General features: G+C 44.6%; 2 protein-coding genes across 2 annotated transcripts; both read right to left on the bottom strand.

The window, feature by feature from the left end:
• Positions 1–5363: 5363 nt before the first annotated feature.
• On the bottom strand, positions 5364–20740 carry trarg1a (trafficking regulator of GLUT4 (SLC2A4) 1a). The gene is made up of 2 exons (XM_088906959.1): positions 19425–20740; positions 5364–5507 (listed from the first exon to the last, which is right to left on the bottom strand). Exons 1-2 carry the CDS (start codon positions 19833–19835, stop codon positions 5364–5366), a joined length of 555 nt encoding a protein of 184 aa, XP_088763085.1. The 5' UTR covers positions 19836–20740.
• Positions 20741–23198: 2458 nt separating this feature from the next.
• aipl1 (AIP like 1 HSP90 co-chaperone) lies at positions 23199–35906 on the bottom strand. The gene is made up of 7 exons (XM_088906954.1): positions 35682–35906; positions 29351–29501; positions 27796–27975; positions 25784–25972; positions 24994–25170; positions 24088–24229; positions 23199–23648 (listed from the first exon to the last, which is right to left on the bottom strand). Exons 2-7 carry the CDS (start codon positions 29444–29446, stop codon positions 23449–23451), a joined length of 984 nt encoding a protein of 327 aa, XP_088763080.1. The 5' UTR covers positions 29447–29501; positions 35682–35906; the 3' UTR covers positions 23199–23448.
• Between the last annotated feature and the right edge of the window lie 27085 nt (positions 35907–62991).

Here is a 62991-nt window from a genome sequence, read left to right as displayed (position 1 = left end):
TTCCCTTCGTCTAGCGGCCCTTGCCACTGTTTTCAGCGCAGTGTTTCTCCGCTCCACTTGGCTTTTGTCTCTTCGTGCCACATGAAGAAGCTTGCAGTCCCGCTGGGATGTACAGAGCCATGCGCTGGTAGCATTAGCGAGCGGTCCGGACCTTTAGTGTGCTCTCAAGACTGCCCAGAGCACCGTTGGGGTGGGGGCTGGGGGGCTGATCTCACAGTAACCCAGCCGTCTCCTTGGCGAGTGTGAGACAGGGCTGCTCCGGTGGAAGGAGGTCATGTTCCCCTTGCGGGGCTCTCTAACCTTGTGTGACCAGTCGTGTCCCTGTGCCAGATGGGCGTGATGTACTTGTGTGTGAAGTGGAATATGTACAGCCAGGTTTGCCGCCAGGATTGATTTTATGCTGCGGTGGAGAGGAGGCTAAGCGCCCCCGTGTTTGGCGTTGTTGTCTTGCTCCTCTCTGGTGATTGTCAGAACCCCATTGCGCCGAGCGGCGAAAGGGGCAACTCGAGAAGGTGTTCTGCAAAATTCTTGAGACAAAGTGGCCTCAAAGTGCACAATCAGACTGTGGATTTTGTGCCATTTCCTCCCCCATGCATTATTTAAGACCGTGTCAATATAGGCAATAAATTATGGAAGAGGCGAGAGCTCGTTAGTGTGTGTGCGCGCGCTGTAGTGAGCTGGTGTGTCTGCGTGAATATGTCCGAAGGAGGAGAGAAGTTTAAATGAGAGGAGGAAGTGTTTGCAGTGTTGTATTTTAGCTTGTGTTCATGGTGCATTGTAAGAATCCCAGTAAGCTTCTTCTGGCTCTGTTCATTACAAACTCACAGCACCCGCAGTGACCATGCATGTTAATGTTTATTCCAGTCATGCGGACAGTACACCCCCAAAAATATAAAACATTCAAAGGGAAGTAATAAATTTTTTTAAAAAAGGAAAGTACACACATTTACATTTGTCAACTGACGCTCAAGTACTAGCGAAAGGGCAGTCAGGGAAGCTACAGCCTTCTTGCCTGCCGTGTGAACACGGCTCATCTCTACAGTCTTCTGGCTGAACGACGAAAACGAGGAGGTTTCCGAACAGCTGCCAGCTCTCGTGCTGAACCCGGGTCAGGACACTCCTGCGACCGAGTCTGGGCTCTCGCTTGGACCCAATGCAGACCATGCACTGAGATTCTTACGAGTGGGGGTTTTACAGCTGTCACGCCCAGACAAATGCAACGTCTTTGTGTCTTGTGCCAGTTTTTTCTAAAGCACTTGCAGGTAGCAGGAAGTTTCTTACAGCACGTGCCAGTGAAACTGAGTCTTTCGCTATACCTGTAACTTTCTTCAGAAACATCCAGCTTCACTGTTCCCTGCTTTGCACTTTGGGAATATTCTGATCACTTAGACTGAAGGGTTCTTGAAAAGCATGCAGCTGTATCTCTTACTCAGATGAAACACACCACCTCCCACATTGTGTCCCCCTACTAATTTCCTGTACAGGGGAGAGAGGAGACTGGCAGACCAACAGATACACAGGGAGAAGACTTACACCACTGTTCAGTACAGAACTCGTCAGTTTACACACTCAGACCCTGATCTCCAAAGAGGAAAGGGGAAACGAAGCTTTCCATTTACAGCCAAGCTTGATTACAGCATGTGCTCTGATAATAGATTAAAAAACAGAATAGTGAAAAACCACAGTGATACTCCATTCCTCACATCCAAGTGCTTTATGACACACATTTGCATTCAGGTTTCTGAATTCAGGAAAAAAGTCAATATAAAATCATGTATTAACACAAACTTTCTGTATGCTGTCCTCTCTAATGAAACTGTGTAGCAGTGCATCTAGAGTAAAAAATTACTACTGATCACGAATGAATGTGGAAATAAATAGGGAAGTCAAAGATCTGGCTTGACCTCACTGCTTTCTCAACATTAAATCTAACTGGCACACAAGTTTCCATAATTCATCTGCTGTGGTAGTCTCCTGCTTCACAATGATATAATTGTTTTTCATGCATTTTCTGCTACCTTAGTTTTGGGCCTCTAGGCTACTGGACAAAGTCTGCTGTTCCTTTAAAGTGCTACACTAATTATTACACCACACTGGAAGAAAGCATTCTTCCATGAACTTCCACAGACAACAGAGCTACAAGCAGCTGACACTTCACACACGTGACTATCACAATAAATGACCAGGTATTTGGAATGCTGTGCCATTTTTGTGCATGACTACATAGTTCCAAGGAGTTCCATGAGGTTAACCATGAGGTAGCCCCCAATGTCTTACTTAACCTGACCCAGTATAAATTCTTGTCTCTCACAAGTAATGAACTCAGGCAAGAATGCATTCTATTCATTATAGCACAAGAAGAATTTTCTTTCATGCAACCTTTTTTGCCCTTTAAGTCCACATCCACAGGGAACCTTAAGTATCTCTTGTGAAGGACTTGTTAATACACATGCTTATAATGCAACAAAATCTGCAGGAACGTTTGAGGAAAAAAGGGCATTCTAAGGTCAAATATTTTATGTGCACACACTGGTCCATAATGTTATATCTGCACAAGAAAGTGCTTGTTTAACATATTCACCTTAACTTGTTATCAGTATGGCTCTTATTAATGTTTCTTCCAATTGCAGTGAAATTTGTGGCTTCTCTTCTGTATTTGAACATGCAGAAAGACATTTGTTTAAAACTGTTCCCAACAACTCGACTCTCAGTCAGCTTAAGTGCTTCACTCTGGGCCTATTTGAAGACAACATCATCTTCCTTTTTCACCAATAAGCATGGGTGTACATATACAAGATACAAGTCTTTTTGGGATGGTGTGTCACACTTTCAAAACAAGAAACACCAGGTGACAGGATTAGTAGTTTCAGTGCTGTAGGATATCATCAGAGTTTCTTGCAAGACTTACCACAGCAATATTAACAGAAGTATATGCTTTGAGCATGCCTATATGCTGTATACATACTGTATCAGTACTGGGTGAGGGGAAGGGATATTCAGCTGAAGCTCAGAGAGACCAGAGGCAAAAAAAAAATGGAACCTGTTGTGAGATGTGTAAGAGTGGGGAAAGAGGGAGGTACCCGGTATTTGTACTGTATTACTCCAGGGGGCTTCCTGTAGGTGTCCGTTATCCTGATCCCTCCAGCCTCACCCAGCGTCCTTGTGTTTGGGATATTCCAAGCCAGGACAATGGAGCACAGCAGCAGTGCTCTCCAGACCACAGTGGCACACAACCAGCAGTTAAATTCAGAATATAAAGCACGCCCACCCCTGTCCATTCCTCCAGTGGGAGAGCAAGAAGGACCTCTCTGGTCAGAGGCGTGTTCACGGAGGCTCTAAGGATGGTTCCGGCCAGCAGAGTTCCCAGAATCTTCACCATCCCCCAGTGGGCTCTCTGCTCCAGTTCCCCGTGACAACAGAAAAAAACAACAACTTTCGTATCTACATCCAGAAGAAGCATGCAAGTGGTCATTTTTTTTTCATCAAAAAATACAAAAAACCCTTCTAATGTTGACTTAATCCCTTTCCACTGACTAGACAAACCCCTCAACCCCAGCTGCTTCAGTAGTCATCCTTATCCAGGATGGCGTCCCCTGAAAATATTCTCCTCGTATTCCTGCTGCCCATTCTACAGTACCTCTGCACACAAACATCGTTTTTACGTGAATATATACCGTATATATTGATATATTTCTATAGTTGTTAGTGCAATATGTCAGTCAACTAGTATACAATATTCCAACTGCATGGTCCCTCTGTTCAAAACATCGATCCAATTGTGTCCTTTCAGTTTTGTTTCCTTTCAAGTGTGCCCTGCTCTAAAGAACACACCCTTTCACTTGTTTCCCTTGTCCTGCTTCCTTCAGCCTCTGACTGAAAAAAAAATAAAATCACATTATTTGTATTGGCATTAATTATTGATTTTTTTTGTTCTTTTGTGTTTTTCTTTCTTTCGGTCAAGCAGATGGTAACTAAACGCATGCATTTCTTGCTCTGTTTTCCGATTTGATTGCCTATAGTTATCGGCTTATGGAATCGAATGCTTTTAGATCTGTCGCCTCGTGTCCAGAAGCAGTGGCGGCTGGATGTTCTATGCAGGGCAGGGACAGTGTTGTGCGACGGACGGAAATTCTTTTATCTCGTTTCTTGATTTTCCGTTTTATTTTACAGATGAGCGAAACAAACTAGGTTTTTTTTTTCTGTCCTTTCAGCCTCCTCCCTCGGACTTAGCCCAGAGCTGTGGGGGGAAGAAAAAAATAATCAGGAGAATGAAATCAACACTGATAATTGTCGTGGTATTGGTAAAATCTTTGTTTTTTTTAAAAAAAATACAGTTCAGGTAGGATGGGAAACTCTACCATTTCTGCTAACAGTAGAAGCTTTTCAGTGTTCATGCCCTTAAGGGTGATCTGATTTTAGTGAACATGCAGAGTAAGAGCACAACACTCAAGTTCAGAAGCAGTAGCATGTAAAAAAAACAGTAGAGCAGGTGCAGCAGGATAGTTCAAGTCTGGCTGTGCTGTGCTGCTTTGCAAGTGGCAGTAAAATACAGCAGGTTCACACTGCTACAGCCTGGAATGACAACACATCCAGAACCCAGCCTCTGCGTGACCTCATGTGCAAAAGCAGCACACTTATTTCCAGGAAACGGGATTTTTTTTTCTTGCCAATCTGGAACTGCAGGGTTTTTTTGGGAGGGTGGGGGGGGAGTTATTAAACACTCAACCAATATGCAATCCCCAGTGGATTAAGGACTGGCACCGCAGCACCCCCCCACCCCATGTAAGGGTACCCCAAAGGATGATAAGCATGCACCTTTGTCAGAGCCACTTTCTCACACAGCAGGCAGGGCCCTAGAACAGAGTTGGCACCAGCCGGAGGCGAGCTGTGTCTCTCCCTGACGTCACTGCAAGCTTGCAGCAGACCCAGTTTCTCGGAAAGCTGCAAGTCACCCTGCCTGCTTACTCCTCCCTGGGAGGACTCTGCCATGTGCACCTTTTGGGGTTTCCCCAGTCGCAGCCAGCTTGCAACTGAACTCGGGTCCAAACCCGAGAGAGATCTGGCCCAATAGGAAAACGGGCTTCAAAATCGAGCGAGTGCTCCTTACTGTGCCCTCATCAGATAGCACTACCAACAAGACTTCTACTTCAACAATCATAAGGGTATTATTGAACCATTCGTGAAAAGCCACAATGCAATTGCATTCCTGTACGTTTATTTTCCCAGGACAATAAATCAACTGGTTGAGAAGACCAATTTTCACCAGCCATTCACGACATCAAGAACATTTGAGAGTTAGTCGATTATTGAGCTGAGAGTCTTGTCCAGCTGTGTCCTGAGGGATCCCCCCTAAATTGACTTCATTAGCCTAGCGAGGTACCTGTGACCACAGCGTAGATGGTGACGACGAAGATCCCCAGCACTATGGAGATGATACTGAGTGTCCTGGCCACTCTGCCCAGCCTTCTGGCTCCATCCACGTCCCCATGCTGCAGAGTGTTCCTGGACTGGATACAGATCACAAACAGGTGGATACTATTCATACTACTGTGGATTTAAACCCATCCACACATCTTTCCATCCATCCATCCATCCATTTTCCACCCACTTTATCCAATACAATGTCACGGGGGGAGGGGTGTGGCCAGGATAGACTAGGATAGGCTAGCAACGGGCACAAGGCAGGGTACACCCTGGATGGGACACCTCTCAATTGCAGGGCACACACAGACACACCAAGGCCCAGTTACCATACCAGCATGTCTTTGAACTGCAGGAGGAGGCTCACGCAAACACAGGGAGAACACACAAACTGCCCACAGACAGCACCCCAGGAATTGAACCCAGGACCCCAGCACTGCAAAGTAGCAATGCTAACCACTGCATCACTGTGCTGCCCTATACTCTATTTTTTACCTTCATAATTAAAAACATCGCCGCAAAGTTCAAAGGGTCACAAAAGGTTAAGAGTCATTGACGACTTTTGCAGTGCTTTTATTTATTTCCAAAAAATCAAAAGGTATTCCCCAACGTCAGGGATTGGTCTCTCTTTTTGCAATAGTATACAGTTAGACAATGGAAAGTTGTTCATGAAAATAACCCACTCTTGGTTTAGTATTCACATATCGACCAGGTTAACCTGCTCGGGGTTAAGCCAGGCTGCTTCTTTATGTTAATCTTTTTGTGGGCAAAACTATTCCTGAAGCACAGGGTGACTGGATGGGACACCAGTCCATCGTGGGGCACTCAGTTTAAAGACACCTCCTAAACTAGTCTGCATGTGTTGGGGAGGAACCGGTGATGAACATGCTTTAAACAGCAGAATCTATCTCTCTTAAAATTTTCACGAGAGGACGGCTTTTCATTTGCTGTATCTGGAGGTGCAGCAGGAACTTTAGCACTGGGAATAGAGACGTTTTTTTCAAAAACGCAAAAATCAGTCAAAGGGCTTAACACTTGGAAAGGTAGTTTTGCTCCAGTGGAAACAAGGCTTCTGGCAGGCTAACCCCTGTCCCCCTGGACTGGCATAGATACAGCAAGCGAATTCAGTGGATTAAATGTTGTAGATCTGAGGTGTGAGGAGCGATTCTGCAGGCCAGAGTGTTGCTGTGCAGCAGCTGCTGCCCTGTTCCAGTCGGCCAGGCTGTTGAAACTCACAGGAGGTAGACAGTATCTCAAACTCATTACCAGGAACCCTACCATAGTCTCCCCCTCCCATTAGGCAAACTCAGGGGATTCATTTCCAACAGACTGCATTAAGAAAATCAATACCCATCATACAAGCTCCGAGACACAGTAAGTATCTAGCTGGAGGTTTCTCTCTTCGCTCACTGCTCAAGCAAGAGAACGGTCATCTCAGAAGTCTGAATACTGTGCCGTCATTCTCATCTAATCTTATTCAGATCCTAACAATCAATCTGTAAACCTGTTTTTTTACATCTGTTTCTTAGTACTTTAAGTATTTTCTTGTGAAGCGTCCCAGGATGACATACGAGTAGTGCTAGACAGGTGCTAAATATATTGTCCTTGGAGGTATGGTGGAATTCTGAGATACCAAAAGCATTTTCTTTGTTTAATGTTAATTATAGCACTTGAAAATCCCCAGCAGTGGTGCATTAAGTGTTTCAGTTTTGAACATAAGCACACAGCTCACTTTATCCTGGCTCAGAGCTGCTCCGCAGAGACTGACCTGAGAAATTCTGCAAGTGAAGCATCATAATAAAACATGCCCCGCCCCCCCCAGCCCCCACCTCCACTATAGAGCTGGCTTGTACGCTGCTCTGAGTTAGCAGTTACACTGTGGCTTCTCATTGTACACGGGAGAAAGCCATTCAGATTCTCCTGCTCAGCTCTCTGGAGGGTTTCTGGGTAAAGCCTTAAATTTCAGCCACTCTCCAGCTCTTTAGGTTTCCATTAATGACAGGTTATTGCTTATTCCCCAGCCAGAGCCCACAGCGATATCCCTGCTGAGGTTCTCCCGTTCAGTGCTTCCTGTCGTCCTTATTTGAGAAAATTCCAGTTTTGCTGCTGTCCATAACAGTTCATACGCTCTTCTCACATGAAGATTGTTCTTTTCAAACTGAAGTAGAACGTCCCCATTGCTTTTTAGGGAAGGGGGGGGGAGTATTGAATGGGTTTTCCTGCTCTGAGGTTGTTTTCTTGCTGGTGTTGAGTATGAGAATTGCAGATAATGCTTTAAAGCTCATTATAAGGGTTATTGCATGGATCTACATCACCAGCCAGGCCAGGCATGCAATGGTAAACTCACTTTGCAGAATGGAATAAAAAATAGATTATCTTTGATCTACAATCTGCATTAAAGGACCTGAAAACATAGCATGGAACCTTATGTCACCCAAATGCAACCTACCCCTTTATTTAAAGACTACTGTAACAGCTGCCAGCTCTCAGCTGGGAGGCATTGTCAGTTTGAACATCATTACAATACATCCCTCCTGCCGACTGACTCAGGAACGGGCCAATTACCAACTGTCGTTTAAAAAAAAATAGTGAATTTTAAGGAGATTGATTCACTTTTTATGATGCATTGGGTAGATTTTTCCTTAAGCATTATAATAGAACTGGCTTTATTAATTATTCTTCAACGTACGTTTGTTTTAAATTTAAATCAGAAAAACAAGTCTTAAATTAAAATGGCAAAATAAGACAGATCTGTTACTCAATATCAAGCTGTTAAAAATGAAAGCGTATGGATTATCGTTTCTAGGAAGCTGTTCCCTGCAGGCCAGCAAGCCAAGCTGTCTGCAGCACAACCCTCTTGCAACTCCCACACTAACTAGCATGTTTACAGAATCCACAGGGGGCAGAGATGCTGGCGTTTCTTCTGTATTCTTTTCTGAGACGGGATTTTCCTCCTACCTGCTTGCTGTTTACCTTTCACATAAAACAGGGCTCATCTTTCAATGAAGCTCTGTCTGCTCTTTATCTGTACACAAAGTCTCATAGCCCTGCTAACATGAGTCACTCTGTCCCAGCATTTACTGGTCAGGGAGAAGGGAACTCAGTGTTCTGAAACCATTTAGAAAATTAACATTGTGTTTTTCAATTACAACATTAACATAAAAAGCATCTTGGATGACATTATCATATCCATCCAGATCAGCTTTCAGGTACGGGGCATTCTCCTGGCCTTGGCAACACCTCATGGTCACATAATAGACTGTCATTTAGTTACAGCCTTATGACACAAACCAGCAGTAACTGGTGTGGGGGGGAAAAAAACCCTGCACCTCACACATCCCAATCAAAATGGCATAAAAAACATTTTCAGAAGAAACCAGAGCACCTTTAGAATTGTTCTTAAGGTTATAGATGAAACAGTTCCTTACATGCGACCTCTCATTCAGATGTAAGGCCGACATTTACATTTCCCATGCTGGCTTTAAAACAATCCCAAGATGATGAGCCTGATGTCTTGCACAAGGCAACAGATCCCACTGGCCTGCTACCAAATCCTCCCCCCTGGAGCTGCAGCTCATGATCTAGGGCTTGCTTTGCTTTTCCACACCAATTCTCTCTGGTTTTGAAAGCGAGCTGCGCTTCCCAGCCACTGGAAAGGTACTAAAGGATTACAAGCAAAAATCGCCAAGCAACGCTGTACTGGGCTAAGGCACAGGAAGAGATTTGTTTTAGGCAGAGCAAAGCCCCTAAAAACGAGACCAAATTTCTCTATCCAGTCTGTCCCCAGAGTGTCAGCTACAGGACATGCCTGGCCAGTTGCTCGACACAATCGCCCTGCCAGGAGTCTGCATCCCTATGGGATAATTAGCTTGGTAAGCTTCTTCCTCCCTAATTTACTCTTCTGCACATGATTTACCTACATTGATGACCATGAACACACCCATCCCCACAGAGTCAAATCCGATAATGCTCAGGACTTCAAAGGCAGGCAGGGATATACTGTATACATTTATCCGAGAGTGAAATACAGCCTATAGACACAATACCTGCTGTGATCTACAAAGATATGCCCCAAAGGGTGGCCTGAGACCATAAATCACTTAAGCTCACCTGCTAGGTTTAACAGAACAGCCTCCCGTCACATGCATTCACATGCAATTTCCTCTGAAGTATAGCTAGTTGTTTTTAGATTATACATTCCGATTTTTAAAAAAAGGATTCCAAATTACAATACGCTCAAACCAAACAAAGTGGGCTGTCAGCAGTAGAATCTGACTTGCATACTGCGAGTATTGAAGTCAGAGTCACTTTTAGAAACCTGCCACTTGTGATGGCAGGGCTCAGCTTACCACACCAGAGAAAGAGGCATGTTAAAAATGATGGTCTATCAGCTTGCTAGAGGTAAGGCCTGCTCAGAGATGTCAGCATCCATTTGCATGCTGACAGAAAAAGCACAGTTGTAGTATTTTTTCAAGCCAATACAGTTTCGCATCCAATCAAACCAAGTGTGTGTCACTTGACACCCTCTGTTGCGTTCCTCCTTGCCCAGGCTAGGAGAGATCTTCTCTTGTAGAGTAAACCACAAGAGAGCTCTTAAGTGCTCAGTCTCGGGTTTACATGCCCTTTAATAATTCAGAGGCCAACCTGGCTGCCAGGACAACTGGAGAACACATAAGACCGTAAAAGGTGGGGGAATACGTTCTGAAGGCTCTGTTGCAAAAAAAAGGCGCTTAGGTGCACGGGGGTAGAGTTCTATGGTTCCCACCTGGTGGATTACAAGCATGCGTTGTAATTCTGGTGTTGTCAGCTAGGTTTTGGAGCAATACATACCTTCTGTATTTCCAAAAGGAATCCAATTATTGTGGAACAAAAAAAAAAAATCAAGGGTTATGATAAATGTTATTTCACACATTCTGAAGCACCTGTGGCAGAGGAATGCAGCTTGAGATATTAAAAATAGCATGGCAGGGGCTCTAGCACATTAAAACCTGACACCTACAGTCTAACTCCCTTTCTGGAGTACTGGCAATAACCCCACTTGAGTGGGTACACGTATTTACTCCCCCCCTAGCGCATCATCCGGCACAAGGCAATGCACCCTAGATAAACCTTCCACACTGGCATAATCCCATCCAGGACGGAGCAGCATGGTCTGTAAACCAGCAGAAATTCCCAATCCAGCTAGTAACAGGGCAATGCTGCCACTGTCCAACTGACAGTCACCTCAGGGCATCAGATACACATCTAATGAATATTAAATTCAGTTTTCTGAAATCACTGCAAAAACCTCTATGTTCCTTTCAGTTTAGGTCTGAAAATGATGGGGCTGGACCATGGGCTGGAACTCACGTATAACTCCCAAACCTTTCATTTGCTGTATTGCCTCAATCATTTCAGTCTTCCTAGCATTGGGTACTCTGTAGGGTGCTTCTCATATAAGCGTGCCAGGGGGTGTTAGTTCATGCTGGACACACCAAGTCCGCCAGGGAGGAGACTGAAATGATTGGCGCTCTTGCTTCGAAACTAGTTTGTGTCTTGGTATTGTGTTTCGGAGTTCAGGATCAATAGGCACCAGGTCGACAGTTTGCTCTTCACAGACACACAAAGTGACCATCGGTACAGACTGAAGCACCGGATCCCAATCTTTTCAGAATTTCGCGAAGTTGCCATGGTAGACTTGATTTTTTCCTCGTTTATCGGGTTGGTGGATTTTAGAATTTACTGTTCCAATCCATTCATCACCTCCTACAGCCCCTGTCATTTCACATACAGTTTGCTCTCATTAGAGGGAAGCACAGCTCACACCTTATCTCCTCTGAATTCTCTTAACCTAGCTCTTCAATTCTAGCAGGTGTGTGTATCCTGGGCTTTCTTGAGTACTATAGGCTAAATCGTATTGATACAATCTTGCATCTGTATCACATAGTCCAGATATTCTTCCCACACAATATCAATTATTCCCTAATTATCCTAGTAATTAGGATAGTAATTCTGACAGCCAAGTCTGATTGAGCTTGGTTGTTGTCATCCCTCCCGAACCTTTGTTATAAACCCCATTTAAACTGCTCTACTAACCTATTTGTCTGCAGGTGATATACCGAGGTTCACAACACACTGAACTGCAGGAAGGAAACATCCTGCATCAACTTGGACATAAATGAGAAAACAAGTTCTACCAAGTCCTTTGCAATCCTTTTGCTGGCCATATTTTTAAGGGAAGCACCTCTGGATATCGTGTAGCATAGTCAACCACCACTAACACGTCTGTGTTCAAGAAGTCCTGACTAATGCACATCCCTTGCAATGCGTTTCCAAGGGACAATTATTACTGGGAGGGGAATTAAATGTACCAGATTTGGGTTGTTCTCGAATTCCTGGCAAGTCTCACAGAACCTATTTCTTGCCAGGCCAGTAATACCAGCACGGGATCCTAGCGTGAGTTCTCTCAATCCCAACATGTCCTCCTAATCAATGGGATTTGCCCATTGCATAACTGGCAATCCCGACAGCACCACTGATCATGCAAACTCCTTCTTGTTTTGCCCTATTACATAGCAGAATAAATCATTGCAGATGAGAAAGGAATGGCATCAACTGATCCATCCGTCTACTCCAGTCCCATTGATTTCAACTCCCGATTCTCTCGCATGTTGGAATGAGGAATCTGTAGTTTGTCCACGTTGGAAGCCCTCCGTCTTACTCCCACACTCCCATTCTTCAGTCTGCCCCCGGAGGAATCGACCCCCACCCTCTCTCCTCCTGTCCTAGTACTGGGCTCTGGGGTTATACCGAGTTTCGGGATCAGCTGCTACACTTTTCACTCATTTCGGGGGGCTCTATAACACTGGAGGCTGCCCATGGTTTCTTCCTTTTACTAGGCAGATCAAACAATTCCTCATGAGACTTTCAAATTTTCTTCATAGACTTGCTCAGTTCTTGTTCTTCTCCTTGTAAGAAGATGGAGCAACTCAGAAAAGTTCTCCCAGTGATCAGGGAGTGTGGCAGTGCCTGTACCACAGCAGCCCACGCCTTGTACAGTAACACTGATGAGTGATTTGTATAGGCAGGGTCATTAACAAGTAGCACCTCATGTCTCCATGTGCACACATAAACCCCAGTTTGGGGACAGACTAGATTTTCTCCCATTTGGTATCCACAGGAGCACTAAATAAAGTCACTGCACTGACAGAATGAGTGAGAGTCTGGACCATTCTGTCATTAACACTAGCTGTGACTCGAAATACTTTTGCAGTCAACTTGTTTTACCTCTCCACTACAATAGTGTGTGGTAGGGTGACATTTCAGTTCATTTTTAAACTAGCAGCTCAGTAGCCAATATAGGTCCCCCATTCTCCACATATATAGCAGTGATATTCCTTATCCAGTGCAGTACTAAGAGGTTATATTGGGCATCAGAGGCCAAGAGCAAAGTAAACTTCCTACACTTCAATACAAAAAAGGGCCACAACATTTGCCTTTTGGTCTTTTCCCAGCCCTCTCTCTCTGCCATCTATTCAAATGCCACTAAACAGGCTATGTCATCTCCTAAAGTTATTTACTGCAGAACATGCACTAGATGTGCAGCACTATAATCCTCCCCCCCCCAATTTCCTGCTCCCAGAATGTGAGCTAACCAAGCTTCCACTCTCTGCTGGAGAACTCCCAACAGCTTCCATTTGAGCCCCTATGGCATTTTCATGCTTCTTATTAGTCTTCTGCTAGATCCCACTAGTTTAACTGTTCCCATATTTCTCATCAATAAGTAAATATTCACCCCCCCCCCGCAAAAAAGTGAGCACCTTCCAGTTGGAGGCACTAGATCTATAAGAGATCCCCCCCAACTTCAGAATAGTGTGGTAGGAAATCTAGCACAAAAGCCGAGGCCTGAAGTCTCTCCTTCTCTACAGCAGTAGCACTAACCCCACTCGGTCGATTCCGGTTGGCCGGGTACGCTCTGTAACCGTCTTCTTATTTACCGGCGTCCCGACCCGGAAAGCGACCGAGCCTCATACCCATTTTAACCAGTTATAACCTCTCGTATACTCTACCGAAGCACGCTGACAGAAATAAGCTTTCCATAAACACTTTAGCTTCACTTGCGTTTCCTTTCTAACGCTCACCACTTCTAACAACCATGAACGGCTGACAAGAGACAACAGCTCAATGCTTTCTTCACTGCTTTTATAGAGAGCTGGTGACTCCAGGTGCAACCATTCCAGCAATTCCTTCGTGGAAATGCGAGGAAAGCGTTTCTGTTCATTGCGTGAGACCGCCCCCAGGTGCTTAAGCCTGTTTCTAGGATAAACTTTGCAGCTAATTCGCATTGAGCTAAGTCGCATTAAGTACCGAATTCTTCCGACTATATGCAACGCTTCTTATGGAAATGTATAGGAAGCCTCCCAGTCGAGTTTCTCCCGTTATCTGGTGTTTTAGTCAATATTCTGAACTAAACCAAGTAACTGTGTATTTTCTATCAACGTCACATTGTAACCAAAGACGATCCAGGCTACAATTTACATGCGCAGTTTCGGTTGGTAAACAATTTGACGCCACTTGGAAAGCACCAATTCGGTTATTATAACATATTTTCTCAGACCCTCTGCAGTCTTATTCGTGTGACATACAGAAAGCCCTTTTACAAATATGTAATTGTGTATCCTTGTCCCATTTTCAATAACCTATCTGTGCTGTTTTTTTTTGCACTTTCAATAATCAAATATATGTTGCGAACTCTGTTTGCCGCTTGAAAGCCTCACTTCTTCTCATCCTAAGAGAATTTCTGCCTCAGTCTATAACAGGTTTTCTGCTTGCTCACGGCTCTGGCTTTTATCAATCGTTCGTTAGTTTTCTCTCATCGTTTATGGATTCCTTCCGAAGGCTGCTGCATCATTAGGACTGGCTAATCTCAAGCGAGTTTTGTAAAACACCATCTCCACTGCCTCTCGCTCTTTCTCTCCCGAATTGGAAATGTCAAGCTCTGGGCTGATGTCAGAAATATTTCTGTACCTCGTTATCCACCATAAACAGGTCAGTTCTGCGAGGTCGGGAGGGACTAATTAAAGAAAACGCTGCACAAGAGTGTGGCTAATGCAAACCGAATGCACAGACGCCTTCTGTCGGTGCTAGCGTGGGCTCAGTAGCCCATAATTCACTCCGGAATCTGCAGAGTGAGCAGTTACAGGCCAGACACAGTTATGCTTTACCATTACGCAGAGAAAGTGCTCTAATAAGGAAATCGCATCCCATTTCCCTCTCCCAGTAATTGAGTCCCTCTGTGTATATTGTGTAACATACTTGTGCATTTGTCTTAGAGTCCTGGCACGTTTCTTTCTTTAATTTCTGTTAATCACAATGTACTTTTGATTGGTTTGGCAGCACGTGATCATGTCATCCCAGCAGCAGTAATTCCATGAGGTAGAAATCCGGAGATCTTGAACCAGCTGCCACCCATGCCCAAGTCCCACACATACCCCTATACTGTACATCCTCATCCTCCCTGGAAGCAGAAGCTCCATATTAGTGAGCTGCTCACATTACTCACGCAATTTGCTTTCTGTAGAAACGCTCAATTGACTTCTCTCACCTTATATTGAGTTAGCAGATGCAATTGGTTCCTCTTAGTGTCTGGTAATGGGGAAGGAGTGAATTTAGCATGGCAGATCCTGCAGTAAAGTCATAATCTGTCTCCCCAAAGGAAAGGAAAGGACTGCCAAGCAACTATGGCTGGCTGAGCAGGCAACTGGCATCAGTGTTTAACAGAGTAAGTTAAGGCAAACTGCTTGCAGTGAGGCAGAATGAAGAGCTGCTTTTTTGACTTAATCTAATTCTGGTCCCACATTGTTAATCTTCTATATCTGACCTAGGTGGTAGTCACTTGGTCTGTGAGATCCATTTTGCAAGACGACAGTATAATCTGGACAACCAAAAAGTCTTTGGCGTTGATGACAGTGAGCATTTTAGACAGCACCATAATGAGCACCATTATAGGACGAGAGGCAGGAGAATTCCTTAATGAGCCACAGTGAAATAAAGCTGCTGGAAATGTAATCCTTGATGTAGTGCACAGCAGAAGCATAAAAAGAGCTTAAAATTTTCAACCACAGCAAATGAGCGATATGTGAAACGCCCTGAAGTCCGAAACAAGGCGGAGTGAAATGACATATCAGTTCAACGTTTCAAAAAGCAAGACTCTGCTTTCTGTCTCTCTTGCTTTCACTGATTTCTGCATGTCAATTTAAGGTTGCTTCATGCTTCTTTGTGTTTTTATGTCTATCAGCATATAATATACCAGTGTCTAGCATTAGTGCCTAACAATCCATACAGTAAATTATTCCTTGTTATTCAAGGGAACACTTGCTGTAAAGGCATTCCATCTTAAAGGACAGCAGACACTACAATTCTGTCGGATAATTGTGTTTTCAATCTTGTCATAAGTCTATTCCTTCATCTACTCCTTCATCTATTGCCAAATCTGGATGGGAAATTAGGCAGAAATGATGATCCCATAGTCAATAAGAGCAACACAATAATTCTTAGTATTTCTGACGAGTGCTGACTTGCAATTCACTAAGAAGCTGTGCGAGTTATTCCACTGACCTCAAACCAACACTCTAGGTTACAATAACACTGGTAAAGCTTGGTAAAATTATTCATACACAAATAATTTTTAAGGAGCCTAAAATATTCTGTTTACCATGAGTAAATGAAGTAATAATTTGTTTTCATCATAAAATGCTGTCATTTAATTACAACCTCCATCAAGTATTCTAATAGAGAGTGTTACTACAGACTATGGTGATCTATACTGTAGTTTCTGTCGCTAATATACGGTGTCTATAGAAATATCCCAGCTTTAGTTATGGCACTCTGGATGAAAAAAAAGTTAAATGTTAAATTCAAACAATCCATAATCAGCTCATTGTGATCGTCTTCTTCTGGGTTATCTGGGTAAGCACCTTTAACCTTGTTGCAAAGAATCAGAAATCTGTGCCACCTCTGCACTGTCACTGCTCTGAAGGGAGACCAGCTCTTTTTTAAGCAGTCAGGCTGAATACTCCTCCTTTTTACAAAGGCTCAAGTGTTCAAGCTCTCTGGGTGGGCTGTACTTCAGTGTTGCTGAGCTTTTTGATCACCCCCCTGAGACGCTCTGCCTGAAGATTCAGCCTCGTCTCTCTACCTTACAGCTTAAGTTCTTCAAAGCTCTCAAGAGTGTCAGTCAGGGCAAAGAGAGAACTATTCTGGGATAAAGGGATTGTCAAAACTGTGGGGAGACTTCTACTAAATTCTCCTTCTAGGCATGCCTTGATTATTTCAGGCCATTCCTGGTTATTACATAGTATATTATTGAGTAAATATTAAAAAAAAAACCTTTGGGTCTTTGTAGCACTAGCAGATTAGAATCTCCACCCTTTTCTCTGCTCTACCACTTACTTCTATGTGAGGTTCAAAAGAGCATCTTGGGAAAGGTAAATATGAGACATGAACAGATTAAAGTGTATAATGGATTACAGACCTGCACAGTACATTGGTTTCATTGGTTTGGCTGATGGGCAATGTAGCCTCACAGCTCCAGTTTCTGGAGTTCAGTTCTGGCCTCGGATATTTGTGTCTGCTGATGCTGCTGCTGTTGGTGTGGGGGTTTTACTAGGTGGTCTAGCTGCCCACCTATGGTATACAGTGTGTGCAAGGTTTGATTGGCTGTGCTGACTCGAGCCCTGTGCAGTAATGTCTGGGAGGGATGCAGTCACATGCTCTCAGCTCTGGTTTCTACCCTCATGCTTCCAGCAGCAGCTCCAGCCTGTTGCAAGCCTCACCAAGATGTGTGACTTTCTGGTAACGGATGGACAGGATAGGCAACCTCATTTTTCAAACAGAGGTGAGTGGCCAATTCATCTGCCCCAGTTTGGAAATGCTAACGCTATGATCGATCCACTACATTTTGCCTATTTGACCCTCTGAGCCAAGCAGGAGTAATGAGGAGTGTCCACAATTTCCCTCAAAAAGTGCGTCTTTCAGGGGTCTATGTCATCTTTCGGCCTGCAAGTGCCAAGAGTGACCACAGCCCAGCTGGCATCACCTCAGGCATCTCTGCCTGGCGGCACTGCGAGTTCTCAAACGGGCACCAAGCCACGGAGATCGCTGCTGTACTGCTGTACAAACCCTGGATGGCGCAAGCACACACCCCCCCCCCCCCCAATCCTGGCCACAGCCATCTCCTAGCTGAAGTCCGAATCCCGCCGGCCCAGTCTGGGACCCCTCGGAGAGCCCAGTCAATTCACATACCTGCCAGTTTAGAACTAATACTTAAGAAATCAAAACACATGAAGAGTACGAAGTTAACGTTTGGCTCTTACAGCCTCAGTCCCTATAGGAATATACTGATAGAGGCAGCCATCTGTCATAACAAAGCAATAGCAGTGTCAATATATTAATTAACACTTTGGCACTGTTATCTATCTGGCATCCTCTCTGCTTGTGATGTATTTAAATGGCTTATGCAACTTTGTAATGATACGTTCTTACTGTAGGACAATAAATGATAGTCATTCTACGTTAAAATATTTTTTTCGCAGTTACCTTGTGCAAACTGACAGACACATGACTAATTTCCGTCAACAGTCTTTGAGGAAGCAGTCTAAAAAGTTTGACGTGATATAGCCCTTCAACAACCTATATACTCTAAGGTCTGTATGTACAAAACCTGTAGACTCTGCACACAGGGTGTTAAATACATACAATAGAGTGGTTTGTTTGTGCAGAACAGTCTATCAGTCGGAGAAATCCAGTCATTCCTTCTCTGGGGAATTTCAAAATTCGAAGAGAACTTGCTTCCTATTGTAGAAATCGGCAAGTTAAAATGTTTTAAAACACACGTTCAGTTTGTGTGATTTGCGCTTCATTCACAACTGCATCATTCTCGCAGAGCACCGACCACACAATCGCAGCACTGATGGACTGTAGTCACCACGCCCTGCACAGACAGCACCCAGAAGCGCGCTTTCGCGGTAGAACTGCCTCGCTGCCGTTGTATTTAATCTGTAACGTGGTCGGAGATGGTAAATCTTTTTTGTTGCTGTTGTCAGATTTTAGTCAAAGCATTTAGTCAACAGTGACATTTTAGTCAAAACGTATTCAAATTATTTACATGCTAATAGAATGGAGTTTTCACTAGTTGCTGCGATAGTAGCATGCACATGTATAAAGGGAGATCTGTTTTCATAAGCATACAGTATATTGAGCTCTGGTCGATACAGTAGGTAAGCATGTGAGAGGCTCTCACACCATGTTTGCCTGGATAAAAACACAATCTTGCAGATAAACCGTGATATATACCCACTGCTGGTAGAAACAAAGAACGGTAATGTTCTGATGAGCTTCGGTTCTGATTAATAGCGCAGCATCAAGACCTTATTGCAAGAGGACCCGGGGCACCTACAGTAGTTTGCTTTAGACACCGAGAGAATTCACCGGATACAGCTTTTCTTTAACGAATATCTTTATTATATCTCATATTGATTTGTTCAATTCCGAGCTTCTACGAATTAAACATTTGCTTTTTCACACATTCGGGTTATTGTTCGGCATTACATGTCCCGACACCAGCTGTGTGAAATTCTTTTTACGCGCCTCAGATGTATGCGCAACATCAATGTACAGTACAGTATGGGCTAGTTTTGGGTGGGGATGGTACTGAATTTCCCTTGGACGCACCTCGTTAACTTTGTATTGTGTGTTACAGACCGTTGTTTAAATAATATTCTCTTTTTCTGTCCACTGAGAAATTACAGTACCTCCCAAAATGAGAAAAGAGGAAAAATTGTACATGTTAAATGCTTATACGTTTAATTAACGACCAAAAGCGTTTTGAACCTAAACCAACAAATACCTCCTTCCTCTCTTGGAGGAAAATAAAACGTCGAAAAAAAATACAATTTTACAAACACATGGGGAAGGGGGTTACATTACTTACATCTTAATCGCGCAGCAACGACACGGGCACTTACCATGATTGAGTACACGAGGGCGATGAGGTTGACGGGACACGCCAGGCAGAAGCAGGACAGAATAGCCAAAAAGAGGTAGTCCCGGGGCTTGGACTGGTCTTGAGCGGTGTTCCCCGTGGAGGACGCGCGGCTTAAGCTAATTCGAGACGGGGAGAGAGGAGCGCCTCCAATCTGTCCTGCGGACCCAGACCTCAGCGGCGCGCTGTGCCCGTTTTGGACCGCATCTTGCGGCTTGTCGCCGGCGATGTTGACGGTGAAGGAGTGGGAGAGCTTGACACCATTCTCCTCTGCGGGTTCCGCGGTGGCGGCCGTACTGAGAAGTTTCTCCGTTTCCTGAGAGTCGCTGGGTAGAGCCGTCCCGCTTTCGTTCAACATAGTTTTCTCAAACTGGGCGTCTGTGTTGATCGCCATTCTCCCAAACTAAGAAATACACGTGCTATCAAATGCGTATTTTGTTGTGTTGGTTGTTTTTTTTTTGGTAAAACGAAACGTCCTTTTTCCAAAATAGCTGCTAAGGTCCCATACTTTAGCCAGATTCTGGTATGTCCTATTGTAGCATTCGTATTTTCTTAAAAGCTTTTAAAAGAAAAAAAGATTTCTTTTATAGTAAAAGGGGAAACTATAACTTGTCGAAAATAATTTGGGAATTGTCGGAAGAAGTCTCTTATTTGCAAGACAGCGCAAAAGCCACGGAAATGCAGGTGCCACTACAAAATATGGGATTGGAATCAAATGGATTCGTATTAAGAAAAAAACAAAAAAATACCAAGAGAAGCTTTTGCTTATAGGCAGTGAAAAAACATCCGTTTTCGAATACGATGAATTTATCTATTACTTGCAGTTTCATTCAATCCAAAGCGACCGAAAAGCCAATCTCGCCCTGTTATGTGTGCGCTCTCTCCTCCTCAAAACAGCCCCGAATGCATCAATCCGTTTGTGTCTCTAAAACACGTCTTCTTTTATCAATAATTATTCTCAAAAGAGAAATCACTTTTTTTAAAAAAAAAACCTAATGTAAAAGATACATATTTGGTATATCTCAAAAGCTTCGTTGTACAAGTCGCAGCTCCGTGGCAAAATAATGTCAAGTTTTTGTGCGCGGTGTCCCAGCAACACTGTAGCCTGCTGTAATAGTAATTAATGCTGCAGCACGGTGGGACACGGGAAGCAAAGAGGCGAGCCAGCAGCAGAGCCAGTCGTCCGGGCTCAGCACCAGCTCTGCGCGCCGTGGAGCTGGCGAAGACCGCGGTCTGGGCGGATTCCTCAGCTGCGTGCTCGCTGCCGGTGCTCTCTGGAGGATGAGGCTTCAGTGCCACTGTGCCTGCAGCCTGGGAGTTTCTCCTTCACTGTCGAGCTCACTGAGTGATTCGAATAGGCTGACCGGCTTTGTTTATTCGTCCGTGTCGTGTCCACAGACGAGAGAGGCAGGCGCACAAAGAGACAAACAGCAATGGAAGGATGCTCTCGTCTCCACACAATAGTCAGACGTGGTTTCTGATGGAGAGTATTTGCGTAGGGTCTGTCCGTTTTCTTAAAACAACAATAAAATTAATGCAAACAATGGATTGATTTCAGAGACGACCCGGTGTTCCAGCTGCTCTTTTTATCAACTGTTTGAGTCGGCTCTTTTCACGATTCAAAACGCTCTGTGGCGTCTTTATCTCTGCTGCAACCGTTTCGGAAGTGCAGCCCAAAAAGCTTTATAACCACCAGAAGCCGTATGGCTGTGTTTGAGTTATTAAATACACAAAGCAAATCTAAACAATCGCTAGTTTTAGGTGATCATTTAATCCTTGAGTACAACACATCAAGTGTTTTTTTTTTATTTTGTCTGTACAAACAAAAGTAATGTTACAAATGAGAGGAGGCTATGACCTGACTTGTTTTGTAGTTATAGGCTCATTGATCCTATTCTCTAATTGAGCAGTTTCTTGAAGGAACCCAGGCTATCATCTTCAACACTATGGCCTGGTAGTTTGTTCCATACGCTTTGGGTAAGTGTTTCCTGTTCTTGGTTTTAAACACACTGCCACACAGTTTCCACTTGTGCTGTCTGGTTTGTGTTTTACTGCTCCTTGGAAGATATTTATGAGTTGACTTTGTCAGCGCCTTTGATGATTTAGAATTCTTGAGTTAGGTTCGGCACATCTTCACATTTCCACTATCTGATCTTATTTTGGCCGCAAGAGCTAAACTGATAGGCCAGCAAAAGTCCATAGTAGCTAAAGACAATGCTTTGAGTCCTAACTTTTACAGTAAGCCAAGCAGCTTGCCAGTACACATGGATATTTGTCCAAGTGATTAAAATGGTCCTCTGCGATGGACAGATTAACTGTAATAGTCAGGATCAAGTAATTTTTTTCCCTTCCTTCTTTCTAATCTGATTTTGGTTCTTTGAATCTGCTTATGTTGGGAGAGCGGACATCACCAAAGATTTCAACTGGGTCTGCTTGTATGGTGTTCTCTCTAAGGCAAAGCCTGAAAGGCAGTTAGGAAATCTGCTGGTTCTTTTAAAAGTATTGTACAAGAAACCGCAGGACCGCAGTGGCACAGTTAATGCTTGCCCAGGTTCAGTGCACAGTAGAGAAACGGGGTCAAGACATTTGATGTGCTGATCTGTTCTCTCATCTGTATGACTGACTTGGTGGTCCATTAAGAACTGGCCTCCTGCCTTCTGCTCCCTGGATCTGTGCCACTTTCACTCTCAGGAAATTCAGCGTTAAACCCCTGCAGCCGGAGTGTTGCTGGGGTCAGATTCATTTCCATAAAAAAGTATTAAGATCAGACACACTTCAAGTGAAAGCCCTTTTTCTTTGAGAAATACACAATTTTTACACAGAATGCCCTTCTGCATTACAGGGAAGGTGCAGGTATTTTTGTTGCATTTTTCAAAAGCTAGTTCACAGCAAGACTATCGTATCAGAAAACGTCTATATTTAATCTGTTAATTCATTATAATTAATCTGCAGCCATGGCATGGTTCAAGTGCTCAGCTTGTGAGTTTTCTGTTCTTCATTCCAGCTGAGCTCTTCCTTTGCTGACAGTAAGTAATTTCTGCAATCAACTTTATTAGACTCCTTTATGCACTTGTATTTTGGATTCAGAAATAATCCGATGCAGTTTTTTTGTAGAGGAATTCAGTGAACAGAACAGCCTTATTTCTCTCTGAACAGCTCTTAAGAGCTTAGATTGAAATGACACTGTCAATAAATATTATTTTTTGTGTTGGTCCAGTTACTAATATTAATCAACTTGACTAACATTTTAACACATTTACTGTATATAGCTGGGTATTTTGTTAGAGTAATTCAGGTGAGGTACCTTGCTCAAGGATACAACAGCTGTGTCTCACATGGGATTTGAACCCATAACCTCCCAGGTACATCCCCACTTCTAACCACTGCACCACACTGCTGAGCAAGAGCAGTGTGAAGCTCATAACCTGGTGGCTCTATTGATCTCTGAAGAACTGCAAAATGTCTTAGCTATTAACTAATTAATGGAACATTATTGAAGATGATTGTTGGCTGCAAAAAGGACCAATCTAGAGGAACAACAATGTCCCAGCAGAGCAGAGGAAAGTCCCTCGGAACAGGCTGAAGCACAGGTGCCTGGAAATGTGTACAGTACAGTATATGGCAATGTCTGTACTGACGGTTGTAACTGATGTGGCACTGACTTGGACCAACAGAAAGAACACATTTACTGTATGAGCTAAACACAGAATCTTGCACATATCTGATATTCCAAGAGACGAGAAAAAATATGCAATGGTTTTTTTTTACTGTATGTATTTATTTTCTTTGTGCATGCCCTTATCCAGGATATATTTTAATACTGTCATCATCTGGTAAAATATCTGAAACTGTTATGAACAGTCAGAAGATCAGTGAATAGAGGCCAAAGTGGTCGACAGTGTTTGTGTAAAAGACGGCGTTCCTTTTCGATAATTTACATTAGGCAGAAGCGGGGCCTGGAGTCAGCTTGATGCCTTGAAAGGGCCGTGCAGCTTCGTTGCTGTGGTTCAGAACATGCCTTTGTACTTGAGTCTGTCCTCCTCCCTCTTCTCCTCCATCCGCATGTGCAGGATCATCAGCTCCTTCCTCACTGTCTTCGCCATGCTGGGGTCCAGATCCAGGACCTTCTGGAAGTCAGCCTTGGCCTCCTGCTCGTTCCACACCTCCACGTGTGCCTTAGCCCGGATGTAGAAGGCTTTCTTCGCCCCTGTCAGGGAGAGAGACGCTGTCAGTGCCCTGTGTAATAATGAATTTCTTTATCCTGCAGTCATGCCAATTCTGCCGTGACAGAGCTTATTAAATTGAGTCTATGAAATCATGCAATAAACCTGTTTGTAGTTTAATGTATTGTTTGGATGTGGATGAGGTTGTGATCTGAATGATTATCTGCGACAAGAGCAAATTCCTTGCACGTTCTCTGTCACTCAGCAAGTATCTGTAACTATAATATTTACTGAAGACAAAGAGTGCAGTATATAACACAGTCCATGTTTTAAATCACTGATTTACTGTATGTTTCCATTGGCTGTTAAAGTAGCAGAAACATGTTCCTGTTTCCATAAAGTCAATGGAAAAACCATCAGCTAGTGGAGCTGGTTATGCGCAGCCTGCCCTGGTCAGGAGAGGTTGTGTGGAGCTGGCCTCACCCGGGTGATGGTTGATGATGTCAGTCGTGTGCTCCAGCACCTCATAGTACTCCTCCATGCGGAGCAGGCACTGGCAGTAGTTGAGAATGAGTGTGTTGACCATCTTTTCCAGCTTCAGCCAGGGTGCCTCCCAAGCTTTTTCCTGTGGAAGCACGCAGCCACTCACTACATCATCAGCCCATCTGGAGGAAACTCATTATTTCTTGAGGTAAGCTGCCAATGCACCAAAAGCTGAATTTTGCCATCCTAGGTGAACTATTTCATTAATCAAAATGGAGATGTTCATAATTAAGGGCACTATAGAAGCAATACGAATTATAAGCCTGTATCACTAAATAGGCTTTCAGAGAAAGACACTGAAAATTGTTAGGCGTCCACTGTAGTCCCACCTTTCCAAAAAATGCCTCATTGATGTCTTTGATTTCCTAATCCACAAAGTCCTGGAAGAATTGTCATACTCAATACAAAAAGATAAAGCAATGTAAGTTGCTCTGGAGATGTTGCTGTGCATCACTGAGCTCTCACTGACACGTCCTCATCTCTCTATGATGAAACACGATCTTTCTGCACTCTCACACAAGCAGACACCCATGAGACTGATCTCGTCAGCACGATGTGCAGGAAGTTCACATTTTCCCTGCTCTAAAAGACATTGACGGTCAACACAAATCTACTTACATTTGCACCCACTTATATAACCAAGTGTTTTACTGGTACCTGGCTCATAGGTACAACATTAGTTCCACATGTTGGGATTTGAACCCAAACCCAGTTATGAGTGAAGGACATCTGCTCCACACTGCTGCCCCATTTACAGTATGTCAACTGAGGACAAATCTGCATATACAATGATGAGCTGAAAAGCACCTATTTATGTGCATTACACTGATGTCCATGGCATTTTACCTTGGTCTGTATATTTCTGAGGCAGATGATAGCTTCTTTGTACTTGTTGGTTGCGTCCTCATATCGCCCCTGTTTGAAGAGCTTGTTCCCCTGTCCATGGAGAAGGGGTACCGCCTTCAGCCTCTCCTCGTCATTCAGAGCCCAGGACTCTCTGTTGTACTCACTGGGCTGCTCCACCTGGAATACCAAAATGGGGAAATTAGAATGGTGGGGCGGGTTGGTAATGTGATGGAGCACTGACCAAACAGCTACTATCGCATAAGTCCCAAAGCCGCAAGTAGAGAATCAAATCATAAGAACATAAGAAGGGTTACAAATGAGAGGATCCTATTTGGACCATCTGACTGATTTTGTTATTAGCTTATTGATCCAATGATCTCACCCAGCTGTTTCTGGAAGGAACCCAGGATATCAACTTCAGCAATATGGCTGGGTACTATAGCTTGATCCACAACCCCACAACCCTTTGGGTAAAGAAATGTCTCTTGTTCTCAGTTCCAAATGAATGAGACACATTAGAAGAGCTCCCAGAATGTATACTATGGTAATGCAGATTTTGTAATCATGGCTATTACTTGAATCCTTGTAGATTTCCCATCTATCTGGATGGATTTCCCATCTAAATCCCTTATTTTGACAGCATAGAAAGCTGTTATACTTTATCTGATCTATTTCACTCCTCTACAGAAAGTGTATGTTTTATATCCAGCGTAAGGCACTATAATAACGTTTAGGTGCTGGTAATATGTATTAGTGTCCTATAAAGTTGAGCTGGGGGTGTGCATCTCACCTTGACCAGCTCCAAGACGAATATCAGGGGCTGGGGCTCCTTCTGCAGCTCGTCCAGATCTGGGTAGCCCAGGCTGTGGTAGGCGAACATGTTGGCCATACCACAAGTGTGGATGTGCCAGTCTACAGGGTCCTTCCCTTCTGCAATGCGTCGCAGGCTCTTGGCAACAATGGGGTACAGACCTGTGTGCTGAGGGGACAGGAGACAAGAGGCACTGTAGCCCACAGAAATACAGCCTGTCACCATGTACCAAGCCAGGTCCAGCCTGTCCTGCTGTAGGGAGTGGTGCCCACAGTTTCCTTCATTGCCAACGGATATTAATCCACTCTAGTGATTAATCTGAGGAGGAGAAGAAAGGCGGGGGACAAACCTGGGAGAGACGCCTTTCTCCTCCTCCAAGAGGGGAATTTTTGTAGGAAGCAAAAAGAAAAGGGTGTGAATCTGTCCCTTTTTTAAATAAAAATTACTCTGTTATGGACAGCAAAATGACGTCTCATGTCAGGATTCTGCTGAGAAATACAGGAGCACCTCTGAAGCTCATGCATTCTTCGTTTTGTTTTTTCACTGCTTAGATGAGCTCACTATAGTTTCACAACCCAAAGGTAATTGCCTCGAGGACATCCGGGCCCATATGCCTAACTGCAAAAAGCAAATCATATCCTGGGAATATATGTTTCAAATCCTGTCAGTTGCCGGACTATCTGTGCTCCCATGTGAAATGTATTCACATTGGCCTCAAGAGCCTGTTTAAACCTCCTGCCTCTAATCTGGTTAAGTGAGGGAGTTGATGATACAGCACTAATGGCAGGCAACTTAAACAGGTGTGATTGCTTCAGATTAAAGCTGCGCCACACAAAGCTTTAACTCTTTGTGCTCCGGGGCATAGAGGTGCACGTGTGTTCGAGTTTAAGAAGAACCCGAGTGTTGAGCTGCAGAACACAAGTGAAAAAAACCCACACCTCTCTTGTGGGGTTTGTTTAAATAGTAAATGCTTGTGATAAATAGAAACACTTCAATTGAATAGTTAGAAATCTGCATCTAAAGCCCTCCCCCCCCCCAAACATTAAAGGATCTTTTTCTTTGAGATAGTAGAAAAAATGCTATGATTTCCCTCAAGGGAAAAACAAAACTGATAAAGGACTTGAGATTCCTGAAGTGACATAAGGAATCTCATCATGATGGGTGTAATTGCTAAAGCAAACCGATGTTCTGTGACTGGGGGAGCCCAAAAATTAAAGAAGCATAGCTTCACGCGAACAAAGGCTAGCTTCAATATTTAGTAATACTTTTATTAAAGCTATGAGTCCTTTTCTACATGGTACTGAAGGCACAAAATGTGGCGTTTTGCTAAAATGCTGTGGTTCTACACCTGAGTGTCAGATGTTTGTCTTATGTAATGTTCAGTATACTAATCACAGTCTGGAAGACAAACTGGTAGAATGCTGTTACTTTAGTTGCAGGACGTGTGCTCTGAAGTATTGACTATTCTGTTAAAAATCCATTAAAACTATTAGAATTTTCCTGGCCCACTGATCTAATAAGTGTCAGTGCAGAACTCAAATACAAAAGAAAAGCAGCAGCTCTCTTCTAAGAGAAACTAATATTGCAATTATTAAACAGTATCGCATATGAGTTTAGAAGTTAACGCACACACGGCCTTACTGTTTGCTCCTAAGTGGAAAATGACATAAATTGTCAATAATGTAGTAGATTTACATTCTGCACTGTCACACACATGCATCCCTGTATTCAAGTGCATAATACTTCTTTGTTGTATCATGTTCTCCAAGAACCATGGAGTTTGAAACATTTTTCCCTCATCTTTAGAATCATTTTAAATTTGTCATATATAACCCTGGGGTAGATGCAGAGTCCAGAACTGCAAATCTTCAAAGATCAGAGATCGGTGACATGACTGTGTCCTTTTTTCTTCTACAGGTGGTAGTAGACAATTGGTAGGAGACACGTTGTACCCAGGACTTGTTCAAGAGAGGCCAGTGCTGGCTACTCACAATGACGTCACACCAGAACTCAGCCACTTCCTCTGTCCTCATGGAGGTAATGAGGGTCTCCCAGATTTCCAGCTTGAACATGTTCCCAATCACTATCTCCATAGGCACCCCCACCTTCTTGCTGTCGTCCAGCACTGTCCGGTCATCGTCACACAGCAGGGTTCGGAAATGAAAGGTCACCTACAACAAGGCAATGGAGAGGCACACTATATGAGCTGTGAACCCCTGACTGAGCAACGAACCAGTGGCTGAGCCACGAACCCCTGACTGAGCAATGAACCAGTGGCTGAGCTACGAACCCCTGACTGAGCAATGAACCAGTGGCTGAGCTACGAACCCCTGACTGAGCAATGAACCAGTGGCTGAGCTACGAACCCCTGACTGAGCAATGAACCAGTGGCTGAGCCACGAACCCCTGACTGAGCAATGAACCATTGAAAGAGCCACGAACCCCAGGTTGAGCACCAAACCTCTTTTTACAAACAGTGAGAAATCTGGCCATTAAGGAATTCAACAGAGGACCTCTGCTTAAGTAAAATAAATGTCACAAAAAGTTTCTTTCATAGCCTATCACATTTTCCATGGAAATGGATCTCATTCCCACAGCACCAGATTCATAGTGTTTTCCACACATTTAAGCTTAGTCCTGCATTCAGAACATGTATTTAGGGGACAAAAAATATGGTGCTTTTGAGAGATAGATATGCTTTTCATTGACTTCAGGTGCATCTACACCTTTCTTTTTCTGACTAGCGCACTTGTCTTTTCACTGTATTTCAGAAAACACTGACGACAGACCCAGGACAGCAGGATCCCAAGTTTGATGTTGCAGAGATTCTTCATCAATTACAATGTTCTTTGGAAACATTTATTGAGTGCTGTAACAGGTAAGCAATTTGAAATATGGATTTGTCTGGAGTAGTGATGGCCTGGTCATTACAAGAGATTCGTGATTGATTATTATTGTACCACAGACTCATTGGCTGGAGGGGGGCAACCACTGGTCCTTGACCCCCCCAGAGGTTTCCTTTCTCCCAGTGATACTTTGTGTTTTCTTCTCCTCTCTCTGCCCACATGGCATACCGTTGCTGTGGAAAAGCCACCTGCTGTATAATTCTGTTATTTTCTCTGTAGCAAACCAATGCAAGGAAAGTATAACAAATAAAAGACTGATCTGCAGTTTTTTTATGTGATCCCTGTGCAAACATTTCAGTGCAGGGGATGAACATTCTTTTTTTTACTGTTAAATGAAAATAGGTCACAAAAAAATTCAGCTGGTGCCCACCACGACTCACAACCTGATAATGTAAACAGATGATTAACTCGGAAGAAAATTAAAAAAATAAAATCCGATTCCACAACAGACACTGATTCCACAACAGATATCAAAATCATATGATGTATTGCTTTTGATCCCAGATATCAATGTCTGGATTGTGTGGCTACTGTACTGTACATAGAGCTGCTATGTAGGACCTAGGATCTGGTGTTCCTGCTCTATCCAGCTCTGGATGCTTCAGAAGATGTTTCTTTAATGAGAGAACCAGAACGGTACCTTTGTCCCAGTGATGAATTTGGGCAGCTCGGAGGATCCTCCGTGTAGAATAGTCTTCTTCACTCCTTCAACATCGAGCAGCATGGTCTGGTCCATCCTGGACGGGCTGGTGCGATCTTGTCCGTGGCTCTGTGTCCTGTGCCTGTGGGCCCTGCAGGAATGAGACAACAGAGCCGACACTTGCTTCCATTTGCCAGGGATTAGCTGGACAGAAATAATGAGATTAGATGCCCCCCCACACCTTCCTCCCTCCCCCTCCTGATGGCCTGGACAAGGGAGACTTTCTCCAGCTCTCTTCTACATACTGTCACCTGCTACAGCACCTGATGGAAAGCTCTGGAACACCGGAGAGCCTTCTGCTCAGTCACAGAGAGCCCTTTAGTGTCGCAGGGCCCTGACCTCTTGAATTAAATACCTGCACTTACAGAAGTCTTACCAAAGTTATGTGTAAAGGTGAGATTTCACAATCTGAAGTATATGCAAGCAAACATAAAGAACACAGTTAAGCTTTATATAGCATTGTTTTAATTTAAGAATGATACTCATCAGATTTACTAAATCAAGAAGGGTTTATCTGCGACAATGTGCGGGAAGATAGATATTGCATGTTCCTTAGGTATTTGGGAATTGCTGGTTAGGGGGGTCTGCCTTGTCTTTGGAGATCCTTGAGCTCCCCCTTGTGGTAATCTTAATTAAGTGCACTTCTAAAGTTGGTTTAATTTCAAAAGCAGAGGTTAAAAAAGGGTGTTCTTTGAATATTTGATTCATATGTTTTTTTTATCACAGCAACAAGAAATTATTAGTCCTGATTTTGTACTAGGTCCCATGAAAGCACCCATATGTTTTTCAGCTTTTACTACCGTGATAATGTAAACCATAGTTATATTACACGTCCCTGTTGTTTGTCTCACAGAAACAAAGGTTTACGAGCAGTAAAGGTCTGTCTCTGACTCTTTGGGAATAGACTATAACTTACCGCTTAGAGACCGATCACTTCGGCGTTCTGCATTCTCAGCGTTCACACTGATTTAAAAAAGACACTGGAGGTTGTGTAAGAAACGTGAGCACTTCAGGGGGCTGTGCGCTACTGGTTTCTCCTCTAAATACTCAACAGCTTTCGATCCTTTGGGACTGAAGGCAGAACATCATTTGGAGGCTTTTATAGCTGCCCGTGTTCTTTGTCTGCGCTCACTGCTATTAAAATGGAAAACAGGGCTGAAAAAGGTCACGGAGAGCCGATTTTAAACTGTCAAATGGCCCTACAAAATGCGGCTGGAAAAAAAGTGATGAGGGAAGAAAACAAAACTATTGATTCAAAATGTGCGAAGAAAAACGACACAAAACACAACAACAACAAAACAGTAGTAGCTGGCAGACGTTTGCACTCCAGGTTCTGTAAGCTGGATGTGTTTGCATGACTAATCCAGTACCTACAGTACTTTGGGTTCAATTCAATTCAAAATACTCCATTAAGCCCCAAGAGGGGTCATTTATCCTCAGAGTGTGCAGACAAGCAGTAGGCTGAGGCTGAGGTGAGGAGTGATTCAGCAGAATAATTCGCTGCTGTATTAGTTTGTAGAGTCCCTGCACTGACACTCAACACTGTAGTTCTGGGTGCACTATTGGGCCTCAGGTTTGTGAGGAGGTGCTCCTCTTGTTTGGTTGTGTGTGCTCAATGCTGTGTGCTGCATGTGTGTATGAAGGTTTGTCTGTCATTGTGTGCAAGCATGCGCGATTGTGCAGGCAAGGTACTTGTGTTTGTCCATATAGCACTCTGTGTGTTTTATAAACGTGTTTATCTTGTCTGTATGTGTGTTGATATCTTTCTATATGCATATCTATGTCTTCGGCTGTCGAGAAGAAGAAGCTGTGGGGCAGTGCAAAAGCAGCCTTTGATGGATTTGTTCCTTACAGTGCTGTACATATAAACAGAAACCGGCACACATAAATAAAATATTTGATTCAGTATTTCTCGGGTGGTCTGCACACCAGCATTAGAATCTACATTAGGTTTTACTGTGCCACTGTGGCTAAACCTCCCCTTGTGTCTCCTGCTCCAAAAGTGACATCTTGGCCAGCAGCCCTAAGGAAATAAGGGGAGAGTGGAGCCAGTGAGACAGGGGTAAGGGGGTATGGATAGGGACTGTTTTGTTCTTGTTGTGAAGGAGTTTTCAGCTTTCTTACCGCTTGGCATTACTGTAAAAAGTCTATGGTCTGAACTCAGCGGGAGTGTGCGCGCGTCTGTGTACAAAGGTGGGGGAGGTGGGGGTGTCACCACAATTTAGAAAGAGAGAACAATGGAGAGAAAGAATCACGTTAGCGGCTGAAAACTGCGTCTTGTCTCACGTAATAGTTGAGATTCTCCCCGGCTTGTCTATCCAGAATGTGTTACATCCCCTGCGGCGCGAGGGGTTAAAAAGGATTAACAGGAGAATTCTGTTTGATGAACTGCAAGCACCCTGCCATTTCAGACCCATCAAGCCTCTTTTCTCTGACAGGCAAGCAGCTCTTCACCTCCGAGCAGTGCGGCTGGGATGCCACTCCCGACAATAAACAGCAGAGCCAACCAACACCCAGCCTCCCAGCTCTGAGCAGGGTGGCTGTAATGATCTTCCAGCTCAGATCATTACAGCCACTGCCTGCGTACACATGGTTTGAATATGCAGTCTCAGCGCTTTCATAATTCTGTCTTACACAATGTTCCTACATCCACGGCGCTGGAATTTCCTTGTTTTTTTTTTTCAAGCCCTTAGGAAACCAACTGACTCCTGAGTGACACAAGAATGGAAATCTGTGGGCTTCTGAGTACAGGAAGTCTCCGATCTGAAGACAAGTGCACGCAGCGCTCGTTGGGCCCACAGTAATTTTATCACAGGCTGATGGGCTTAGTGGTTGAGAATTGTGGCTGTTTTTGAGCTCGGATGAAAGATGTTTTTGAGGAGTGTTTACTGTAGAAAGTGAGCACAGTCAGACTCGCTGCCTGGCCTCGCTCTATCTTTAATCTCCTAATTTCCATTTGAGTGAGGGTTATTGTGATTGGTTATCCTGTTAAAGCTCCCTTTTAGCTACTAGAAATTGTTTTACTGATTTCTATTCTTATTAGTTTGTTTTTCCAGTCCAGAGCTGTCCTGCACTGAGCAGTCTGTAGTGAAAGCTGTAACTGTTCACTGGACATTAAGACCTGGGGCTTTTATATCAAAAAACAAAGAGGTACATCCTGCTTATAAAAATGCCCTCTGGTTAAAAAACCATGGTCTCCAGACGTTTCAAAAAGCAGCACGCGAGACAGCACTGTGGTTCATTAGTCTGAGGTGAAACTAGAAAGGTCTGTCTCCCCATACAAGGAGACAGAATTATCTGTAAAAATACAACAACAACCAAAAAGAAAAGCCTTCAAACTGTAGTGTCTGCCTGCCAGGGACTTTGTTATCAGCTGCTCTCTGAAGCAACTTCAATGTGGCCTTTTGAAACATCCCAGTTCACGTTATCCAAGGCTAGCCTAGTGACTAAAAGAGGGCAATGTGTGTTTCTCTGTGTGTCTTTCTGAGTGTGAGTATGAGATGTTTCTGTGTGTGGTGTGTGTGGTTGAGTTGGGGGATGTGGGGGGGGGGTGTTTCTGTGGGGAGGGGGACTGGGGGGTGTGTGTTTGTGTATTGGGGGTGTGATTCTGTGTTTGGGGGTTGTGTGTATTTCTGTGTTTCTATGTTTGTGGGTGGTGTGAGCTGGAGGTGTGGGGGTATGTGTTTCTGTGTGTGGGTTTGTGTCTGTTGGGAAGTGTGGGGGTGTGTGATTCTTTGTTTGGGGGCTGTGTGTGATGAGGGTGTGTGGGAGTGTGTGTTTTTGTGTGTTATGGGACTGTGTGTTTCTGAGATTGATGGGGGTGTGTCTGTGGGGTGCATGTTTCCGTGCATGATGAAGGTGTGTGTGGGGGAATGTGTGTTTTTCTGTGTGATGTGTGTATACAGTATGTGGGGGTTGTAAGTGTAATGTGTGTGATGAGGGTGTGTGTTTCTGTGTGTTATGGGGGTGTGTATATGGGAGTTGTGTGTTTGTGGGATAGGAGTTTGTGGGAGTGTGTGTTTCTCTGTGTTGGGAGGGGTGTGTAGCGGTGCGTTGTTTGTTCTGTGTGCGTGGGTGGGGTGTGTTACTAAGGGAGAGAACCAGGAAGGAGGGTGTCATGAGCAGGCTAGGGGGGATCTGTCACACCTTTACTTAGAATAACCACAAAGCTTTCCTGCACTGTAGTCCCAGATGTTCCAGTTCCGGGAGGAGTTCTTGTGCTCCTGAAGACAGAGTCTCCTTTGCTAGGATAAATCATCTCTCCAGTGAAGTGTGTCAGAATCCCCCCCCCACCCCAAGCTGGGTAATGATGTGTTCAGTTCTGCTGGTGTGCAGTCAGAGACTCCCTAAAGGATGCTGCTAAAATAGACTAACAGCGTATTTTAGGAGGCAAACGTGAGCTCACCAAGCTCACTTTTCCTGACAGTGGACAACAAACCCCAGCACGACGCCTTCACCACATGTCAACCTCTTTCGGGGTTTAAAAAAATACAGGCTTTCTGCACTCAGAGTTTCGGAAAGCCACCAGTAAAACTTACAGAGGCAAAGAAACGTTTGCAGATATAAAACGTTGTCCAGAGCTACACCTGGTTCTGTCACGTGAGTAGGAAGGAGAAAGCTGAAATCATGTCTTACTTAAAGGGTGACACCTGGGCCGTACAAAGTGAGTCCAGACTGCAGTCTGGCTTTGACTGCATAGAGCCCAGCTAGTACACCACCAGACAGCATGGTGTTCTCTGAGGGCCGTCTTATTGGGGGTTTTGCAATATGGTACCAAGGACATGCTTCTTGGAACAGATTGAAGCCTGTCACCAAGGAGATATGCAGCTCTCTTAAATGGACAGCCCCCTTCTTTCTCCAAGGGATACTCATGGTAGTGTCGTCTCAGTCTCAAGCTGCGACATGGGGCTTGAATGACCCCTTTCCTGCTCTTGTGAATTATTAATTTTTCACGCAGATCTGAGGCCCATGGGACACCAAGAGCTTTGTGTGTTGGGAAACACCTGTGTCCGTCTGTAGAAAGAGGGGTCAATAATGTCCACAGAGGAGATAGCAGGTTGGTTTCAAGTTTTATCTCTGTTGACTCAGTACAATCCAGCAAATGATGTTGAAAGCAGTACTAAGATACTAGGAATCTGCAATCATTGCACATGAACTTTGTAACTCTGCATATTTCGTCATATGCCTTGGATTTTTAAATCAAGGCATGTTGTGTGAAAATTGTCTAACACACTAGTAAGGTTCAACAATGTCAACCAAGTAGATTTCAGCAAAACGAACTGAAACACAAACCAGGTGGATAAATGTGGAAAAGACATGAAAGGACATTTAAAACTGAAACCAGGAGGCATTTCTTTACCCAAAGGGTAGTGGGAGCCTGGAACAAGCTACCCAGCTATGTTGTTGAAGCTGATATCCTGGCCTCTTTCAAGAAGCGGCTGGATCAATGGATCAGACTCATGAGATCAATGGATCAATTAGCTACAGTACTAACTACCATATGAGTCAGCTGGGCTGAATGGCTCCTTTTCGTTTGTAACTTTTCTTATGTTCTTGTGATTAAAGTCATGTAGTATGCAATGCATTATTTAGCCAAATTATAGATTGTTCTGCAATATTAATTATGTTTGTCTCGATCTTGCCATCTGAACCTATGCAGCTATTTTGTTGAGTTGAGCAAAACTAAGAAGTCCAACCAAATCCTGCTATTTAATAATAGTTCTAATCTTGCAAAGTAGAAAGGTTAACACGGTGGCGTTCCAGTGCAAGGTTTCAAACAGCTGGTCAGAAACCATAGCAAACAAACCATTAAACTACATGAAAGGAAAGACTCTGAGCTCCGGCCCGAAGGCGCCAATCACATCTACGATTATGACATTGTGACTGGAATTTTAGCACTGCGTGGTGTGATGTTCCAGTACGGTTTCCTAAATGTGGACTCACTTAGAAAATGTGCCTCAGAGCATGTACCAGTTCCAACTAGCCCGGACTTGCAGCAGACCAGCTGCTCTGCCATTTCCCATCTGCTTCCATCTCAGACACAAAATGGGATCCCTAGGTCTGCTGGGCCAGTACAAAGAGCGTCACGTCCAGAAAGACTCAAATGCCACTCTATAAGGTGTAGTGCAGTGGCCTGGGGACTCTAGACGAATATAGGCTAGGGCAATTCACAGGAGACTCGGGCTTCCTAGATATTAATGGGGTTTGTGATTTTTGCGTCAGTGTCTCAAGAGGAAAATGGCAGAGGGGTGCACATTAGTACACAGCGTACCGTACAAAAACAGGAGCAGGCAGACGGCGGCAGAGCGCAGGTGTCAGGATCTGCACGGAATGGCTGGAATAGCAGGGCTGCCGCGGGCGGGAGCTGTCCGGGCCTGTGAGCGCATTGCTGAGTTATTGCCTTCGTCTGCTGCAATCCGGAGGAATTCCTGACTGTTTGCTCCGATACAACAGGGCGCTGCAGCTCTGGGCTTTTTCAGATGGCAGGTTTCATGATCTGGAGAGAGAGAAAAACATCAGGCTGGTCCTGTTACGAAAACAGGCAGGTTGTTAGAAAAAGTCACAAGGGAATCAGAGTCTATCCCAGCAAGCAATGGGGACAAGGCAGGATACACCCTTGATAGGGATGACAGTCCATCGGCATGGATCTATTTCATTTATTAAGAAAATAAACGTTCTCCCGAGATGGACAGGCCTTTTCAGTCTGGGAATGATAAAGCAAGGAAATCTCTTACATTTATTAAGCCAGGAAATCCTGTTGAAATTAAGACATGTGGCACCAGGCCGTGCACATGGGCAGCCATATAAATCCACAGATAAGACACCCCCAGCTTTACTGGTGGCAGTTACTGTTAAAGGGACCAGCCACAGCTCATTCTATTGACATTATTTGTAAGTCATGCTTTATAAGCATCATGTAGCCAAGGTATCGTCTTAATCTTCCTTATCATTTTTAAGGCATCTTGTCATGAGATACAGGTTTGAAAAATGCGACACCCAAAAGAGCCGTGCTTTTCTGTTTACTAGCTTGTGCAAATTTGCAAACTGTTGTTCCAGGTTTCCTGAGATTATAGTTTGCATATTTGGTTTGCCACAGGCTTCTCACAGTATACCATGTCTTGGCATGCTTTGACATTTCACTGGACTTTGCTGCACACTACTACCACAATGCACTTAATACTTTTAAGGGGGTTGTCAATTTGCTTTTCGGACACATAAATGTTAAGAGAAGAAAAAAGATGCAGAGATGCACTGCTGCAGCATTTCCATGTTCTAGCCTGCTCGATTCAGCTCACAGGAGGCTGGGCCTGCTCTGCACTGGGAGACTGCTGTTGTGGTGGTGCACCAGTAGGGGGCAGTCTTCACTTTAGGTCATCCATGCATTTTCTCCCTATCCCAGCAAGCAATGGGCTCAAGGCAGGGGTACTCCCTTGGCAGGATGCCAAGACACAGACGTGCTCACACTCACACTAGAATCAATTATCATACCAGCATGTCTTTGGACTGTGGGAGGAAACCGGCATTTCCCAGAGATAACTCACGCAAACACGGGGAGAAGATACAAACTCCGAGCAGACAGCACACCAGGTCTGGGATGGAACCCAGGGCCCCAGTGCTGTGAGGCAGCAATACCTTACATCACCATTTTCAAAAACGAATGCCTCATTATGGTGACCGGGGAAATTGAGTTGTAGCAGGTGCTGTACTTCTGATGAGACTCTAAACTGACTGTGTGATTGTTAAAGATCCCATGGCAGCATTCCTAAGAATGACAATGACAACCGTGGTGTTCTGGCTAGAATCTGTGTGTCAGGTCCAGTTTTCCCTTAGCTCTGTGGGTACAGCAGTTTCTCACTTTTCTATCTTATCTGCTGTGGTGGGGCAGGTGGTTCATAATGGCTGTCTCAAGTTTCCCATTTGGGTTCTGCACTTCAATGTCACTTTTGGGTCCTTTTGGATGAGAATGGCTATATACTGTAAATGCACTAAGTCGTTAATTAATTTAGGGCCCAGTAGAAACATATAGATCAGGTTCTACAGCTGTTTAAAATGGCCTTTTGACCTGCTACAGTATTGCCTGCTGGGAGGAGGACATGAATGTCCAGCGTTCTCCCTAACTGAGCCTCATGCTCCCTCTCTTGACCTTTAGTTACATACCTCTGTGCATAGCGAGCGGTACAAAGGGCATGCACGCCACACTGCTGACGCAGCCTCACTCACACAATCACATGGCGCTGGCTATTCTATAAGCTCCGTCACCCTGGGAGACCAGCTGACCTGGATATTCTGGGATAGGCTGCTGGATCAGTCACAGGCTCCCGCTGACTCTGCTCCTCTCGGCCACACAGCGTCTTCCATTCTGAGCACATCAGCAGTGTGCACTCCCACATTTATCATCGCAACAGCACAAGGTGGGAGTGAACACACTTACGTGTACCACTAGTGTTGAACGTTGTTGGCAGTCGACAATTGTTAAGGCTGCTTTCTTGTGAATTGGGAGCAGCAGACTAGTTGCACCACAAGTAAGGAGTGTTTGCTATAAAATCAGTAATACAAACAGCAAGTTTATCCTTGAATCCATTTTCTAAACACTTCTTCCAATATAGGGTCACTGGGGAGCCAGAGCCTATCCCAGCAACCAACGGGCACAAGGCAGGGTACACCCTGGACAGGACACCAGTCCATCGTAGGGCACACACAAATACAAACATACACACTCACACCAGGGCCAATTTTCTTTCTTTGGACTGTGGGAGAAAACTGGAGTACCTGGAGGAAGCCCACACAAGCACATTGAGAACATACAAACTCCACACAAATAACACATACAAATTCCAGCAACCCAGGTCTGGAATTGAACTCGGGGCCCCAGCGCTGTGGGGTAGCAATGGTAACCACTGTGCCACCCTCAGCAAAAGTACGTGATGTATGTGCAGTATTAGGATATCTGGAGTATATGCATTTACAAGTCGTATTTGTGTCGTCCTCCCAGAATTTTGCTGAATCTTTGTTTTGGTTTTTTTTTACGCAGAGCTCAGGTAATCTCCAGAGGAAAGGCACCTGAGAGCTGAAAAACTACAACAAATCATTAAAAAATTCTAAATGAAAGGCCAATGCTAAATACTGCATCAAATTAAAAAGCCATTTACAAAATGTTGCACAGCACTTGTACATGGTGAAGGGAATGTCAATGATCTCCCGATTCCCATCTAGTATTTCTTAATCAATTTCTCTCAAGTCCAGACACTGCATATGAGCCGAGCTGTTCTGACTACAGAACGTTCTCGTACCATTCTCAAATAGCACGAAACTCCTATTACTAACTTTTATGATGATGATATTGTCGTTGTACTTGTAAAACAGAAAATAACATTCTCAACAAGCTTCAAGAAATAAACTGAGACAACAGTTCTAAATGAGCACCCATGCATGCACACTTCAGAGCAAGAACAGGACAAGAGACAACATCGTATGGCCTTAAACTGAGGCTGCTGGTACATCCAGTGGAGACTGTGTTGCTGAGCCTTCTGCTTGCTGGACACAAATAGTGTTATTGGAAGTCAATACCACACAATCCAGGTATTCGCATCAACCAAGAGGTCTGCGTGCTGACACCCTCTGTGGTTTTGATTTCTGTGCAGATTATCGCTTTGCTCCCCGATTAATTTCTGTGCTTATGTAAATGCCAAGGCCACTGAACACCCTCCTCCAACCCCTATAAAACTCTTTCCTTTGCCAGTGGTTCTCTGTCCTGGTCCTGGAGGATCCCAGTGACGTCTGGCTTTTGTTCCAGCAGTGCTAGCTGCGGACCAGTAATTGATTTGCTTGCTTGTTCAGGCTTTTGTACGTCTCCCAGGCCCTGCTTTAAAAAATACTCCGTTCCAGTGGTCCTCAGTCCTGGCCCTGGGTCACCTCTGTGTCCACTGGTCATCGGCCCAGCAGAGCTCACATTCAAAGGATAATTTATGTCAATTTTCTGTTTGAGGTATTTTATGCAGAAGTTGCTTTCAGCTCTCAGAAAGCAACTGAATGAAATTAGAATATAGTAGGTACGAACTCTGTGCTAAATTAGTGAGTTGCAGTACTGCTTTCATTCGGGTGTGCTTGGTGAAATATGACCAACTGGACTAGGGCAGAGGAAATCCACTTGTCGACTGACTCGCTGTCCGATACATAGTCAGTCCCACATGCGTCTGTTCGGCGTCAGTCGATCACCCATGCAAGACTGAGAAGCACTGCCCTACACTGTTGACTTCATGGAAACTGCCAGCATGTTCATTCAGCTTAAAGAAAAAACAAATACTGTATGTCTTATGTAAGAGGTGACTCAAAAGTCACTTGACCAGATGGGAGATTTGCCAGGGGAAAATCTGCAACCAGAGAAACAGGTGACCATGAGGAAGGGAACACAGTGGTGAGCTTTGAGGCTTCTGGTGACTTCCAGGGTTTGGAGGAGAACTAGGGACGTTCGAGTTGTTTATTTTAAGGTCTCAGGCAAGGAGCCAAAAGTTGTTTGGCTGTGGCAGATCTCGTTATCGGGGCATTGCAGGGAGCGAATCTCGGCGTCTGTGGACGCACTGGCAAAGGGCTGGGTTTCCAGTTTCGTGGAGTCACCTGTGTTTAGTGATTAGTGCCAGGCGGCTGAGCAGACAAGCTGCTTGGTCACACCCAGCCTCACCTGCGTAATCCTTCATTCCACCCTGACCTGCAGCCCCAGGTCTGGGCATCACACCCCCTGTCTCCACAGCAGGAATCACACACCATCCGCCAGGAGGACACAGGGGTCTCCCTGTGGTTTGTCTCTTGAAGGACTTTGTGTTTCGCACCGCATGGGTTACAGCACCGTTCTTGCTGCATAAGGGAAAGTAACGTCTCAATATTAGAAAACAAAGCAAACAAGGGAAATTGTACATGCCTAAAGTACAGGAGGGGATTAGGAGTGGGCTTTGTGTACAGTATCTTCACTCAGTGATAGACGTTTCCCGATGAGGGCTTTTCTGTCTGAAATCATCTGTTTCCCCCCAGAAAAAAACTGTTGTCCCCCTGGGCCCCAAAACACAGCACTGCCTGGGTTTACTACTGCGGAGAGCTCCTTAGTAACAACTTCTTGTTACAGAAATGTACATTAGTCATACAGTACTTTTGTCTCCTGTGACACATTGAAATTCCTCAATTAAACAAATCCATGACAACACTGGTGTTTTTCTTCATTTACACTCAGTCCTCGGTATCTCTGAACTCTAGTGAAACAAGGCACGGTTGCCACTTGAAACCTTACATTTCTGAGGAGCTACTGGAAAGGACATTTTTGTGAGCCTTAGTCATTCAGCGTCGACAGGACATCTTCTGTGTGGAACTCACTATTCGTGCTTCTCTTTCCATGTCAATAGCAGATCAGCTTGGGACTGTGAGGGATTTCTGCAGTGTTATTACCAGCTGGTGCAACCCAGGGTAACGCTATGATGTTTTAGATCAAGTGAGACTAAAAATAATCATTTTAAGCAGTCGTGGATGTGTAATCCCCAGGACTACCTGAGCAATTTAAAGTGACAGGGCCGTGTTGCAGAAGGGGCATTCCATGTGGAAGAGTGGTTAGGGCTCTGGACTCGCGATCATGGGTTCGAGCCTCAGGTGGGGTTGTAATCTCAAACAAAGCACTTTGCCCAAAGTGCTCCAGCACACAGAACTGCTCACAGAATAAACAGATGCCATAAACGTCATACGCAAAATTAAAATATGTAACTGTAGCTTCTTTATGCTGTCTTGGACAAAAGCATCAGCTAAACATGATGCTGTAAATCCTTAATGCTTCCAAATTACCCCACGCTTACAGCACTAAGTCTCCCAGGGACTCCCACTGTCTTGACAATGCTACCCAGAGGAAGACAGGTTTTCTCATTTTCCTTTTCTCTAGCTATAAAACCCAAAACTAACAGAAAACAACATTACGTAGCATTTGTCTTGTAAAATCACATCTAAATCCAGGACAAACTGGCTGTGACACCAGACATGCAAAGACAAGGAAGAGAGGTGTTGCAAAAGACCGAATAAAACAGAAAATAAGAAACCAATTGCCATGGTATCCTTTCATTAGGCAGAATAAGATTTTCTGAATGCAGGGACAGGCGTGACACAACATTTTAAGACACAGAAAAACGTTTTTAGAAACCGTCAGGTAAGACGAAGCTTTTAATTGCTCAGTCCTCGTAGGAGGTGGCCCTGGCCAGACACCTGCTATTTTTTTTTACCAGCTCTTTACAGTGATTAAGAAGTGCTGCCTGCAGGAACACTCCCAGAAGCCCTTTCCCACTGGGGCCGTGGTCATGACGATGTGAGCTCAGGTTTGAGTGGGTGGTTCACAGTGCAGCAGGGAAGCGGGGGGGGGGGGGGGGGAGAGAGGGGGGATGGAGAGAGAAGGGCAGAGTGGCGTCATGTCCTTTTAATAAGATTGGCTGTTTGGCTCCAACACTCCTAGTCAGTCTTTCCATCACATTACATAACCAACATTTAGCAGAGAGGGGAATTGTCTGGGCAACCAGTCCATTTCCTACGTCACTGGCATGGGGCAGGATTAAATTGCCGGGCTCTGAGGTGGCAGATTAAAGATCGGCAATTGTTCTATCTTTTTATCTCCACCCCCCCCCCCCCATCACCATTTCTTTCTGCCCACCCACACGACATGGCTGCATCTGACTGTGAAGCTCCTACCTCATAGCCCCCCCCATCAGCAACTAGGTTAACGCTTTAGGTTGGGGGGAGGGTGGAAGGGGGGACAGACAGTACTTTGATTGTGCGGAACACACACATAGTGTCTCAAACACCATCAGCCCAAAAGAAACAAAACTGAGTGTTCATTTCCCTTTTGTCTGCCTCTGTCCTCAGACGCCTGTAAGAGACAGGAAGCTTATTTCCAAAGCACCTGCAGAGGATTCAAGGCTGGTGTTCAATCCAGCGAGCAATGGAGGCCGGAACAGAGGCCTCACTGTGCAATCACTGTCACAACAGTCAGCAGGAAAAGAGCAGGACTGGAGGCTGTGGAGAACAGCCTGGTTTTTTCAATCCTGTCAAGCTGCCTCTCCACGATCTAATATATTCAGGAAGCGGCGAAGGGGGTATTTTGAGGGAGGGACAGAAAATCAGAAGAGAAACCCAGCACGCTGGTCCAGGAAGTGCTAGAAACTCCCGACTAGACACGTGTGCTAACCACCTGCCGTTCCACAGAACGGACCCCGCAGACCAGCTAACCTGTGAATATACACGCCCTTCCCGGGGATCACCATGATGGAAATGGCACAAAGAACACAGGAGTGCTCCAACACAACAAATACAACCTTTGCGCACTGTATATAAACATCAAGAACCTACACACGCCCCAGTGACACGTGGGACTGTCAGAAACGTCCCCTGCTGCCAAACAACGGCAGATCCTCTGCATTAAGAGAGCTGTAGCAGACGGGCCGTGCGCCAGCCCCTCTGGGTCTGACCAAGCAAGAGCTTTGGAAACGCCTGACGGTGCACAAATGACAGACTGCTTGGATACACCTGCTGGGGTGGTAGAGCCACTGGTTCGTACCCACCAGAGAGCCCGTCGTCTCCCCCGGGGGGCGTGGGCAAGCTCCACAAGCAAGCTCAACTGTGCTGCTGACGTCCTGCGCTGAAAAGCATGGGTTCAGGGGGGATACTGTCCTGTTAATGCAGTCTCTTTGTGAGCCAGCTCATTTATCAAGATGGCTTGGGAATGTCCCGCGCACCTCAGTGCTAACATTATCAGCCTTCCAGACTGAAATCCTTGTGGAATGTGAAGGGGGATGGGGGGGTCAAAATTGGAGAATAATTCCCTGCTGCTGTGTTTTTTCCCCCCCTTGCTTTCAAGCAAGTGCGTTTCAGCACTAAAACAAACGCCAAGAGCTTTTTGAGAGCTGGTCTGCATCGTGACGCCTCCTCTCAATCTGTTCTCCGGAGTTATCGAGGTCACCTGCAAATGAATCAGGTGGTCTCTGCTTTGGTAAGTCACCGATTCCTTACAATTCCTACCTACAGGCTAAATGACTAAAAAAAGGCTTTAAAAGCCACTGATAACTGCAATGGATATTGCCTATTTTCACACACATACTGATCAAATCAGCTGCTCACATGAGACAAGTGCTACACAGACCTGTAGCCAGAGCTGCCGGGACATTCATGGGATTAACAGCACGCTTCTGCAGCTTTCGCACAATTTCCATTAAGTGTATCTAAGTTGTAAACCCACCATTCAGTACTGATACAGCCCCGAGTTCTGAAACTCTCCTGGCACATTTGGAAGCAGATGACTCACCAAACCTTATCCTTCAGTTGCTAGGAACAGAGGAAGACCGAGGGAATCACAAGCCATGGATACAGATGAACTCTTTCCTTTTCCTGCCTGGCTTGCAAAACAGATTGGCAACACTAAAAAGAAGCCTTATCTCAAGATAGCACCATCCACCCGTGTTCATATAACAGCAGCAAACCTTAAGCCAGAAAATGAATGGCCTGAAGTTTCATACTGTATTCTTTGCAACAGAGTCTGGACCTTGTATGCAATACAAAAATGTAGAGATGCCTTCCATCTTACCTAGTAATCGTTGATACAATCCTTCATAACCACAGAGTTCCTTAATCAAAGTCATTTTCGGAAAAAAAACAACTTAATGCATAATCAGGAAGGTAATCAGACATCCAGCATCTACAGTCTTGCTCCTGTGCATGATATTGAAGTTTGTCATCAACACAGATTAGCTTTAGGAAACACTCCACTAGTCTAAGAAATATGCATTTTTGACTGTGGACCTGAGCAGGCTTGTTCCTTGTCTGAACAGCAACCCACCCTCCAGGAAAATCATTTGAGGAAATTCGACCCTGACTTTGTCCATTCAGATAATCCAAGACTGGCAATGTCCCATGCAAATTGATGACCTCAGTATGGTTTTAGATTTCGATCTGTTCAAACCAGGCAGCTGCTCTTGTGTCAAGCATGTCTCTCGCAGGATTTCAGCTGGACCTAGGAGGTACACTACAGCTCCCCTCTATTTCCTTTCCATTGGCGCACATGTGACGATCAGTCCTATTTAAGTCTCGGTCATGAGACGCATAGTGCAAACTTGATGATGAGAAGGGAGATGCCTTTGCAGGATTCAGAGATGAGACACGCAGGGAACAAGTCAGCACAGGGATAAGCACAGACACCTAGACTTTAGTTTTAAACAAATCTAAACCTAGCGGTTAAGATTTTTCCATTTTTATATGAAAGTCCTAATGCAGAAATATGTAAGGAAAATTGAGGGCCTGTACATTTTATAGTTAAGTACCATTCAAAGATAACAAGAACTTCAAATCTCTCCCAGACTTCTGAACAGCACCTAGTGAAGTGTAGGCAGGCAATATCTTTTATATAAGCATAACCTGCAGCTTAAGGCCTGGGGTTTAAAAGCACAGGAAAACTTTTCCCCACAAAACTCCATTATGAGAGGATTAAATAAAAAAGCTAGCTTTCAGAGAGTTTATAAGGGATCTTGTTTTAGTTCTCCAATGTAAGGGTCTTCAAGGTTCCTTATATGAATTGCACATACATACACCCAACCTCCTCAGACTGCAGCTTGGCTGCTCTCATACAAAAAACTGAAGAATTACTCAAGATGTACCTTACAATCGAGGTTAGTGTTCTCCTTTAGTTTTGACTGTGGTTCATAAAGACATATCAGAAGAGAGGGATACGAAGTTTCAATTGCAATTAAGTGGTTAAATCCATAGCAATTTTTTTAGTTCTAAGCTTTCAGGGTAAGCTGACTGCTTACATTGCTCAACAATCACGAACCTTATCTACTAGTAAACCTGTTAACCTACACATTAATGCAGCTACAAGGTTGAATAGTGTCCAGTCTTACTACTCCCTGAACCATGATACTTTAAAGGCTGTCTGGCTACTGAGCCTTTTATCTAAAGAGTAAATATTAGACAACACAAAGTGATTTTTTTTGGAAACCATGACCTCTTCCTCCCACCCCCACACCACAAATAACACCAGACAAAACAGTTTTGCAGAAACGAGTTTTTTTTTTATTTTTCTGTTACACAACACGCATGCCAAAAAATGCAATCAAAAGGTTTCCGTAACAGTTACAGGTGAAAAAAGCAGTCCAAATTTCTCATTTAAAAAAAAATAAGTTCCAAACTAGCTAAATGGAGAAACGCTTATCTGTTTTTTTACAAATCTGTGTTTGACCACGCCGAGCAAAAAGGAACCAAGCTGCGAAGCACATTGGAATTTATTTTAAAAAGAGCTCCCACAAGCCAAATTGATTGCAAAGGCGAAGACCGAACCAAATCAATGAAGCGTGACATCCTAGACCAAGGACAGAAAGACCTGGAGGAAGGGAAGAGTGAGCCCTTGCAGGTGCCACTGAATTTAAAGAATATTAAGCCGGCGGCAGTTTCAATAGATACTGAAAATCCTTGCAGTCATTTTGCTGTATTTCGAATACTGGTTACACAACCTTCCCAAAGCGCAGACTGAACATGACGCTGCACAGTCTGGGACTAGCCTCCCACTTCCTGGTGCTACAGCTTGAGTCAGCCCACATGGCTGCGATCACAGGTCCACCTGAGTCCCACATGCTCCCTGATGCTCATTTGCAGCCAGGAAGATCAGTGAAGGTTTTTTTAGAACAGGTATACAAGCTAAATGTGCAATGGGTCGGGGGGGGGGGGGGGGTTAAACCACATCTCGGCATAACTCACTGCTGCCTTTCAGAAGGGCTTTGCAGGTGAAGTCCTGTGGAGGACCTGCTTCATGGATATTCACATTTGCTTCAAATGAGAAAAAGCCTATGACGCGTTTATCAACATGGTCCCTGAACAATCACATGCTGGGGGAATCAGACCTTGTCGCTGAAACAGGAATCAAACGAGACTGCTCAAACGAGAAAAAAAGTAATTGGAAAAAATGCAAAGAATGAATGAAAGAATTAAAGGAATGTAATTGAAAGAATTCAAAATTAAATCATGATGGATAAGCCATTAACAATCATAAGACGCCATTCCCAAACCGTACTGTGCAATGCGGTAGAACCCAGCCTTCCTGGAGGTTTTAAGAATGAGGAGGGGGTTTGTGTGGGCATGGTGCTTCTATCAGTTTTTCAGCTTTTCCCACGTCATGGCAGCTCAGCTCTGCTCTCTGCTGCCAAGGTGCTGAGCGAAAGCCATCTCTAATTAAAGGGATGGCTGAGCCCAGGGAGTGGGTGAGGGCCAAGGACAATGGATTGGCGGCTCCAGTTACTGGTGACAGGGGGCTCATGTACAACACCTACAGACGCCCTGCTTGACACAACAACAACTGAAATGCTCAGCTAGAGGTGAAGGAACAAGAAAACATGCCCATAGAAACAGTACACACAGAACACGACAGACCAACACTCCAGCCTGCTGCATCGGCATGCCAAGCTACCAGACACGGTGATAGTGTCCCCCGTATATTGTTTATGTCGCTTTGTCAAAGCTGCTGTTTTTTAAAAGATATTTAGAGAACAAGCTATATTTTTCCGGGGGGCTAAGAGGTCACCCTCAACTCTTCTCTCTTCTTCATTCCAGTATTGTGGGCCACCAGACTCGCACGAAAGCACAAATCCCGACCTGCAGACCGACCGTGACGAGTCGGAGCTTGGCCTGGCAATCACGCCTGTACGGGCGGGGGAGCGGGGGTGGTCAGTGTGCAAGACCCATCCTGCTTTTCTGCACCCCTCCCAGCTCCCAGCCTCTGGGCCCTGGGCTGCACAGGAAGGCATCTGGTTCTGCTTACTGCCGAGCATTCTCCCCACCTTTGTTTTTCAAGTCTGCCTGGCCCTTTTAAAGGGCCACGTTTTCATATCCTGTTTTCTTCCTTCGCCTTCTTTTCTGCCCTTTGAGGAGAGATTTACGACTGGCCGAGGGTTATTTTTGTGTGTGGGAGTGCGTGCGGATACCCTGAGCTGAGAGAGTCGCGCACAGCATTGCTCAAAAAAAATATTCCCCCGGTCGCAAGACCAGCCAGAGAACCATTCAAATTCCTGGCTGACTCAAAGCCTGCCATCCTGTGTCGACCACAGACTCAAGTGCGTAGAATCTCTCAAGATCACAATACTGCTAGAAGACTACAGGCCACAGTAAATAAATGAGAAGACAAAACAGGAGAGAAAACTTGACTGTTTTTTTAAGAGCAGCAACCCTATCCTCGGAACCGTCTAAACATGCTCCGTCTGTCCTCCGAGAATTTCATATTCCCATTTCCTCCGACGCGGCAGGAATCTGACAGCACAGTTCGGTGACATTTCCGAAGACCTTTTTTCTTAAGTTACACTGGGGCTCTGTACTGTCCTACACCCAAATAAGGAGGGAAGCAGGCCCTCAACATGAAAGGAATGTGTTTGAGTCAGCGTAGCAGGCACCCATCAGCTTTTGTTTATGGCTGGGATAGTGATCGGGAAAAATCCAAACCCACTTGGGAAGAGAGAGGGGGTTGTGTACGGCGGAGAGGTCAGGAGAGAACAGGGGAAGAAAGCAAAAAAAAAGGCTACAGCTAAAAATACAATATTGAAAGTGAAAGGTCTGGCCAGCTTCAAGTGCACTCTCTAGGGCCCAACACAAGTCATATGACTTCTCTGCAGCAAGGATGTTTAATCTACCTGAGTCTCCCCTGCCGCAGAACTCAGACCTTTGTGTCCCATCTCAAGAGCTGCTCCGCGCGTGAGGTTGTCTTCGGTGCTTGTGGCAGGAAAGAGCCAACCACAACAGTTCTTCAACTGGCAGCTTTAGCTGGTACACAGGGACATAAAGCTTGCCAGTGAAGAACTGCTGCAGATTAGCCAACAATCACACGCTCTCTTGCTTGCCTGCTCATGGAGCCTGCTGTGACCAAGCCCGTACCTGAGAGGAAGAGAGAGAGAACAGACGCCTTATTAACACGGTGCTGTCTAGACTGCATCTCAGGAGAGGCCAGAATGTTGGCAAAAGCTCCTGAGTGAACCAGATCACACTACCCACCTTGATGAGTAGAAATATAGTCATGCATTAGTGAAATTCCTGGTTTAAATTACAAGTTGCATCTGTATGCAATGCTTTTCAAGTGTGATTTTACAGATTGGAAGAATTGTCTCTGGTAATTCTTCCCTGTAAAGTACACTTAATGTCTTTCAGAGTTTAACTGAACACAAGTATGGTATACACACAGGGGGCACCATTACTAAAGCATTCTGTAGTTTTGGATTCCAATATGATCGAGAAACCCCAGAAACATTCTGAAATTAAACAATACCTTGGAAGTAATATTCCTGGCTTGGTGTAAAAAAAAAGAAGCTTAAGATTTAACCTTGAGTGATGGGTTTATTGCTCAGCTGCTCCTGTGCTATCCACTGCCCAAAATGATTTTGTTATAACTAGCAGGAACCCCTTCACTCAGGCCGAACGGAGCTGTGCAGCCTCACTCCAGCTGCTCCAGCTCCTGGGGTATTCACGCCACAGAAAGAACACCAAGCTACTGCATTGGCATTCACTGAGGTCCCGTTTTAATTGAATACAGATAAGTACCCTGCCTCTAGACAAGTTAACTGCTCAACCGGTTTATGGCTTTTCTTTTTCTTCAAGGTGGCTAAAAAAATATATATTTCAGCAAAATTAGCAACTTTCAATAATCACCTTCAGCCACTGCTTGACCAACATTTCGGCCTACATTTTCCCCACCATTCTATATTTTTACTCTGTGTTACCTCCCCCAAAAAAAGACCTAACAAACACACTAAGGCCAGCTTTGTAAAATCCCGAGGCCCTCCCTCCACAGCTCCACGCTGCAACGCCATGAGCTGCGGGAGTTAAAAACGGAGCACGAAGGCCAGCCCTTAGTCCGGCTGATGGCTTGTTGACAGCAGTACGGAGAACCCGCTGACCCTGGGGAGGAACAGCGCCGTGTGGTCCAGTGGAAAACTCCACTCCCGGAGCGCCGGAGCGCCGGAGCCGCGAGAGGCCCGAGCCTGCGGCTGCCCTGCGTCCACTGAATAAGCACTGTGGGAAGACGTCTGCTGCAGCCAGACATCTGGGACTGCTTCGTTCCTTGACATTCCAGTCACATGGAGGAAACTCGGCTACATTAGGAAAAGCTGGACCAGTGTGTAAGTGGTGTCATTTGATGCAATTTGAGACTTAAGAGAGCGGTGAAAAAGTACAGCATCCTCATGTTTAGCTCCTGAAACTAGGTATTTGATCCCTAAAAAAATGGCATGTTTTTTAGTCCGGAAAAAGATAAATATAAAGCAGGGTCTTAGACTTTAGGGAACAGAAATAACGGAGACAGAAACTGAATGGGCAGACACTGCAGTTCTTTCGGTTGGATACAGCTACCTTATCTACCTTACTCTCTGCTCTGCAGAAGACTCGAGAGGAGAGCACAGAGATGGAGAAAAGCAGACAGCTCACTTAAAGAACAAAACTGTTCAATATTCACACGGCTTGCCCTCAATTTCCAAACCTTTACATTGTAAAAAGGGTATGGTATTCTGTCTAAATATGGCTTTCTGATGCCCCGATGCTATTAGGGGGGAAAAAAAAACTGCTGTTCAATTCAACTCTTTGACTCCTCACATTCACACCAGAGTAGGCAGTTTAAGTAGCTGGCAAAAACATCAGAGCCTGGTGCTGTGCAAGGTATACAAGCCCGCCCAGGTGCGAGTGCTGGCAATCGTCTCGCCACAAACAACGCCATGCCCAGGAGACTCCTCCCCCTCACCTCAATCACCAGCTCTCCCCCAGGAACAGCCACTCCTCGCACCCGCGCTCACTCGCTCCAGCCCGGACGCCGACCTCGACGCAGAAGCCAGGCTGTTGTGTGCCATCAGGGCACAAATAGCCACGCAGCCCCAGACAAATGGCACAGCCTAGTGGCACGAAAGCCCCCGTGGGCTGACATGGCCCAACACGAAGCCTGGAACAGCCACTGGTGTGGCAAGTGAGGTTCCCGAAAAGCCTTCCGCACCAGTTTAGGACAGACATCACTGTCCACTGCTCACCTAGTCAGCGGCTACAGAAACAGCTAATTTATTGTAGGAGCACAGAAGCGGCTAAGACAAGGTAATTAAATCGGGTGGAATGGCTCTATTTTCTCCCCTCCTATTCCCTCCCCGCCCCTTCTATCCGACGGCCTCTCGCAATAAATTTTCCAAAACTGCAACTCCAGAGCTGGATCACAGCGCAGCCTCCCACAGAACGAGTTCGGGTTTAAATGAAGCCATTAATCAAACGACGTGAAACCATCTCGCAAATACTTTCCCGCCCGTCTCCTCCAGAATGGAATAACAGTTGACTGGGTGATAATTGGACTCCGTAATGGGTTTTGCAAGTATTTGTTCACATACAAGAAATTAACCGAAAGCCGAAAGGCACGAACTGTGTTATCTAATGACAGCTGTCAGACAAGTGCTGGAAGAGTTTTTTTCCCCCTCCGCTGGGCTAATTTCACATTCTGAGGATCTGAAGTCGTTTGATCAGTGAGACACTGTGGCCACCCTGGGGCTTTTCTGGGTGCGAGCGGAGGCTGTAAGCACCAGGCCTGTCACGGCAGGCGACGGGCAGCCTCAGGAAGCAGGCTCACTGCAGACCTGGAGAGCCAGGGCCAGGCAGGAAAGCGAGACCATGTTCCAGTTACGTATTACACAGATGCAATGTGTCACCTCCCAGTTGAGGTTACAGCCTGTTCAGGGTGTAGAAGCAGCACTGCCGAGAGAGAATGTTAAAAAAAAAATTACATTTTTTTTAACAAACACCTAACTCCCTGTCCTGTAATACCAGAATTCTTAACAAAACTAACTAGTGCAACACTCCTACAGAGCACGCCTAACCCATGACCACTGTCTACACCATAATGGTCTAGTGTAATGGATACGACTACATTTCAAATTATGCTAGCAGAATCTCAATTCCTCAGCAACAATAATTACCACTTACTCTGCCATTGTTAACGTCTCCTTGTTTCACAATGCCTTAAGGAAATGAAGGTAGTGAACTCCACAATCACATGAAATTCTTTTTTAAGAATGCTATCCTGTCCAACACGGATTGAATGGTCTTGATAGAACTGTGAAAACCCCCCAAAGCAAATGCTTCAGACAGCAGAGTGACACCTGGGCTCGTAATAAGCGTTTCGACATGTTGGTCCGCAATGTTTTACAAAGACGCTGGAGGACGTGCCTTTAGATTAAATGGTGCCTGTGCATTTTTTTGGCGCTTCGTGAAAAGATCCCCGTGTTTCTGTTCGCATTAATACGGTTTCAATGGAGGAGTCTGTGAGGTTATTGAAACCGCACAGATCGCTACAGGAAATTATAGGTGAGTCACACAGCATCATAGCAAGATCCCCATTGACAGCAAAAGAAGTGTGACGCACAAAGCGCTCAATTACACATTCGCTCTCCCATCACACCCACCCTGGTCAGTTATTTATATTCTATACAAATATGACAAGCCAGATCTGCATTTTCATCTACAGAAGATAACTCGCAGTGCAACACATTTGCAGCAGCTCCTGCAGTGACTTACTCCCCTTCAATCAGTTCTGTCAAAAGACCTGCACACATTAGCATTTTGGTCCCTTCATGTCAATAACAACTAGCATCAGTAAGTAACATTCTAATGACACATTACATCTTGGAGCAATTCAAGCACATATTGAATATTGCAGGCAAGCAAGAGGCCTCTTGACTCGGTGTAGAAAAGCTATTTGTTAAACAATCACAATCAATGTGAAACTGACACCTAGTGCACTGCACCTGGATCGATCTGGTTTCACAAGCCTACACCAGGTGTTGGTATGTTAGAGTAAAATCTCAGAGTCGAGTGCAGAAAAAAAAAACAGCTCTCATTTACTGCTTCATCAATACAAACCTTTGCATAAACTGTCTACTCAGAAAACCTGTGATGAATCAAAGTGCTATATAATGGGATTTTGACTGGTTACCGAGATAGATTATTCAGTAGAGAATGATCTGGTGAATGGTGGTGGTGGTGGGGGCTCACACTGTCAAGTCAAGAAAGTCCACCTGTGCTGGGAAACCGCTTCATCTTCTAGCTCTGCCAAAAAGATCATTAACAAGAGAGTAAACAGGAACTCTGTCTTTGGTCTTATCCGCAGGACAGACGTAAACCTGACATCCTGTTACCGAATTCTCAACCCAGTGCTCAAATCTGGTGGCTCGGAGGTCCCAGTGATGCAAGAGCCTCATCCTGTTGCTGCACGGTGACGCAGCAGTGCAGCGTACGCACTGATGCTTATCTCGCACAGCAGCTTCAGAGAGGCCCCGGGAGGCACACAAGCACTGCGTGTTCCAGATCACCGTAGGCACACACGGCACACACACACGGGTGAGCGCTGGCAAACTTCTAGCCGATTCTTTCGGGCACTGCCCTTAGATTTCTCAATCTATAGAAACACCAACATGAATTTTCAAAGACCTTGACTTGTATCTTCAAGGATGAAAGACAGAGGTAAATTAAAGCCATACATTCCTGTAATTCTAGTTTTGGAACTTAAAAGGGAGCTGCTCTTTTATACTGGACAAGGGGCAAAATCAGGACTTGGGAGGAAAGTGCCTTACAAATCCTCGCTTTCCCAGACATTACAAGAATACGGACATTGTGCAACAAATGCAGACGCTGCAAGTTCACTCCCAAGTTTTCCAGTTCCTCAGCCCTCTCCTGCAATCCCACCCCTCCCTCTTTTCCAGCCTTCACTCGGCTTCTCCGGCCTGGCCGCAGTAAAGAAGAAATTCCTCTGGCCGCTCCAACAGACAGCAAGCAAACAAAATAGTTTGATATAAAAAGGAAATTCCAGCGCCATTATACAATGGAAAAGACCACAGGGCAACGCGGAAGCAGTGAAGCAATTTCAGGAATTCCTATAATCTAAAGCGAATATCTGCAGCGGGACTCTGTTGAGCTATTCGTGACAAGAGAGGTGGAGTGTGAGAATATTTTAAAACCAGGGTAAAGGTCTGTAGGGCACCTCAGCTGCAAAGCTACAGCAGCAACGGCTTGCACGTTTATGTGCAATACGAAAATGTGGGGACACACCCTAACACCACCCACCCGCACAGGCAGCGCTGCGGTCCCGGAGAACAGGAGATCAGACAGCAGGACAAGCCGGCGAGCTCTGAGGTCTTTCTGCTAAATGCTAGAAAAACTGGGGATAATTCGGATAACCCCCAGTTCCCGGGCCTGCAGTGAGGGTACCACCAAGGCTAAAACAAAACAGCAAACAAACCCAGGGATCAGAAACTGCTCCCACTCGAAGGCAGCTTTGTTAGCCTAACAGGGCGCTCTCAATCTGTTGCTCATTTTCAAAGACAATTACAGAGAACATCTTGAGAACATGCACAGTTTCTGTGCCCAGGGGTAATTAAGCTCTTTGCATTTTGCTTTGGTGTTAAGACTCAAGCACCAAAACTGTGGGAACATCTGGTCCCAATTTAGCACCAGGCTCCTGCCTTTTACAACCAAAAAGGCACATTCCGAGAACACTGAGCCAGTCCCATGAGAGCCAATGGAAAAGAGGCAGTGGGCTCCTCCTACTCCTCAGCCACAGCAGAGCTTGGACTGTCCCTGTCAACTGTGAATGATTCGTAGAGGTTCAACAGGGAGTGAAGCAGGACCCTGGATCCCTAAAAGTTCATTTTTTCTTACTAGCAAGAGGTGCCTTAAAGCCATAAAACAAAGCTGCATCACACAAAAAGCAAAGTGAACCAGGTTTGTTTTAAATAACCCTACTGTGCATCACCTGTGGCAGCCAAAGCATTAAGCTTTCCTGGTTTTAGGACCAGTCTCTCCATTGTACAAAACCATATCTATGCAAATGGAGAGTTTTGATACAGCATAATCATGTAACATAGGATGTGAAAGTCATTGAAAAAAAAACGTTTTTGTTTGCTGAAGCCCACCCCCCACCCCGGACTCTGTTGTGCAATGGCTGGGCAGCTGGGGTCCCTTGCAGTCTGGAGGCTGCCTTGCTGAAAGCCTCAAACCACATTCCAGTGAAAAAGATTAGGAAGGGCAGTTATACAGCAAGGCTTTCTTATGTAAACTAAAAAAAACACAGCATCAAGCAAACTAATTAGGACATGCCCTGTGCCGCAGTTACCTCAAGAGACTAACTATGCTTGTCACTCCTATTGCAAAAGGTTATACTGACACTTTGATTTTTTTAATGCATGTTGGATCTGAGGTAGTGTAATATTCCTTATTAACTAATGTTTTATGTTGCTGGACAACCACCTGCACAGAAAGATGGACCGCAGTCAGCCACAATTTAGGCATTCCGTTTCTGCTGTCCAGATTTTGAGCTGCTTCAAGATCCTTGCTGAAACTCATTTAAATTCTGTTTTGACGAGTAGAGAAGGAAAACATTCTGATGCATTCAGGCATTCTTGTACCCACGCTTCCTTGACATGCTACACTTCTGTTTTGGAGATGAGTAAATATTTTTACAGAAAATGTATTCACTTAAGCAATCTGTTAAAATATATTGTATACCATTAGCGACGGGTCACGGATCATGACGGAATATTTGAACATAAAAGCAATGAATATAAAAGAATTTGGCACAGTGTAAAAGCTTAGGAGCAAAATGGACAGTGGACCAACTGGAAAAACACATATCATTTCAGACACCTGGACATAAATACCTGTAGAATCGTTCCCACAGCCTTGTAAAATGTATCTATTGTCTGTTTTTTTTAAAAAAACAGAGTAAAAGGGATCCTTCAAAAGGATCTCAGACAAGTCTGATGAGGCTAGAATTAAATATTAGAATGGGAGTCTAAATACCCCATATGTAAGCATATTTTACATAAGCAAATGGCTTAACAGTGTAATAAAATATTTCTTTCTACAGTGACCTTGTACAGTACAATACTCATCTTTCTTCAGTGAGACTTGGCCACGGTGCAAACACTAACGCTACTTACCAGAAAGACAAGATTTATCCCATCCGATACAGTGAGTCAGGAAACAGTGCGGGGCCTGCATTCAACAGGCTCGCCCTGCTCTTCCTCTCCCTCACTCAATTTCTCTTTTCTCCGTTTCAGTCCAGCCTGTGCCATGCATTCCTTGCATGCCTGGTACATATGGTATAAATTCCATTTAGTCTGCAGAGGCCCTGAGCGCTGTCTGAACTCTGTTCCAAGACCTGGCTCCTCCCTTTCTCTCCGTGCTCCAGCACAGGGGCTCTTTTGAATACATGAATCAGCAGAGGGAGGAAGGCCGCAGAAGTCTGGAGCAAGGATCACGCCGACTGGCTGTGCCAGCGAAGGCAAGGCCTTGAAGCCGAGCCTGACGGGGCAGGGCTGGGCACAGGGCTCGGAGAGGAAGAAGGTGCAAGGGGAGGGGGTTAGGGCAGGGCGGCGTGCGTGGAGACCGCGGTTAGCGTCGGTCTAATAGCAGAGTCTGCACACTGGAGGTTTACAAGCTGGCTGTTAGGCATTTTTGCTCTCGGGAGGGGGGATTTTTGAAGACGTCAGCTACCGAGCTGAAGCGTGCCGGCCAGCAGGTCACACCTGCCCCTGACTCAGAACTCAACTGGCCCGAACAGAGCTGGACTGCGATGCCAGTGAGGAGCCAGGGTGTTCAGGTCTCCCTCCCTGGTCCAGATGTGCTGGCTAGCCTTCCTGGAGTCAAGTCCCTGGCAGGAGCCTGGGGGAATACTGCTATCACACCGTCCTTGAAACAACAGCACGCAAACGGGCAGCCACAGGCGTCAGTCCACTGCAGGCCATGTCAGAAGCAACCGATTTTTACATTATTCAGATAAAAAAGGTCATTAATATGCATCAGGTCATCTTATAGTCTTAGTAATGAAGCTTGTCTACAGTGGCACATAAAATGGAGGATTTTTATAAACCCTGCAATAAACAAAATACGGGTTAGCGAATTCAGGTTTGACTTACTTCAATTTGACTAAACTGCTTTCGGGACATAACTAAAAGGACAGATTTTATCAAATGTTCGCTCCGTATCCATTTTATATCATTGTTTTTTTAATACAATCAGTTAAACTCAGACCTGCTTAAACCTGAGAAATACAAGTGTGAACTAAACAGTAGGTGCAAGAAGAATCTAAAAAGATGAAGGCATTTTTGGATACATTTTGGAAAAATGAAAACCAGACATGAGCATTTGACCGTATTTTACATAAATGTTAAAGACCTGGCTGATGGATGATTATTCTGACTTTTTCACACTTCGCCTGCTTGTATTAACAAATGGCGAGAGGAAAAGTGCAATGGTAAATTTTTAACCACGGGAAGATGCATTCCACTTAAATTATAGATGAATCATGGGTGTGCGATATCACGTGTTGGCGAGATACATGCCTGCATACACTTGCTGCACAGGAGAGCAGTTTGGACCGGTCGGAGGGACACAGGCTGCCTCTTTCCCGAGACCGTGCTGCAGTTCCCTCTCTGGGTGCTTCCCCTATCGTTTCATTTATTCTTCTGGAGAACTAAGACAGGCTTCGTTTGAGGACACAAAACACCTAACACTAATTTAGGACTAGGCGAGCTGATATTTTGCAGCAACACAGGACAAACAAAACGAGTAAATCTGCAGGTCAGAACGAAAATGGCCCAGCAGACTCAACAGGAGGCGCTCTCCCTCCTCTGCAATGTACTGAAAGAAGCGCTTTAAGGGATGGTGAACACAGGTCCTCTGTTTGTATTCTGACTCTTCGCTGCCTTTCATCAGCAAGGGTGCGAACCCCGGAGTCCAGACCCTATTTGCTAAAAATACGCCCTCGCACCGCAAGCACCCAGAAACTGGAAACAAGACAGCTACATAAATAATGACTACTTTCCACTGGCAAGTCAGCCCAGAGGTATTCCAAAGACACGCATGAAAAGCAGTTTTTGCAAACCACCCGTTAAAATAATATGCAGCACCACCCCACCCCCCAACCTTAAACACTAAATGTATTTGCATTCTGTATGTAAATATATACTTCAACATTTTCATAATCAATACACATTTTGCAAGGTTAACAGATCCTGACGTATGTAACGGCTGCACGAGGGGTATGTTTTTCTTATGATGCTGACTTGCCAACACATCATCCTCCCATACTCCCCGCAGTAATTCTAAGAGTGCACACACTCAGAACTCCCAGTTATTAATGTTCCCAAGACGTTACTGAACCAAGCATCATGGCAAGACACTGCAGAAGGAATGCCGTACTTCAAAGACCTTAAGCACTTTATATATGCATGGCTGGTGATGTTCCCTGCCAACAGAGTCAGGCCTATATTTTACTGGTTTCTTCACAGAAAATGGACACCATCTTTAGAAAGTACAATGCGCGCATATAGAGGGTATATAAGGTGGCAGGCGAGGATGTCCCAATCTTACATGCCTGAACACAGATGAAGTTAAGTTTGATCTAGAGCCTCAAGGTTTTTACTGCTAATGACATGGCATAATTGAACACAAAACCGCTCATGAATTGCCGTATCTCAGTTAGGGGACTCAGAATAATGCTGCTTGCATCATACACTTACTACAGTATATGTGCTTTTTAATTATGGAGCTGGCACCAATCACATTTCTCATATACCTCCACAATCAAGATTCGCGCTCAAAGATGCAATACCCCAGATCGAATTTCATCTCCACTATAAAAGAGCTCAAATCAAATCAATCTGATCAGCACTGAATCCAGAATGAAAGTCAACAGCCAATGGACTTACCTGGTTTTCCTAATAAGAGTATTAACTTTGTGAAGGCCTTGCTGTCAACTGGAAAAGCTGTTCATTCTCTGATTTTTCTCAGTGTGCTGTAAGTACAGTTCAATAAACAGGTGATACTGTATAACAGATTCCACACAATCTAATTGTCCGATTACATATCTGCTTATTTTGAGAGATGAGTCCTTGACTGCATTGCACCTCTGATTGTACCAAATATAGCAGAATAATAAGGTCTAAAAATAATTATTTTGAGCACGCACGTTGGTCTTCACACATGAACATGTGAATGGTTACAAGTTGAGGCTGGACAGATAACTAAGCTGCCTGGGTAGCTCCTACAGCAAATCTAATCAGTCATAATGGACTGAGCCACCAGGCATTGCTCACATCAGGAGTGAACATGTGTCCAGCTCTGACTTAAGAGGAAAATGGCACTGCATTTCTGGCAAAAAGCAATGAGGAAACCATCATCGCTCAACATTTTCCATCTGCAATCTAGTGAAACAGGAGCATGTGGATTTCAGGAGGTAAGTACTATCCCCCCAGGCTCAGGTGGCTTGGACGACCTGTGCGTAACCCATATGCGATGCTGTAGAGTAAATTAACTGTTCAGTTTCTTAATGGCAGTGGTCACAGCGTAAAGATAATTTTCAAACAACCCATATTTTTCAAATGTGTTTAAATAGTGCTTCTGGGGTTGGGCACGCCAAGTTAGCGGCACAGCCTCACCCTGCCACCCAAGAGAGGCTCTTGGGAGCAGCCCAGTACCTGCCAGCTTGCAGAGCCAGAGCCCCGCCCCACCTCTGACCGATGCCACCTTGCTGGGAGGCACTGAGAGCGTCACAGCCTGGTAACTGGCAGACGTGGTAGAACTGTGCCCCGTCCACTTCTTGGAGGAAAGCAAGCAGTGCATAAACACAGGCACTGGAACAAAGGTCACACTGGAAAAGCAGGGACAATTCCCAATTCCAGATTCCAGGTGTTTAAAGCATGTCTCATCAAGAACATTTAGCCAGGCATTTGTTTTGGCACAGTGACCACTAAAGAAATCTGTGTGTTTGCAATAAGACCCTGATTGTGCCTCACAGAGCCAAAAAGAAAACAGTCTGAGATTTATGTAGAAATCCCATCCTTTTCTTAGAGAAATCCCTTCACGCTATTTAGCCAAAGTCTGGAAACAGCTTGAACCCCAGTGAAAGCCCTTGCTCGGCAAAGGAAGACTGCTCCTCTCAAAAATTAGAGCACCTCAGCTTGAGGGATCTATCAGAATTATGTTCAATTAACTGTTGTACATAAGATTCAATGCAGCTGTAACTACAGGCCAAAACTGTTCCCTCCCAGAGTCTAAGTTGCTGCTGGACACTAACTTAATTGTGGTTCACTGTTCGACAAGCAGAAGACAGCCAAGATCACCTCAACATCTGTGACAAGGGAAGGAAAAACATGAGAGCAAAAGAAACGGCCATTCATTTCAACCAGCATGATTCACTTCCATTGGCAATAACTTGTGTAGGACTTCAAACAGGCCAGCAGCATGAAACATTCTCAGGCTGACTGTCACCCTCAAAAACGAGCGTGAGAGCAATTTAAAAAATATATATCGTCCTACAGCTGCCCGAACTCCCCTCACACGCCCTAAACCGGCTAGGAAAAAGGTTTCTGCTTGTCCAGCGGCAAGAATATCCAGGATCTTCCGTAGAAGAATATAGATCAACGACACAAAGGATTAAATAGAAAAAAAGGCAATTTCTCAACCCAAGCAAGCACTGTATTGTTACACAGATTCCCCTGTGCATTTCAGATACAACTCTCAGAAGAAATGAGAGAGGTCAAAATGTTTGGCATATTTTACCTTTGTTTAAATTAAGTTGTTCAAGTGTCCCAGTAAAGAGTAAAAGCAGCTTGCAGGCTACACAAGACCAGTCAGGACGCAGACAACTTACAGCTGATAGGAGAAATGGATAATTGCCCAACTGCAATGTACTGCATGCCGCTGCACTAAAGCAGAACTAAATGTTTTAAAGCTTAAGGCAGGGGATTTATGCAAGATCTAATAAACCTCTATCTAAATCTGACTTTATTTAGTTTTATTGGAGCTGTATTTCATTACAACAGCACAGTAACTGAACCTGACAACATGGGAGTTATAAAGATGGGACAGGTCTGAGCAAAGCATTTTTTTTAGACTTCATCCATGACGATAAAATTTTAAAAATATGTATATTTTTTGTACATCTGTCAGTAAAGCAGCATTGTTCCCTGCTCTTATAGCACTTCTTAGCAAACCAATATCTGCCAGTATCTCAAATACTTACACTGGGATTAGAGCCCAGAGATTTCTCTTTTGGTAAAGTTATTACCTCATGTAGGATTTAAACATTCCTAGAGGAAGAGATGGTGTTAAAATGAATTAAAATTGCTATCAAGACATTAAGTTTTCAAATACCGATTACTGATCAAAGCTCTTTTGGACAAAAAGCCGTATATATTTCATTCTCACATTTTTAACGAAAAACTGAAATGGCAGAATGCTGATCCCAGGCCTAGAAAGACTTTATACTCGTTACTCCCTTTCCTGTCTGCGCTGTTCCAATTAAGATGAAGAGCATTCAATTAACCGCCTAAGATCCTCAAGTAACGACTCGTAACGGTTACAGCAAACGATTCTGAACTCCGTAACGCCAGGGACCTGTCGGGAACGATAATTCGGGAAGCCTTTACAACAAACTCACCGGCAAAAAAACTTGCTTTGTTGTTGGCAGCTGAAAATGAAGTCATTGCCCCACAGGACATTTTCTGCAGAACTGATACTTACACAGCGAGGGATCACTGAAATGACAAGCTCCGGCCAAAATGTTTACAGGGCCTCTGTATGAACGCACAGGGCTTTAATTGGGTGGTCATGTTCACAAGCCTAAAATCATGAGAAATAAAACTCATAGGCAAATTCAGCAAGTGGGCTCCAGTTTAAAAGAGTCCTCTTTGTGGGATATTTGCCGTTTCTTTCCGAAGTGACTTACATTTCCACCCATTTAGAAAGCTGGGGAGTTTACTGGAAGAATCTGGATACAACAACGGCGTCTTGCAGGGGATTTAAACCCACAACCTTCCAGTTACAGGTCCAGAGGCCCGACCACTGCTCCACACCCATGTTTCGCACAAATTCACGCAACAACTTGTACTTTAACCTACAAGTGACCCTCAGAAATAAACCTGTTGTTTCATACGGAAGAGAAATGTTTCTCTTGGATCGTTGGCTATGTGGTGACCTGTTCAGACCATTCCTGGATGCGTCTCAGAAAGGACAGAAAGGTGGCGGACGCATTGCAGTTTAAATCGTACACTTCTACCGACTCACTAAAGAGAAAAGCAATCGATATTTGGCTCTGTGGGAGTGGGCCACACACACAGGACTGGAAGGACAGCCAGCAGGCGCCCACAAGAGGACTTCTGCAGTCAGAGTTGAACGAGACAACCCCTTAATGTCGAAATCCCCAAACTACATGGTTGTGTAAGCACAAATTGTATAGAGGGCATTTAAACATTTGGTTAAACTTACATAAGTCCTGTTTTGAATTAAAGAGTAAAGAATGTTTTGGGGGGGGAAAAAAAACACAAAGCAATGCAAATTATAAATTATATATCCTATTATTTCTCCTCTCTATGGCGTTGCCCAGACCAACTACATCATTATAGACCACCATTAGTACCTCCCGATAAATTGTCATTCAGGCCGAGGGGTTTCGTAATTTTCCAGTACAAAACACCCCTGCAGCTTGTTCAAGAACTAATCCAGTAATTATATTGCTCTTAAGTCTTCACATTATCAGGCTTTAATTCTCTTTCCATCTCCATTTAAAAACGAATGCTTTTTTTTTATAGAAGTACTTCGACATTTTTTTTTCGGTCTTCAGTGTAGCTGTCGTTCACAAAATTTAGACTGCACTGTGTAAAGCTGATTAATGAAAAAGTGAAAGACTAACAACTTACCATGATAGGCAGGACTTCATTCGCTGACGTACGTACTTGAGCAAGAAATGCAAATACCTAGACAAGCATTTACAGATGCGTGCACTTCTGTTATGTGTGAAGTTCCTGTTCAGTATTTCAGTATCAAGAGTCAGAAGACCGCAAAAAAAAAAGGTTGCGTGCATTTTTAGGAATTAAAAGTTGTCAATGGCTTTACAGGCGTGGGACCACGGAAATCCCATAAGATTTCCGTAGATTCCCGAAAAGGAACATTTATATTCACACGAAACGTTCGGTGCGTCTTATCTACAGCACATGCTCAGCTCTGGGGTTCAGAGTTTTTTTTTCCCTTCTACAGAAAACAGTTTTTGAGCATCTCACCAAACCTGAATGGGACCGATGCTGTGATCTCGCACTAAAATTCCACCCCCAAATAAATAAATAAAAGAAACGGTGAGAGAGAGCGGTAAAAGGAGAGAGAGAGAGAAAAAATCAAAGCATCTGTGAATCCCTTTCACTTCTTTAAAAGAAGGGGTGTCTGTAGAGCATCGCGCAGGGTGTGGCCTTGTGGAATGTGTCGGGCAGTCTTCTGACAAGATTGGTTTTAAAAAGGTTACAATGATTTCACGCACGTTTACAAACAGGATGACTCCCCCCATAACCCACGCACACACCCCACCTTGTACGATACTTCTTCACAAGAAAAAAAAAATTCGTTCGGGAGAAAAAAAAATGAACAGTCCTGCCCCTACCCTCCAATGCGGTTGTTATTTTTTTTTGGTTGCAGGTTATTTTTAAGAGCTCTCTCGAGTTTAACGGAGGGGGTACTTAACACGACTTCTCCGT

The sequence above is a fragment of the Atractosteus spatula genome, chromosome 27 (genome assembly GCF_055471065.1).
Source record: "Atractosteus spatula isolate fAtrSpa1 chromosome 27, fAtrSpa1.hap1, whole genome shotgun sequence".
NCBI lineage: Eukaryota > Metazoa > Chordata > Actinopteri > Semionotiformes > Lepisosteidae > Atractosteus > Atractosteus spatula.
The sequence above is the reverse complement of the archived record's forward strand: the minus strand, read 5'-3'. Positions and strand labels throughout refer to the sequence as shown.

Bases quoted from the DNA above. Each gene is read 5' to 3' on its own strand.
- aipl1 (XM_088906954.1), bottom strand. From the start codon at position 29,446: ATGGACCAGACCATGCTGCTCGATGTTGAAGGAGTGAAGAAGACTATT. The intron at 25,171-25,783 runs GTGAGATGCACA...TTGGTATTCCAG, and splicing joins TCGTCTTGGAGCTGGTCAAG to GTGGAGCAGCCCAGTGAGTA. The intron at 23,649-24,087 runs GTGAGGCCAGCT...TCTCCCTGACAG, and splicing joins CATCATCAACCATCACCCGG to GGGCGAAGAAAGCCTTCTAC.
- trarg1a (XM_088906959.1), bottom strand. From the start codon at position 19,835: ATGGCGATCAACACAGACGCCCAGTTTGAGAAAACTATGTTGAACGAA. The intron at 5,508-19,424 runs GTAAGTGCCCGT...ATCTGTATCCAG, and splicing joins CCCTCGTGTACTCAATCATG to TCCAGGAACACTCTGCAGCA.